The sequence below is a fragment of the Miscanthus floridulus genome, chromosome 14, assembly GCF_019320115.1.
Source record: "Miscanthus floridulus cultivar M001 chromosome 14, ASM1932011v1, whole genome shotgun sequence".
Lineage (NCBI taxonomy): Eukaryota > Viridiplantae > Streptophyta > Magnoliopsida > Poales > Poaceae > Miscanthus > Miscanthus floridulus.
The window spans coordinates 42,720,863-42,792,951 of NC_089593.1; the positions used below are offsets into that span (position 1 = coordinate 42,720,863).

General features: G+C 42.5%; 3 protein-coding genes, 1 long non-coding RNA gene and 1 pseudogene across 4 annotated transcripts; 1 reads left to right on the forward strand and 4 right to left on the reverse strand.

Moving 5' to 3' along the window:
* Positions 1–547: 547 nt before the first annotated feature.
* LOC136503395 (uncharacterized) lies at positions 548–877 on the reverse strand. Its single transcript, XM_066498487.1, has one exon. The coding sequence runs from the start codon at positions 875–877 to the stop codon at positions 548–550; it is 330 nt and encodes a 109-aa protein (XP_066354584.1).
* A 7,548-nt stretch (positions 878–8,425) lies between these two features.
* LOC136505682 (3-oxoacyl-[acyl-carrier-protein] reductase 4-like) lies at positions 8,426–10,804 on the forward strand. The gene is made up of 11 exons (XM_066500834.1): positions 8,426–8,594; positions 8,715–8,875; positions 9,045–9,098; positions 9,336–9,416; positions 9,542–9,587; positions 9,753–9,847; positions 9,977–10,009; positions 10,138–10,272; positions 10,391–10,484; positions 10,587–10,669; positions 10,772–10,804. Exons 1-11 carry the CDS (start codon positions 8,426–8,428, stop codon positions 10,802–10,804), a joined length of 984 nt encoding a protein of 327 aa, XP_066356931.1.
* A 9,468-nt stretch (positions 10,805–20,272) lies between these two features.
* LOC136505547 (uncharacterized) lies at positions 20,273–21,095 on the reverse strand. The gene is made up of 3 exons (XR_010771231.1): positions 21,023–21,095; positions 20,495–20,672; positions 20,273–20,400 (listed from the first exon to the last, which is right to left on the reverse strand). It is a non-coding gene; the product is annotated as an uncharacterized lncRNA (long non-coding RNA).
* A 6,026-nt stretch (positions 21,096–27,121) lies between these two features.
* LOC136504319 (protein argonaute 16-like) lies at positions 27,122–37,353 on the reverse strand (annotated as a pseudogene).
* A 4,857-nt stretch (positions 37,354–42,210) lies between these two features.
* On the reverse strand, positions 42,211–42,846 carry LOC136503397 (uncharacterized). The gene has a single exon (XM_066498488.1). The coding sequence runs from the start codon at positions 42,844–42,846 to the stop codon at positions 42,211–42,213; it is 636 nt and encodes a 211-aa protein (XP_066354585.1).
* Positions 42,847–72,089: the final 29,243 nt, after the last annotated feature.

The window sequence follows — 72,089 nt, forward strand, 5'->3', positions numbered from 1 at the left end:
AGTGAGTATTAGTTGCATTATGTTCAACATTTATAATAAAAAACACAATAGTTTAGGTCACATATTTTTTTTGTGTGCAGTAAATGAAAATAAAGTTTATTACTTTTTCTAAAAAAATTATGCCTAGTATTGAATTTACTGCACAAATAATAAGACTTAAACATTTAAATACAAAACATATATAAAATAAACTGATCTTCTTAAAAGTTGGCGGGAAATAAAAATGTAGCCCACCTTTAGTCCCGGCTCCTGCCACCAGCTGGGACTAAAGGTGGGCTGCATTTGGCGGCCCGCCAAAAAATCCTTTAGTCCCGACTCCTTCCAACAGCCGGGACTAAAGGTCCCCCCTTTAGTCTAGGCTGGTGGCAGGAGCGGGGACTAAAGGTGCTTTAGTCCCGGGCGGTGGATGGAGACGGGACTAAAGGTCTCTCTCCTATATACCGCCGCCTCCCTTCTCTCTTCCTCCTCATCGATCGTCTTCGTCTTCAGCGCGTCCCCAGAGCTCCGCCGCCGCCGATTCGCCTCCCCGGCCACCCCCGACGCCGCCTTACTCACCGGAGGGCACCCCGAGGCTCACCCACCTCGCTGGAGTAGCCCCGACACCGTGCCCCTCACCGAGGAGCCCCCGGCCGCCCCCGACGCCGCGTGCGCGCCACGTCGCCGCTGATTTTGCCTTCCCGACCACCCCCGACGCCGCCTTCCTCACAAGAGGGCACCACGACGCCCGCCCACCTCGCCGGAGTAGCCCCGACGCCGCGCCCCTCAAGGAGGAGCCCCTGGCTGCCCTCGACGCCGCGCGCACGCCACGCCGCCACCGATTTCGCTTTCCCGGGCCACCCTGGCCCGACGCCGCGCCTTCTTCCTCACCGGAGGGCATCCCGACGCCCACCCACACCTCACCGGAGTAGCCCCGACGACGCCGCGCCCGGCCAGGAGCCCCCGTGCCTCGATCCAGCGCCGCTGTCCACCACCGCTCATCGCCAACACTCCATTAATTCTAAACCGCCGGTATATATATATATATTATATTTATTATATTTATGAATTATATTGACGAAATGTGTATTAATGTATATATGTATGAAATTATATATGTATGAAATGTGTATATATATATATCAATTAATGTATATATGTATGAAATTATGTATGTATGAAATGTGTATATATATATCAATTAATGTATATATGTATGAAATTAATGTGTGTGTATATATATATATCAATTAATGTATACATGTATAATTTTTCCTTAGGAAAAAATCAATTGTGTTATATTCTGAGACCATGTGGCCTATACCCTAAACCCTAAACCACCCTAAACCCTAAACCACCCTAAACCCTAAACCCTAAACCACCCTAAACCCTCCCCGGCCACCGACGTTGGCCGGCCGCCCCGCGCAGGCACCACCGCCCCGAAATGTGTATGAAATGTCTATGAAACCCTAATTGCATAATTATTGTTTTATAATTGTTTAGGCTCTCTATGGCCGACCCGAGAGACGATGACCTAGAGGCGGAAATGATGGATATTATCAACGCCGGCACTGAACATTGTGCCGATGTTGATAATGACTAGCAGGAAGACGACGGGAGTCAATACTTGAATCTCGATCATATTGTTGAGGAAGTTGTTTATGAAGATAATTCCGGTGAGGTATATATTTCTCAATATCTAGCTCTCATTTATTTATTATGCATACATGTAGCCCACTGGATCGACCTTCATTTTATAATACTTTTTGTGTTTCTATGCGTACATAGCCGTCTGGATCGACGACGACGACGGGGAACACAAAGAATGTTCGAGGGGCCAAAAAGCCGTTGGAAGGCCGCTACATCATCTCAGAATCCAACGTGGCTACAGGCGAACCACTAGGACAATATGCACAGAAATTCATGTACCACTGTGGGTACCTTGTAGGGGACAAGCTCCTTATCAATGCTCGTGAATGAAAAAAATAACAATGCTCCCTATATTAGTTATGTCTCTGATAAGGACAAGGAGCTGATTTGGCAAGATGTTCTTGCACATTTCACGCTCCAAACAGATGATTATCATGAAGACATCACCCACGAAAGGTTGACGGAGCGAGTTAGGCACTAGACAATGAAGAAGATGGCCACCTAATTCCAATCTTGGAAGAAGCAGCTGTACAAATCATATGTCAAGAAGAACAAGACTCCATCTACCCCGCCGGCGAAGATGACCAAGAAGGCCCCCGTGAAACCAAGGCCAATTCCACATAAATTGCCTGGTGAAATGAGTAAAGAGGAGTTAGATGATGCGGTTAAAAAAACAGTCGAAGCATTCTTCTCAGGCACAGGGAAGAGGAAGCAGCAGGAGCAGAAGCACTTCCACCTACCTCCAGCTAAACTAAGGCGGATGGTGGAAGCTGAGCAGAAAAAGAGGTGGCAAGCTCGTAAGCCCTCGCCACCATCAGACTTTGACCGCACTCTTAGCAAGATAATCAAGAAAGCTGCTAAAGCAGGGAAAACTGTTGCATAACTCGGAGAACAAGAATTGCAATCAGTCCCTCCTCTAGTTATTGCTAATGAATATGGTTCAAACATAGATATGTTGTATATGATGGAAATACCTGCTGATAAAGAAGTGGATATGGCGGAACTTGCTAACTTTTATGCTATGAGAGGTATCGACCTTGGCGATTTCCTCTTCAAAAGTGCGCCAGTAGCGGATGAATGGCATAAATATGAGCATGGTAGAAGTCTATGGAATCCTAAGACCATCAATGAACTGGGTACACAATTGTTCAAGCTAAACACCTTGTACCTCGACGCGTGTCATCAGAAAGAGTTCTATATTTCTGTCAGAATCAAAGACGACCATTGGTTCCGTGGCGATGACGTTATGTACATTGAGTTTGCTGAATTACACCAACTAGTCCATCGGAACTCTCTCGACAAGACTCTCATCAGCTGCTATTGTCTGTAAGTGATTCTTTCTACTAATTAATAATAAGTCGCTACGTACGTACATGTCTGTGTTTATTATCCTCACTCTATATATATGATGCAGGTTTGAGATGGGAGAGTGCAAAAAGAGAGGGTGTACTGATATTGGTTTCATTGATCCACATATCGTATTCAAAAACCCTAAACCCCAACCAACATGGAAAGCAGAAACGGAGGCCAATATCAAGATGTTCTTAGAGAAGCAACATGACAAGAAATATATACTCTTCCCCTACAACTTCAGGTAAGTGTTCATAATGTCGACGATCGTGTATCCATATATATATGTTCACTATACCTGTTAGCTAATTAATGAGTGTTAATGGACATGGCAGTAAACACTAGATATTGATGGAACTCGATCTGGAGAAAGGTCTTCTAGGCATCTGGGACTCGATGAGAAAAGAGCAAAAAGAGTTCCAAGAGATGATAGATATTATTCAAAGGTAATTGCAGTCTCACTAGCAAAACTATTCCAGTCTCTCTGCATGCAAATTAATAGTCCAAATATTTTTTATGTTATTTGGTAGTTGTTGGGAAAAGGTCTGTCAGGAACACCATATGAAACGCAAAGTGCCACTGAAAGTAGTGTTATACAAAGTAAGTACTATATACCTACCTTAGTTCAATTTCCCTATGCTCGGATGATGACGAATCTTTTTCTCGTAAAGTGGGTTCTGCTGTAGCCCCAGGGGACTAATCTCTGTGGATACTACGTTTGCGAGTTCATGAGAGTGTGCTAAAAAAGAACTAGTCTAGAGCAAAAAGGGTAAGTGTACACATATATATATATTCTTCATATATATATATATATATATATATATATATATATATATATATATATATATATATATATATATATATATATATACTTTTTCTTTATCTCATGTCTCAAATTGAAGACTCGTTGGTTGAAGGAAAAAACCCTAGACACACACCATCTTAAAGCAATCCAAGAGACAATAGGTGGATTTCTGAATGATCAGGTCTTAACTCCCAGTGGCGAGTTTTACTATGACCCAAATATGTGATGATGAAAGCCAAATTTCATATTGATCCAAAGAACATGTGATGATGAAATGTACAATTAATGCAAACTTTACGTGTGACGATGAAATGTAATATTATGTTTTAGTTTACTTTTACTTGTGTTGCTTGCGTGCATTGATCGAGCGAAAACTTTATAGTACGCGCGCGTATATGTATATTACTTTGCAGCGGATAATGCGTATTCGAAAACCAAATTAAAACAAAAAAGAATCATCAATTGAAATAAGCAGGAAAAGAAAAAAAAAGACCCTTTAGTCCCGGTTGGTAATACCAACCGGAAATAAAGGGGTCAGCCCAGGCGCTGACGTGGCTACCTTTTTAGTTCTGGTTGGTATCACCAACCGGGACTAAAGGTCCACTTCTATTCCCGGCTACTAACCCTTTATTCCCGAACTCCTATTCCCGGCTGCATAACCGGGAATAAAAGGGTTGACAGCCGGAAATAGAAGCCCTTTTTTTTACTAGTGTAAAGCATACTTTTGCTTAATTATAAAGTTCCAAAATATATGTGGTTCTTACACTACTAAGAACATATCAAATTTTAATGCTAAGGCCATATTCAGCTTACCTCATATTCGGCTTGTTCGGCTTTTTTTTCAGCCGGAACAGTGTTTTTCTCTCACAACAATTCAGATGGAACAGTGTTTTTCAGCCAGTTTCAGCCAAGTTTTATACCAGCGAACGGGGCTTGAAATAATAAAAGTAGTACCTTAGGTTCTACTGAAAAGTATCATCGTTTTAGTATTCTTTGAAATAAAATCTCCAATTATAATTCCATACTTTATTTTCTCCAAGATATCATTTTCAAGTGTTATTGGCGCTAATCCATTGAGATTTCCTTGTGTCATTGTTGATCGCAAGTAGGACTTCAACAAGTTGAATTTAGAAAAGCAGCACTCCGGAGATGCTACAGTAACAGGAATGGTTAACGAAATTCTATATGCAATATATAACGATGTTTGCAAAAGAACCACTACCGGAAACTGGCGATTTGCCGAGTGCCAAGGCTTTGCCGAGTGTATTTTATCGGGCACTCGGCAAAGACCGTGTTTGCCGAGTGCCAAATAAAATACACTCGGCAAACAAAAACACACGGCAAAATACGTCTTTGCCGAGTGTTTTTTTCTGGCACTCGGCAAAGATGTATTTTGCCGAGTGCCTTTGTTTTGGCACTCGGCAAAGAAGCTTTTTGCCGTGTGCATTTTTTTTTTGCCCTCGGCAAATCATTTTTTCGAAGCAATTTTTGAGGCCCTAAATGAATTCAAATGAAAAACTTTTCAACTACAAAGTTGTATAACTTCTCAAGATCTACAAAGTTTATTTTGGTCATTTCTTCATTTGACAAAGCGACAATAACGTTGTTCATAAAATCTACATCTCGCATATTAGTTTCATGAAAGTAGAAGATACATATATAAGATTTGTGAACAATGTTACTACCACTATGTCGGATGAACAAATGACCAAAATAAACTTTGTAGATCTTGATAAGTTATGAAATTTTGTAGTTGGCAACATTTTGATTTGAAATCATCTTGTCATGCAAAAACGACGTTTGAATTTGAAAATTTTAAAATTTGAATTTTTCAAACGACCTCGGATGAAAAAACTTCCTAAATGAAAATTGTAGATCTCCAAAAGTTATGAAACTATGTAGTTGACAACTTTTTGATTTGAAATCATCTTATCATGCAAAACTATGTTTGAATCTCTCAAATTTAAAATTCAAATTTTTCAAACAACCTCGGATGGAAAAACTTACTAAATGAAAATTATAGATCTCAAAAAGTTATGAAACTTTGTAGTTGACCACTTTTTTATTTGAATTCATTTAGGGCCTCAAACAAGCAATTTACTCTCAGTTTGCCGAGTGCTTTTTTTCTAGCACTCGGCAAAGCCGTATTTTGCCGAGTGCCTATGTTTTGGCACTCGGCAAAGAGGTATTTTGCCGTGTGTATTTTTTTGGCCCTCGGCAAATCAGTTTTTCGAATCAATTTTTGAGGCCCTAAATGAATTCAAATGAAAAACTTTTCAACTACAAAGTTGTATAACTTCTCAAGATCTACAAAGTTTATTTTGGTCATTTATTTATTTGACAAAGCGACAATAACGTTGTTCATAAAATATACATCTCTCATATTAATTTCATGAAAATAGAAGAGATATATATGATTTATGAACAATGTTACTACCACTATGTCGGATGAACAAATGACCAAAATAAACTTTGTAGATCTTGAGAAGTTATGAAATTTTGTAGTTGGCAACATTTTGATTTGAAATCATTTTTCCTGCAAAAACGACGTTTGAATTTGAAAATTTTAAAATTTGAATTTTTCAAACGACCTCGGATGAAAAAACTTCCTAAATGAAAATTGTAGATCTCCAAAAGTTATGAAACTATGTAGTTGACAACTTTTTGATTTGAAATCATCTTATCATGCAAAACTACGTTTGAATCTCTCAAATTTAAAATTCAAATTTTTCAAACGACCTCGGATGGAAAAACTTACTAAATGAAAATTGTAGATCTCAAAAAGTTATGAAACTTTGTAGTTGACCACTTTTTGATTTGAATTCATTTAGGGCCTTAAATAAGCAATTTACACTCGGTTTAGTATAATATATTGGAAACTAAAACGGAATCTAGACACAAGTGACAGTGTGGTGTAGTGGTAAAGGAGGTTTGTGCGCAGCGAGAGGTCTTGGGTTCGAATCCGGTCGGCCGCGTAGCCGTGAAATTTACGCGAAAAAAGCCAGAGATGGATGGGCGCTGACCGGTGGGGGGCCTCCACCAATTAAAAAAAAATTCCATTTTTTTTGGGTAAAAATTCCCATTTTTTTCGGGTTTTTTTTCGGGTTTTTTTTCGGTTCCAACTTTGCCGAGTGTCGGCACTCGGCAAAGGCTTTGCCGAGTGCCCGATAAAAGACACTCGGCAAAGACGTCTTTGCCGACTCTTTTTTTGCCGAGTGCTCTTTGCCGAGTGCAGCACTCGGCAAAGCCTTTGCCGAGTGCAAATTGGATTTTGCCGAGTGCCCCTGGCACTCGGCAATTCACTGAGTCCCGTAGTGAACCATGCTGTTTCAAAATACTTCATAATATCAAGAGGGCCCATAGATTTGTCAATATCTGGCCCCATTCGGCTGACAGAATTTTGACTGAAACTGGCTGAAAACACTGTTATGGCTTAATTGTTGTGAGAGAAAAATACTGTTCCGGCTGAAAAAAGAAGCCGAATAAGCCGAATATAGGGTAAGCCGAACGGGCATATTGGATGAACTTTAACTCCACATATAAATATAATTATCTTCCATCAATGTTTGAATGTTTCCACCCTTAAGGGGGTGTTTGGTTTCTTCTCCTAATTTTTAGTCCCTATTACATTGGATATTTGACAAAAATTTATAGTATTAAATATAGACTAATTATAAAATTAAATGCACAGATTAAGATTAATTTACGAGACGAATCTATTAAGCCTAATTAGTCTATGATTTGACAATGTAGTGCTACAGTAAACATATGCTAATGATAGATTAATTAGGCTTAATAAATTCATCTCCTAGGTTATTGACGACTCTTGTAATTTGTTTTATTATTACTATCCGATCGCTCGACGTGACACCCCATGTGACACCTGATATGACACCTCTTAATTTTTAGTCCCTAGATCTAAACACCCCCTAAGTGCAGCATCTAGATTGACACAAGAGGAAAGCAAGCTTTTATCATCCAAAGAGCATAGCTTATCTGAAGTAAAACAGGAAACCAAAAGTATTTTGGAATTCCTGATATTGTTCAAATCTCCTAGCAAGTGAAGATATAGCTAGACCAATAAAATGTTTAAAATAATTAACCTGAAATGTCTTGTGCAGATGATTCAGGTTGGTACATGTTTTCTCTTTATGGTACATTGTCCATGTTATTGCATTCCTATTGATATGAAAAGGTGCATGATGAATCTGGTGGTAAATATATCTAGCAGTAAACTTTTTAAATGTAGTCGATTGCAGAGCTCAGATTAATAGTTCAAGTGAACTACTGTTAACTCTCATTTCATTTCTTGAGAATAAAATATACATCGTTTTTATGAGATGTGTGCCAATGGTAAGAGTAACACATGGAGAAGTACTGGACGAGACCATCCAATGGTTGAAACGCATGCATCTTTTCCATCCACGAATATGTAGCAGCCTGCCAAGTCCAGCACAAACGGTTATTAGGGCAGTCATGCAAAGCAAGCCTCCATCTAATCCGCGACGCGTCGAGGCAGCCAGCCATCTTTCCGTTTCCGATCTCTGCTCTAACGATCCTCTGACTTCAAACTTTAAAGACGTCATGAGCTGCGGTGGCTGCCAAGAAACATATCATCAGTCCGTCCCTCTACAACAGCTAGCAATGGCTGCCTCCACAACATCATGCGCTGCCAGCCTAAGTGCCGCCTCCTGTGTGTCTCCGCCACCGCAGCGCCGCCATGGCAGCAGCTTCAAGCCGCCGCAGCGCTCTGGACGGCCGACGGCGACCCTATCCGCATCAGGCAACCAACGGAACCTATCGTACCTAGACTGTACGTGCATGCATTACTGCCTCTAGTTAAATTTAGCTGACGTTTCATCAGAAGGAAAAATGACTTATTAGCATGCAGTACATGTACTAGCTTCTGTCATCTGAACGTCAGCTTTTGTAGATAGGACAAGGACTAGAAGAGGCGACCGAATCAGAGCTGTAGATGCCGTGACCATGGATGGCTGGGCAGCACGGCTTGAAGCCCCGGTAGCAGTTGTCACTGGAGCGTCTAGAGGGATTGGCAGAGCCATAGCTGTGGCACTTGGCAAAGCAGGGTGCAAGGTACGTACAACGACTTGGGTTATTTTTGTGTATGTTGCCGTGACAAACTACTGAAAACCTGCTACGTACATTTGGCAAACTTATATTAATATATACTGTACTACTCCAATGTGAATAGATGTTTCATTGTTATTACATGCATGCGTTTTACCTTGTTCGTTGATTTAAGGTGATTGTGAACTATGCCAAGTCAGGCATGGAAGCTGAAGAAGTGTGCAGAGAGGTGAGCTAGCTAGCTGATTAATTGTTTCCACATTCGCTGATTGATTGAATGATTAAACCCCAACAGCGTACAGTTCATCATGAATATATCATGCCAGATGCACGCGTGAAACTGGTGATATATACATTTTATTTTCATGTCGTCATGGTTCTTCTTTGATCTCTCCTGTCAAAATGAAAACAGCATATACATATATATAACTAAATATATGGTGAATTGGTGATCCGATCCGTGCAGATCAAGGGGTCCGGTGGGACGGCGATCAGCTTCGCTGCCGACGTCTCTGCGAGGCCCGACGTCGAATCCATGATGAGGGCGGTGAGTTAACCTTGGCTCACTCATATAGGAATAGGGGAATCAAATAAGTACATTACAGGGTTCATCGATTTGGTGCTGTTGTATGAGTGACGTGACGATTGTGTTTCATCTCTTCTCTGCCGCAGGCAATTGATGCTTGGGGAACTCTGAATGTCCTGGTGAACAATGCAGGTCTGAATATTTTTTATCCCATTCGCAACGTGCTGCCTGCCTTACTATAGTTTTTGGATAAACCATTTAGTTTAAACAACAATAGTACTGCATTTCACACTAAGATTGGGCACAAATAACCAACTTTGTTTCGATCGATCGGATGACTGACTGAGTAACCAACAGGGATTACACGTGACGCACTGCTGATGCGGATGAAGAGGACCCAGTGGCAAGAGGTGGTTGATGTCAACCTCACAGGCGTCTACCTCTGCGCGCAGGTCTCCGCAATCTTGCTTCCTTCTTGACCTCTTCCGTGTCCTGCCTGTCAACTAGGGATGCATGTGGTACGTCTTCCTCTTGCCATGCATGGAGCTTTAACTAACTTGGGCTAGCTCATTGTTCAGCAGGCTGCAGCCACCGTGATGATGAAGACGAAGAAGGTAACTGCAGCTAGCTAACTGTGACGCCTCACGATCATTTATATTAGTTAACTTCTTAGCACCATTTTTATTTCATTATTATTACTCGTTGCTTGGTTGCTTATACATACAATACATACCTCAATCAGGGAAGGATCATCAACATCGCATCAGTGTCCGGGATCATCGACAATGTCGGGCAGGCCAACTACTGCGCCGCCAAGGCTGGGGTCATCGGCCTCACCAAGGCCATGGCCAGGGAGTACGGCAGCAGAAACATCAATGCAAGTATTTCATATATATATAGTGTATCCGTGCTTCTGCCGCACCATACCTGAAGTCGAATCCTGAAGATGAATGAAACAAAACATACCCTAATTAAGCTTGTTGGCGGCTTTGTAGGTGAACGCCGTAGCACCGGGCTGGGTGGCGTCCGACATGACCGCCAAACTAGGGGACGATGTGGAAAGGAAGGCGCTCGAGACCATACCATTAGGTAGCACTGCAATCTTCTCTTCTCAGCATCTGTTGGTGTCTGAATCGTGAATTTAATTTCACACTGCCGCTGCTGAATGCTGCTGATGCAAATCATATCTAGGACGGTTTGGGAGGCCAGAAGAGGTTGCCGGCCTGGTGGGGTTCCTGGCTGTTCATCCTGCCGCTAGTTACATCACCGGACAGGCGAGTAGAAACGGCTTCCAGTTTCAGAATAATGCAACGTGAGGGCGTTCTTTCTTCGTTTTGGAGCTTCTCAACTCAAGCAGTTCGATTGTTCTTCTGCAGGTGCTCACTATTGATGGTGGCCTCTCGATTTGAAGGGTTTCGTGCCACTGGCTCATTTCTCTCCATTTTGTAACGTTCCACATGAAAATAGTAAAGTAAAACTTGTTATTGACAAAAATATACTCATGTTATGCTATTATTCCTTTTATTTCGAGGATCATGACGGTGTTTTGACTATATAAAAGTACGATACACTGGTACAGAAATAAGCTACTCCCGGTTGGAAAACCCTTCAGTCCCGGTTTTCCAACCGGGAGCACGAATCCGGGACTAAAGGGTCCCTCCTTTAGTCCCGGTTTCTCGCCCACCAACCGGGACTAAAGAGGCCTCCCGGCCTGGCCACGTGGGCTGGCCCTTTAGTCCCGGTTGGTATTACCAACCGGGACTAAAGGTTTTTTTGTTTCTATTTTCAATTGATGATTCGTTTTGGTTTTCGAATACACATTCTACGCTGCTAATAATATACGTATTCTACACGCTTATAATGCTCGAACATTTTTGTACAAACTAAAGTATGAAACTAACGTATATATTACATGCATATACATATATTGTACGTTATTTTATGTACATATAATATGTATATAAATAAAGCTTGCATTGTATATTCTATCGTATCCTTGGGATAACAAATTCACTCCATCTGGTTTGGCTTCCATGTTTCGTTCATGTCATTGTAGAACTCGTCGGCAGGGTTTAAGACCTGGTCATTAAGAAATCCTGCTATGGTCTCTTGAATTGCTTTCAGTTGGTCACATCGTATGACTTTTTCCTTCAACCATAGAGTCTTCAATAAAAGTTAAAGAAAAAATATTAATATATATATGTGTTGGTCACGTGATTACTTATATATACGAGTAATAAAAGAAATTGTGAATATATGACTATATTTATATAACATACTTTGAGGATCTCTTTAGGAGTTCCTTTTGAGTACGCCATGATGAACTCGCAAACATAGTATCCGCAGTAGTTGGTCCCCTGTTCTTGCCTCAGAACCCACTTTTACGAGAAAAAAGATCCGGTGAATTGAAAGCATGCATGGTGTTAATTGAATTATATATATATATATAAATGTAGCTAGTACTTACTTTGTGTGCGATTACATCCAGTGGCGCTTTGCAATGTTTCATGTGGTGTTCCTCAATGAAACTTTTCCAAACACTGCGCCCAATAAAATAAAAAATTAATTTAGCCTTTAATAATTGTTGCAGTTAAGAGATCGGGATATATATAGTTGCTAAAGAGACCAAATTACCCTTGGATAATATCTATTATGTCTTGGTACTCTGTTTGCTCTTTTCTTAACGAGTCTAAGATGCTCAACCGACTATTGGCCATATCGATGACCATCAATATCCAGTGATTGCTGCATATGTTTTTATACACAAATATGATCGATATTAACTAGAGTCAACATATATATATATATATATATATATATATATATATATATATATGGGAGATAGCTTAGTAAGTAAGCAAATAATTGAACAAATGTCCAGATGATCGACATTAATTATTTAACACTCACTTGAAGTTGTAGGGGAAGAGTATGTCCTTGTTTTATCGGTTCACTAAGAACCTCATGAGATTTTTCTCGAGTTCAACTTTCCATTCAGGCGGGGGATTAGGGTGTTTGAATACGACATTTGGATCAACGAAACCAACATCATTATCCTTTCTCTTTCTGAGTTCTGTCATCTCATATCTGCATATATAAAAATATAGTGTGAGGATATATAATTTATATATATACATGTAGCTTTATATATATACACTTTAATAGTAGAAAATAATCACACTTACAAACAATAGCAGCTAATGAGACTTTTGTCGAGAGAGTCCAGGTGGCATAGTTGGTGTAATTCTAAAAACTCGACATATATAACGTTATCGCCACGGAAGTAATATTGGTTTCTAACTCTGACAGAAACAAAGGTTGTCTCTCCCCGTTCACACGCCGCCATGTACCACTTGTTTAGCTGGTACATTTGCGTATCCAGTTCACCTAAGGCCTCAGGGTTGTATAGACTCTTTCCATGTTCAAATTTCTTCCAAGGATCCACTTTCGGAGCAGATGGTCCCTCAGCAAGCACTTGGGCAAGGTCCAAACCAGTATCCTCGTAAAACCGAACCAGGTCCTCAAAATCGACGTCCAGTAAGTCTAAGTTTGAACCATATTCATTACGAATGACAAGAGGGGGGACTGATTGTTGTGATTGTTGTCCGAGTTGTGCAACACCTTTCCCTGCTCTAGTCTTTTTTTGCGCCGCCTCAAATGACTTGGTGAGAGAGCGGTCGTAGTCTGATTTTGGCAGGGTCTTTTGAGATTCCTGTTTTTTCTGGTCCACCTTCTTTCTTAGAAGATCTGGAGGTAGGTAGAAGTATGGTTTCTCCGGGTTCTCCCTCGCTTCTCGTTGCTTTCTTACTTTTTTAAAAAAATTGTTCACATCTTTTTGTACTGCAGCATTTAATTCCTTTTCACTTTTCTCGTAAGACAGTTTTTGGGGAATAACTGGATTAGAAGAGGCTTTCTTCTTTGCCGGCTGGTGGGCCAACAGCTTCGTTTGCAGGGCGGACCTCTTAGGAGCTGGCTGCTTCTTGGTCATCAAGGGAGGCGGGGCAGCCGTTGGAGATCTCCTTGGAGGCGTTGGAGACCTCCTTGGAGGTGGCGGCCGTGGCGGCGTTGCATAATCATTTCCCGAAGCACTATGATGATCTGGAGATTGAATAATTGGACTTAGGTTGGCGGAGGCCCTGCTGTGTGAGTACAAAAAACAATAATTAGGTATAAGAAATTATTATTATTAATCATGCATGTCAATAGAAAAATAGTGAAAAAATTATTTCGTTCACTTTTGTCCGCACCTATTGTCTGGTAGTTGAGGAAGCGGCGGCGGACTAGAGACCCCGTGAATAATGATGTAGCGCTGGCGCCATAGTATGAATGTCTTCTCTGCTTCTCCTAGAGTCTTCTCCCCATCACCTCCTAAAATGTCAGGAGCCAGATCACTAAAACCTTTGTTAACTCTATCCACTGAGACGCTAACATATCCAAGTGGTATTATTGCCCCATGGATTCTTGGTGTCTTGGTAGGATCTAGAGGAGAAAAAACATCGAGAGCCACCATGATTGTGGCATTCTCTTTTAGAATATGTAGCTCACATGATGTAAACGGTGCAGTGATGTCATTCACGGGGAAACGCAGCATTGCGTCATCTTGATTTGGCAACTTCGTGGAAGCGCAGCTGCTTTTTAACTGATCAGGGGGCTAATATTAATGCTAATTCCTGGATCTGATGCCTGCCTTTGGGCACTCATTGCTATTTGCACTTGCTTTATGATTTCCTCCTGCATTCTAGCTTGCATGTCTTTTTCGCGCTCCTGTGCTTGAAGCAACACCTCCCGTGACTCACGAACATATTCCTCCAACCTGCTGATCTGCGCTGCTTCCTCATCCTTCCTTCTCTGCTGGCTTCTATAGGTATCTATGTCGTTAGGGAAACCATGCTCCCAAGAAATGTTCCGTCCTAAATCTCTCGTTCGGCCACTGTGTTCTGCAGTCCCGATGGCATACGTCAGTTCATCCTTCTCTCTATTGGGCCCGAACGCACCACTAGCTTTAGCTTGTAGAGCATAAGAAAATTTTTGTGTTTCTCTTTTGAGTTTTGGGCCATGAATCAGCTTCTCGGTCTCTAGGTCCAGTCTTCCCCCATGAGCGAAAAACTAATTCTTCGCGCGTTTGGGCCAATTGAGTGATTCTGGTATGATACCCTTGGCAAGAATATCCGCTTCTATTTTTCCCACTTGGGAATAGCAGTCGCGTAGCCACCTGATCCCATGACATGTTGATATACCTTCTGTTGGGTATTCTCTTGGTTCCTTCTCACCCGTTCCTCACCCTCTTCCGATGTCTTGTACTGTACAAAATCATTCTAGTAGGGCCTCAACTTCGCGAGCGGGCCCCCCTAGTATTGAAATTGGGTGTTAGGTTCTTCTTGACGTATTTCGTGTATAGGGATTTCTTCCAAGTCTAGAATTATGTGGCCATCTTCTTCATAGCCCACTTTCGAACTAGCTCCTTCAATTCATCATCGTTGATATCATCATAATCATCCGCTTGCAATGTGAAATAGTGAAGGATATCATCCCAAATTAAATTCTTATCAAGATCAGAGACAAAACTAAGATGAGGCTCGTTGATCTTTTGCTTCCATTCACGGGCACTGATCGGAAGTCTGTCCCTTACAAGGTCTCCACAATGTTGCATGAATTTTCTTACATGTGGACCAAGTGGTTCGCCTGTCTCGATATTGAATTCTGATATTATGTAGCGCCCCTCCAATGGCTTTTTCGGGCCTCGAATATTTTTGCTTTTCGCCGTTGTGGTCGTCGATCCAGAGGGCTACGTATAAAAAAAGAATAAATAAATATCATGTGTACACATAATAGATGATAGATATTAATATATATATATATATATATTATTCAAATATATATATATAAATATATATACCTCGCTAGTATTTTCTTGCACAATATTTTCTTACTTATTTTCAAGAGCCAGGTATTGACTCCCGTCATCTATATCCTGCTGGTCACCATCGACAAATTGAGTGCCGGTGTTGATAATATCCATCATTTCTTCATCCATGTTGTCTCTCGGGGCAGCCATCTACCTTTTACACCACTAGATATATCTATAAAAAATAAAAACCATATATCTATAAAATGGATCGAGTCATGTGCTTAAAATTAATTAAATAACTACACTCGAAATTCAAGTCTCCAAAGCATAACTTTGATTTCTTATTTTCTAGAAATATTTATTGGCAAGTGATATATATAACAAATTTATATATATAACAATATAAATTTAAAACTCTCTAATATGTATAACAAATATATATATATAACAATATAAATTTATAACTCTCTAATATCTATGTATAACAAATTTATATATATAACAATATAAATTTATAACTTTAATATATATGTATAACAAATTTAGCTATATAACAATATAAATTTATAACTCTCTAATATAGATGTATAACAAATTTATATATATAAAAATACAAATTTATAACTCTCTAATATATATATATATATATATATATATATAACAAATTTATATATATAACAATACAAATTTATAACTCTCTAATATATATATATATATATAACAAATTTATATATATCAATACACAGTACGTTGGGGCCGGCAGCGTTGGTGGAGCGCGGGGCGGCCGGCGTTGGGGTGGCCGGTCAGCCGTCGCGGAGGAGGCGCACGGGGTTCTGCGGTGGCGTTGGTGGCGCTCGGGGCGGTCGGCCGGCCATCGCGGAGGAGGCGCACGGGGTTCTACGGCGTCGGGAGCCGCGCGGCGTCGAAGAGGTGGCCACGAGCGACGGTGACAAGGGCGGCGGCGGCGGCAGTGGCAATGGGCGACGAAGACGAAGAGTGAGGAGGAAGAAGAAACGACCGTCTTATATAGGGGAGGGACCTTTAGTCCCGGCTCCTGTAAACACCCAGGACAAAAAGACCTTTAGTACCGGCTGGTAATACCAGCCGGGACTAAAGGTTACCTTTAGTCCCGGCTGGTATTACGAGCCGGGACTAGAGGTGTATTTTGGCGTGCCGCAAAAAATGCAGCCCACCTTTAGTCTCGGGTGGTGGATCTACCTGGGACTAAAGTTGGGCTGCAGTTTCACTTCCCGCCCGTTTCAAGCTCCATTTGTTTTTTATATATTTTTTCTATAAAATGTTAAAGTCTTGTTAATTGCACAGTAAATTAAATACAAGGCATAAAATTGTTTTAAAAGAATATGAATTTACTTTTGATTTGTTGCACACAGGAAAATTGTGTGACCTAAAGTTTTTTGTTTTTTCTTATAAATATTGAAACATAATGTCATTAATAATTACTATTTCGTTAATGCAAAAATGTAGTGTTTAATTTAAATCATTAAAACTTTTGTTTTCGATTGGAAATTTGTTTTCACATCATTTTAACGTAAATCTTTTCATTTTTTCATCACTCATTGTTCAAAAGCGACATGGAAATCCCACCATCAAACACAAATTTAATCTGAACATAGAAAAAAAGAAAACACCTAATAAACATCTATGAATTCACAATTATTACATAATACCTCTAATACACACTATTAAACATCACTATATATATCAAGCGGTCATAGTAGTGAACTTCTTCTTAACGTATATCCCTTGGTTATGATCGCGCCGTAACCATGGAGTGTCCTCATCATTTAGCTGGATGCTTGGGTCTTTGTTCACTGGGAAGGGTGGAATTCGGTCATCCTTTTCATAATCTTCTGATATGTCTGACTTGTCTTCAATTTCGACAATGTTTCTTTTCCCTGAAAGAACTATGTGGTGCTTTGGCTCATTGATTGGGTCGTTGTTGTTTTTCCCTCTCTTCGGTTTTGTAGACATGTCCTTGACATAGAACACCTGATTCACATCATTGGCAACGACGAACGGTTCGTCTTTGTACCCAATATTGTTGAGGTCCGCGGTTGTCATTCCATACTGGTTGTCGACTGCTACCCCACCTCCAGTCGCCTTTACCCATTGGCACTTGAACAAAGGTACCTTAAAAGTAGGGGCATAGTTTAGTTCCCATATCTCCTCTATGCGGCCATAATATGTTTGCTTATTTCCATTAGGGTCAGTGGCATCTATGCGGACACCACTGTTTTGGTTGGTGCTCGTTTTATCTTGGGCTACTGTGTAAAATGTATTCCCATTTATCTCGTACCCTTTATATGTGAGGATATGCCACGATGGCTGCCTAGCCAACAAATAGAGTTGCTCATCAATACTCTCATCACCCTGACATTCTTTTCGCAACCAGTCGCTGAAAGTTTCCATGTGCTGACGCGTAATCCAAGCTTTAGACTTCCCTGGAAACTCGGATCGGAGCAACTCTTTATGTGTCTCGATATACGGATCCACCAAGGAGGAGTTTTGCAGAACTGTGTAGTGTGCTTTATTAAAATAATTGTCCTACGTACTAATATATGGTTTCTTCCCTAGTGTCCCCTTTCCACTTAGTCTCCTCTCGTGTCGCGATTCAGGACATTGAACCATATCATTCTGTAGTTTAGCTAGATCCATTGGATCGATTGCCTTCTGAGAAATTGCATTGAGGAATGCACATAGCTTCATGGTGGCTAGACGTACATTTGGAGGTAGAATTCCTCTTAATGCAACTGGAAGCAATTGCATCATGAGCATGTGGCAGTCATGGGACTTTAAGTTTAGGAATTTCTTCTCTGGCACATTTATTATACCCTTTTATATTCAAGGAGAATCCAGATGGTACCTTGATGCTTGCTAGGCATTCAAACATGCTTTCCTTCTCTTCTTTGCTAAGAGTGTAGCTGGCAGGACTTAAGTAATGGCGTCCATCATCTATCTTCTCTGGATGCAGGTTGTCTCGTTCTTTCAAACACCGTAGGTCCTGTCGTGCTTCAAGTGTGTCCTTAGGCTTCCCATACACACCCATGAAGCCTAGCAAGTTCACACAAAGATTCTCCGTCAAGTGCATCACATCGATCATGCTACAGACCTCTAGGACTTGCCAAAAGGGTAGCTCCCAAAATATGGACTTCTTCTTCCACATGGGTGCATGACCGTCGGCGTCGTTCGGAACAGGTTCGCTGCCATGTGCCTTTCTAAATACTACTTTCACATCCTTGACCATATTGAGTACATCCTCACCAGTTCGGTTGTCCAGCTTGGTCTAGTGGTCTACCTTACCTTTAAAATGCTTGCCTTTCTTTCTTAGGGGGTGATTCGTAGGAAGAAATCGACGATGGCCAAGGTACACGACCTTTTGACATTTTTTCAAGAATATACCTTTAATGTCATCGAAACAGTGTGTGCATGCATTATATCCCTTGTTTGATTGTCCTAAAAGATTACTTAGAGCAGGCCAATCATTGATTGTTTCAAACAACAATGCTCGCAGGTCAAAGTGCTCTTGTTTATGCTCATCCCACACACGTACACCTGGTCTGTTCCACAAAAGTAGAAGTTCTTCAACTAGTGGCCTCAGGTACACATCGATGTCGTTGCCAGGTTGCCTTGGGCCTTGAATGAGCACTAGCATCATAATAAACTTACGCTTCATGCATAACCAGGGAGGAAGGTTGTAGATACATAGAGTAACAGGCCAAGTGCTATGACTACTGCTCTGCTCCCCGAAAGGATTCATACCATCCGTACTTAAAGCAAACCTTAAGTTTCTTGCGTCATTTGCAAACTCCAGAAATTCTCTATTGATTGCTCTCCACTGGGACCCATCAGCAGGGTGTCTCAACATATTGTCTACCTTACGGTCTTCTTTGTGCCATCGCAACAACTTTGCATGGTCTTTGTTTCTAAATAGATGTTTCAAGCATGGTATTATAGGAGCATACCACATAATCTTGGCAGGGATTTTCTTCATGGGACGTTCGCCCTCAACATCACCAGGGTCATCTCGCCTGATCTTATACCATGATGCATGACATACCGGGCATGCATCTAACTTCTCGTACTCCTCGCCATGGTAGAGGATGCAGTCATTAGGACATGCATGTATCTTCTGGATTTCTAATCTCAAAGGGCAAACTACCTATTTTGCTTCGTACATAGTGGCGGCCAATTCGTTATCCTTCGGAAGCATCTTTTTTGGATTTTTAGTAACTCCCCAAATCCCTTGTCAGATACACCATTCTTTGCCTTCCATCACAGCAATTCCAGTGTGGTATCCAACTTTTTCTGCCCCACGTCACAAGTTGGATATAGCAATTTCTTGTGATCCTCTAGCATGCGCTCGAACTTGATCTTCTCCTTTTCACTTTCGCATTCTCTTTGTGCGTCACGAATGGCCTGACCAAGATCATCAGCGGGCTCATCTTCTGCCCCTACCTCTTCTTCAGCTTCCCCCATTGCAGTATCATTGAAGGCACCATATTCAACAATAATGTCATCATCGTCCCATTGTTCTTCTTCACCTTCTTCCATTACAACCCCAGTTTCTCCGTGCTTTGTCCAACAAATATAGTTTGGCATGAAACTCAACTTCAACAAGTGTGAATGAAGACTCCTTGAGCTAGCATATTCCTTCAAATTCTTACACATGGCACATGGGCAGCACATGAAACCATCGCATTTGTTTACCTTGGCCACACGTAAGAAAGAATGCACGCCCTCAATGAACTCTTGGGAGCGGCGATCAGCATTGTACATCCAATGCCGGCTCATCTGCATTACATGACATACATACCATATTAAAACCTAAAACATAATTAGTTAATTATATGACATGCATGCCACCACACAAGGTATTAATTTATGAAAGTCTCGCTACAATATAGACAATCCCAACTACCACTAAAAAACTAAAGCTAAAATGCACTTCAGCAGCATAAGGATTTCGCAACCAATCCTAACTGAAATAGATAGATCATGTGTTTGTTCAACATCTATGGGCTTCTTCCGTAGGATCACTGCCTCATCAACCGCCGTAGCCGCCTGTGCAAGAGAGTTTTGCATGTGTTCAACATACTCTTCCTCCCAGTACCAGCCTGAACATCCAGTGCCATCCCACTGAAATTAAAATAAAAATTAGAACTTTAATCACAATCATCATGAAAATAAGTATAAATTAACCATAATCATCAAATGCGACAAAATAACTCACATTGCGATTCGGACACTTGTAGAAGATACGGCCCTTGTTGGGACACTCCTTCCTCACTCGGTACTCCATCACAATCTTCTCCTCACACTTGCCGCATGCAATGAGAGGGAGGTCCGGCCTCAGTCGCTTTGGAACCCAATGAGAGGTCGAGGACCCGGAAGAAGTTGCCATCTACTCTCTATACTCATTTTTAATATAATATAAATTTCTCATTTTATAAACAAATAAAATTAAAAAAAAAACTCTAAAATTCTCTATATCTCTAAACCATGAAGTGTGCTATGCATGCTAGAAATGAAAGCTGAATACTAGTTTTGAATAACTACTTTAACCTTCCTTCATCCAAATATGCAAACTTTAAAGTGATTTTGAGCTTAAATGGCTTATGTAGCACCCAGTTTTAAGAACAAAACTAGATACACACCATATGTGAGCCTAGGAAGTCAAATCTCACATATAGCTACAAATAAGGGTAATATCAAAAAGACAATGCTTAAATACATAGCGTATTAGTATAAAGAATATAACCTCAGAGTATAGACAGCGGAAAGACAACTCCGATCTTCAGGCGAAGACTCTAATCCACAGGGACAACTGACTGGTTGATCATAAGCCTAATTCCTCCAAACTCTAACAATCTGGTATCCATCCGGGATTTTTATCCAAATAATTGAAAAAATAAAGCAAGCGTAAGTACATGTCGTACTCAACAAATATAACATGGGGTTCATGAGACTCAAAAGGCTGACACTGGTTCACTACGATTAGCTTTTAATGAATCATCTTTTAGCCATTGGGTGGCAACAAGTTTTTTTTCACAAGCCCATAAACACATGATCAGGTAAACATGAATAATGAATAGCATAAACAGTAATCATTAATGAGCATATTCATCATCAGTATCATCCGTGTTCATCATCATTAACCATTAGTGATCATCTATTCCGTAAATGTTCCAAGACCGCTCGTGACCGTGAGCACGGTTGATATACCTGTTTTACACTCTGCAGAGATTGTACACTTTCACTATGAGTCGTGATTTACCCTTTCACCCGAGGCGGCCAACCTCTTGACCCACTACCAAGGAAGGTCGGCAGGGTTCACTATGAAGCCTTTCAAAGGTTCGTCTAACAAGTTAGGGCCGCTAGGTTTCTATGGCCTACGAATGTAGGGCTCCCCTTCCGACAGGCACAATGACGCGCAGGCTATACATTGACGGACAGAGGCCGCACTATATCCAACCCGGAACACACCCCTCTTGTGCCATAAAGGTAACCACTAACAAGCTAGAAAAGGCCCTCATACTAGGCTAAAGCCAGAGCCATATAGCCCTCACAGCTGTACTGTAAGTCCCGGATGATCACTTATAGATAAGTCCTTAGGGAGAGGAATCTAGAGCACCATGAATAGCCCAATGCTCTAGCCCCTTGTTCCATGTTGCTAAAAAGCATCTTTTAGTGTTTATTGCATATACCATTAGTCAAGTTACAAGATCATGGTTGTAGTTGAGCAGTAGCATCAAACTACCCAATGCAATACCCCATAGGTGACAAGGTACAAGTACAAAAGACTAGGATATCCTTAGTGGTAGTCAAGGTAGACACATGCAGTATGAATTGAATGATTAAAGGTGAATAGGACAACAAGGAAGATCCCATGCTATACTTGCCTTAAAACACCGATCCTTCAGTAAGCTTTAATCTTCAACGTTCTTCTTCTTGATCACCACGTATACCTCACTGACTGGACATGATCATATAGCACCACACAAGCATCCATACAATCATACACGAAGCAAACAATAGATCTAAATTAGAACAGTACACCAAACATAAAATCAAGATGGAAAGTTTATGAAACGAATCTACGTCTCGTTACAAACACACAGACGTGAAAAGCACACTAATCAGAGCTACGGTTAAAAAGATACATCTACCGAAAGATTTACTCATAAAAGAAAATATAAAACTATTAGCTTCATGTGTTTTAAATATATAAAAACATATATAAGATATTTCATAGATATTATAATTTAAGTCAAATTTAAGTTTGAATTATAAAACTAAAGTGAAAGAAATCATATTTTATTTACAAAACACAGTTGCATAATCATTCATCAAGATATGATTCAAACCACGAAATTCCAGTATTAGTGACATGATAATCACTATTACTAACGCGTAGATCTCGTTGCTATGAATCTAACGCAACTTGAATGGACTAAAACGGAATTAAAACGCAGAAGATATGAAATAAACAAGATTTCCTTTAATAAAATAATAGATTAATTCTAGCCACAAATTTTAAAAGTTGAAAACCTACTTAACAGTAGTATTAACATGTAGATTATGAAATTACGAACCTAACGCAATTTGAATGGGTCAAATCGGAGTTAAAACGGAAAAGTTATGGCTAAAACAAAATCAGTGGCAATTCTATAAATAGTTGAAAACATATTTAAGACCTTATCGAAACAAAATATGCTTTCAAATGGGGAAAACAAAATCTATAAACATGTTTTGGACTACGGGTTCGATAATATAAAAACTCAGGGGCTCTTATGAAAACATAGCGGCCGAAGGGGTATCAACAACTGGAGGTCGTTGGATCTCTACTGACCGGCTCAGATTATATCTGAGGGGAAGGAAGTGAGAAGAGCCAGCCGGAACAGTACCTGGACGGTGGCGCCATGGCCAGACCTCATCGACGACGTCGGCTTCGATGCTCCCGGTCACCACAGGGCACGGGAAGACATCGGGGAGAAAGAGAAGCTCGAGGCGAGCTCGATGGAGGGCTCGAGGGAAGCTGGGACGGCGCGGTGGTGGCCTCGGGTGCGGTTGGGCGGAGTGGAACTCGCAGCGGCGCGACTTCGGGCATAGGCGGTGGCTCGGGCGATGCAGCGGCTCGCTAACGGGTTAGGCGAGGGCGGCGGGGTGCGGGAGGCTTATATAGGGCGGAGAAGACTTGTTGTGCACGGCATCGAGGAGACAGGGCGGACACGGATTCCCGGTGACGGCGTGGAGTCTAGCTCGGTGACGACGGGAGGAAAGCGATGACCTCGACATGCGGGCCCAACGCGTCAGTCGCAGAGGAGGCACATGACCGCAACGGTGGCTTCGGCTGGGCCGCGATGAAACAAAGGAGCGGGGCGCAGGCCCAAGCGGGAGGAGAAAGGCGGGCCGTGGGAACTGGGCCGGGCGCCAAGGGAGAAGGGGAGGGCGCACTGGGGTGGCTTGGCCCATGCGGGGAAATGAAGAGGGCCAGGCCAGCTGCTGAGCTGAGCAAGAGGAAGCAGGCCTTTAGGCCGAGAAAGGAAGAGAGAATTTGTCTTTCCTATTTTATTTTTCAAAACCAATTCAAATGTAACCCAAATCAAATTTGAATAGGATTTCAAATATACCTTTTTCAATTCAAACATAAATGAGAAATTTTGATAAGTTTTCAAAAATAAATTTTACACCTTCCTAAATGCATTTATTTCTTAATTTTCTTCTTTCTTTTCTTTTATTTCAAAGCCATTTTTAATTTCTTTCCAAAACAATTCAAACCATTTTGAATTTTAAATCAAAACCACTCAATCAAATACATCGAATGCAATGGCATGTATGCACAAATATGTTTCTAAACCTTATATTAAATTTTAATTTCATGAAAATTTTTATTTCCTATGTTTTAATGAACACAAAATTCCAAATTTAATCATTTTAGCTCTATTTCCAAAAATTCAAAAATTAGGGTGTTATAGCTTACAAATAAAAAAATCCACCATAAAAAACCACATATATCTAGTCCACAAAATGAGATATGCTACTGATGAAACATGAGAGTATAAAGTTGGTAACATTTAGAACCGAAGAATCGATGGAGGAATCGAAGAAATCTTGTGATTACCGGCGATGAGGAAGAAGAGAGGCCGGCGATGAAGCAAAAACACTGAGCTCGAAGTGGCTCGGGCTCGGGCAGGAAGAAGGGGTATATAGATCTTTAGTCCCGGTTGGAGACAGCAACCGGGGCTAAAGGTCCTTTTCTAGTACCGGACGGAGCCTCCAGCGGGAGTAGACTTTTACTCCCGGACGGGAGTAAAAGTTAACCTTTAGTTCCGGTTGGTAGCTTCAACTGGGACTAAAGGTCCCCTACAGCAAAAGCCTGCCGCAGTAGCCGTTGGGCAGGGACCTTTAGTCCCGGTTGGAGCTACCAACCGGGACTAAAGGTTTCTCTAGTCCCGGGCGCGAAAAATACCGGGACTAAAGCCAAATTTCGAAGTGGATCAAAAGTCGTTTCTCTACTAGTGATTTTCACCGTAACCAGATCCCCAAAGTTTAACCTTTGCTTGTCCCGAGTAAACAATTTAACTTAGCCTCGGTGGATTAGTGGTTGCTACAATGCTTCACATTAGCATATTTCTCCTTGAGTTGAAAAATTAGCAACGTTGAAAACTCACCCATATTCTTTTAGTCCTTCGTGGGGGCATATGGCCTTATCCTTTGTCTCATGCGGTCGAGACAGAACAACTTTAACTTGAGAACCATTTTTCTTATCCCGCGCAAGTTTCATATTGGAGATTTTGCAATATTTTTCAAAAGAAAACAATGTTCCTCGTATGGTACTCTCATGTCGCTCAAATGGTGTATGTCTCCTGACTAAGGCATATTTTAAGTTGTCTTCTTATCCTACTTTTAATGGCATATGTGGAGCTTTGGGTAAGATAAAATGTGTAGCATACATACCTTACATATTTTGTAAAGCTAAAGCTTGTATCCAATGAGAAAAATGGCATACTCTTAAATCAAGATATGCATGTGTGTGGAACATAATATATGAAAATACTCCATTTGATATGATCTCTCTCTATTTTTATTATTTTGAGACATGGCTATTACCTTTTCTTCCTATTCATGAGCCTTCATGTGCTCACATATTTTTTTAATACTTTGGACCTTCATGTGTCCATATTTTTTATTTTTCTTTTTTACTTTTGCATAGCCTTATGTCTCATCTAAAAAAAATTAGAGAGAGAGAGAGATCACACTTTTAGAATATGGAGCATTTATTTTTGTGGAAATTGAATGGTATGTTTTTTCTTACTTCTAGTGTAGAAGCAACATATATATGTGGCATGTACGTGATCTTGATTTTGGGAGCAAGTCTCTCAACAAGGATTAACAAAACTTGACAAAACTCAACACAAAGCCAATAGCTTATGTAGAAAGCTTATATCATGTAAGATCATATATGTCTTTGGTAGGATTTTTTTACCATTGAGGAACAATAAGGTTATTCATCATTTTTTAGAACAAAATCGATAATCATATTCATTGGGAACAATATTATAGTAGCTCTTATCTTTGCTATCTCTTCACAACAGCTTAGACTTAGTTATTGCACTTGCATCCCACAAAGTTTTAGGTTCATGATGGTTTCATGTGAGCTAAATAATCAAAACTTAGAGAAAATGCCAAGCTATAAACTAGGCACTAGAGAAACATTAACAGAGTAACTATTCATCATTTCTAGAATAGAAAGCGATAAACACAGATGAAGCATATACAAAACAAAGGAAAACATTTTTGATATTTTTATTATGTTTGGATTTTTTTAAATGCAATAAAAGAAATAAATCAAACTAGCTAAATGCAAAAAAAAAAACTTACCTTGGTGGCGAGGGAACCTCCCCCAACACTGCCAGAAAATAGAGATTTCGTGAGGGGACAGTTCGTGAAAGTTGAAAACACACTGTCACGAGAATAATCATTTTTCATGAGGGTGATGTAAATCTCGCCATGAAAACTTATTTTCATGGGAGTGCTCCACGCACCATAAAAACAACTATTTTCATGAGTATTTAACACACCTCATGAAAATGGCTATCCCGCCACGAAATTATCTATTTTCATGGAAGTCAATATGGGCCCGGCATCTAGGCCATCGATTTATGCACCTTCGGCGCCCTTAGGGTTGATCTAGTTAGATACGTTGAAGACAAACAAGTGAGGACCGAGGAGGCCAGCCAAGGAGAATAGTTAAATTGAGTGTATTCTTGATCTTTCGCATGAACATCTTTTCTTTTCCTATTTTTTGTCATTAAATTAATCCACCTATAGACATAACAATGTTAGAAATATGGGCTTACAGACGTAAGGGCAAAATTACAAAGTTAAAAAAATAAAGATAAAAATCATAATTACACTCATCAAGTTCCTAAGAACTTTTGACCATTTTTTATTGATGCTTGTATTTCTCAATTCCCTATCTGTTCAGCCAAAAGTCTCACAAGATGACAAGAATATAAAAAGGCCAAGAATTTTCCTATGGTCTCTCGCGAGTCGCGAGGGCGGTGGTCATTTTCGCATTTCAGACGAGGCGTACAATTGGATGCCACGCGAGACACAGAAATTTTAACTCATTTTCATACCCCCAACGCACACGTATTTTGGGGGATTAACAGAAAGATCATTTAACCACGTACAAAATCTGGCTCTACTCTCTCAACATCCCTAAAATCTTCCAGATTCCAATAAAAAAACTTGCAGATGCAAACGTACAGGCTACCTCAAATCTGGAAGCTGTACCTCCATTGGGGGGGCGGGGGGTTCTGCTCCAAAATATGCCGGCGTACATCGATGTACGACAACTAACGACCTACTTGGTTTCTTCACAAAACAGTTAACCTGCTGTGTACCAACAACATATAAGCTTCCTTCACAAAGAAGTAGCCCTACCCCACAACGATCAAACTAAAATCACCTCAACAGAAGAACATGGAACTGCAGACATCAGCATGCAGCCGTGGCAGTTCTGGTATTGATACTGACGATGATGAATTGGCACTCCCTGACGATGTATCTGCAAACTCTTCGAATTTCATGAACTGGCCCATCTGAGCTGCTGCGAGGTGGGCATAACAGATAGGTGCCACTGAAAAAGCAAAAACTGCATTCAGCAAAAAAGCAACTAATGTCTTCTAAAATAGGAAGAAGTGAAGAATCATCAAACAGTGCGTGATGTTTTTTTAGTACAAAAGGAAATATCAACGTACCCACAGAAATCGCAGTGGTGCTCCTCTGGTACCTATACAAGCACAAACATGTTATCCTCACATAAGAGTAAGAAATAAGGAAATAGACATGAACATATGTGCTTACACATATGAAAGTGAAAGAACTAGCTTCTGGAGATTATCCGCGGAGAAGCCAATCTCATCAAGCAACACATGGTAATGGGTTGGCCTTGAAGTACCCTGTGTAAGTGAACATGGTAATGCTCAATATGAAACATGTCTGAAACATCTCCAGTCAAGCAATTACTAACAAGCATGGTCAAGCAAAATCCAAAACTACTCTAGGAGAACTTACAATTGGTCCAGCATGAGCGCACATGTAGAAATCATACTGTCTTGGATGAACAATGCCGGAGTCTACAACAGTCCCTGATGCAAAGACAAAGTGTAAGTTGCTCAAGATGTTTAAAGGGGAAGAATCTTTAGCAGTATTAAGCAGGACAACCGGACAAGGGTGCTTACCAGGTGGAACGTTCTCTGGTGAATCAGCTTGGAAGAGTTTTGTGTGGTGATTCTTTTGAGCAATGATCACTGTGAACTTCGGAAGGTCCCCCTGTCCCATACTCTGATATGCCTGTATCGTCTAACTCTTATTAGGAAATGCCAGAAAACCAAGGAATTCTCAAGCAAAACAGTGCATAGCAGAACCTTTATGATTTGATTAAGCTCAACGTTCAGTACTTGGCAAAACTGAGACTCGCTAACACCATCCCTGCATAAGTAGGATAAGAATTCATCAACACTGAATACCAAGAACTCGTGACAGAGACTAAACGAAGTCACAGCACCAGTGAATGCCCAGTTCATCGTGCAGGAACAAATAAAGCAAATCAATACAGAAAAAAGAAACCACAAAGATACCCTTACATCCAAAAAATAAATAGAAAGGAACATACATGATTTAATTAACCATCACTGTACAAAATTACTCAAATATAATATTCATTTAATGAAGTGTATCAACTTCAATTCTCAAAAGGAAAATCAAAGGACACCAACTGAATAATCAGAAATAGTTCTTACTAGAGAGAACAATATGGATGTTTATGATGCATTTCACGCAAAGTAAAGTCAATTCTGAACTATAAACTGATTTTCATCCTTGTAACACAAAAGAGCTCACACTTCAATAAGAACTGCAGTGATAATTTTAAGAAAAGCTGGTAGGAAATGATAGTTTTTATTACAAAAGAAACTAATAACTATATAGATACAAAATCAGATACAGATATCTGACTTTTCCTGGCTTAAGATTGGTAAAATTCTATTGGAGTCAAACACATCTTACCAGATCAACATTCATTATTCTAAATTAACACAATCAAATTAACATGGAAAGACCAAATGTTCCTTTGAGTCACCAAAATAATGATCATTCAAGAAAACAAATCATTCCTAATTGCACCAAAATAATGATCCTTTGAGTTGGAGAAAAAAATAGTGAAGTGCACATTCAGTGCAGCTTAACAATGTATGACACAATTTTTTTCCCAGATACGCAGGAGAGTTGCGTGTCATTGCATTAAGAAGATAGCAAATAAATTACAGCACACCCACCACGCTCACACCAACACACACTCTTACAAACTCGTACCAGAAACAAATGTGCCTTTTACATCAATGTATGACACAATCATAGGCATATATAACTGAAAATAAAAATTAACTCAGTACACACCTGAAGATGATTATCTGCTTAGGCTTTCTTTGTTGACTGGTTTGGTAGAAGTCTAGTAGAAGTTCCCTGCAATGCAATAAAAAAGTGAAAAGGGTACTAGGCCGTTCCTGTTCTCTTTTAGATAACAGACTAAGGCCCCACTTCCTGAGCAAAATTACTTCATACAACATGAAGATACCGTGAGGTCAACTAGAAGAACATAACACAGAAAACTGAGAAGATGTTAATTTAAATCACCTAATGATGCCATCATCCTTCCCATCATCCAGTGGCTTAAATAGAGAATCAATCATCTCTACCTTTGGAGACTGGGTCCGCACTGATGCTCTATACCGTGATATCAATGGCCAGCATCTAGATCCCACAACCTACAGAGGAAAACTTTAGCATAGACAACAACAACAACAACAACAACAAAGCCTTTCAGTCCCATGCAAGTTGGGGTAGGCTAGAGTTGAAACCCAACAAGTCAATAGCTGCTTTCCAAGCACTCCTATAACATCACAAGTCTTTAGGTATATCCAAAACTTTCAAGTCTCTTTTTATTGCCTCCCCCCATATCAATTTTGAGTCTTCCCCTACCTAAATTGACATGGGGGGAGGCAATAAAAAAAGACTTGAAACCAGCAATCATAAATTAGGAAAACAAGCTGTAACAGTGCTCTAAATTTTCAGAATAGTGTCAAAAACTCATTGTTGTAGTAGATTGATTGGGGAACAGGATACAAGAATAGCAGATAGATCGACTAAATCGCCCTCCCTCTGGAGGCTCTGAGCTGCTTCTTAGATCTATTTCTGCTTGCCCATGGCTGCCTTCATAGACTAGGCACCTAACAAATCTTATCCAAGTAACAAATCAATTCTATCTGCTAACAGATCTGAACAAACTAACAAACTGTGAACTAATCCTAGGTTGTGATGCAGCATGTCCAGGGCCAGAACCGGCCCACTCGCCATAACACTTCACCACCCTTTGAAGACAGCTCGTCCTTGAGCTGTGATATGCAGAGGTGACGAATGGAATGTTTCCAGTGCAGAAGGTTGTTGCACTAATTAACCCTACCTGCTAACAAACTAATCCCTAAACAGCTACTGATACAGCACGTCAGGCCACAAAGGAGCACACGTAACAATGGATGCACTATAACAGGGGCCAGACGAAACAGGGCATGAGTGTTGCAACAGGCCAAGGTCAGGCCTTCTCTGGAAGCTGAAATGATAAGCAGCCCAGCAAAACATGTTCCCATGGAAAGAAGCCCACAGCGCCGGTTGGCTTTGACTCCCCTAGATGAACCAGATATTTATGCTTTGGATAAGGCCAAGGCTGCTCGCTGAACAACTATGGTGGAAATGGCCGGAGCCTTGTACCAGGTGGGGTCCTCACTAGAGATGGCGTGCATGTGGGTTGTAGGCTGAGACGGCTGCAACCACGGGTGTGCCTGGGAGCCCCTGGAGGCATCGACGTTAGGGAGAACACATACATCCACGGTGGTGTGTTCATATGTCCAGAGGCCTGCGGATTCTGCCAACCCTGTCCGGTGGCTTCAGTCCTGGCAGCGAAGAAGGCATCACTGCTGGTAGCATTGCGAGGGTTGCAGGTGTGGGAGTGTTAGACAGAAGGTGTCACAGCCCTAATGGGCCTGCACATTCTATCGGGCCTAGTCCCTATATGGTTACGATAGATAGATTGATTATCTATAAGGCAAGGATCCCCGCTGGTTCTGTTTCTATAAACCTGGGTCATCCTTGCCTATATATGCGTAACCTCATAGCCCTGATAATCAATCTACTATCCCGTGCCTAATCTCACATGGTATCAATCATCCGGCTTTCTCCTGGCCACTCTTCTGCTCCCTAGGCCCGCCATCATGCTGCGCCCTCTTTCTCTGCACCGACTGCTCATCTGCCGCTGCCTGATGTCAGGCACTACGCCAGCACTGTCCACCCCTGTCACCGGCGCCTCCGCTGCGGCCACGGCCGCTTCTGAGCGCGAGCGCGCCGCCGAGTACGAGCGCGGCCCTCTCCCAGGCACGCTCCGCTGCCCTCGAACGTGCTGCTCTCGCCGAACAAGAAACCACGGCCGCTGCTCAGGAGCACCAGCCAGCCACTGATCGCGAGCGGGCCGCCAGGGAGCGCGCGGATGCTGCGCGCGCTGAGGCCGCGTGCACCGATTCTGCGCCCACTCCCCACTCCCCACTCCCTTCACGGTGCCCTACTCCTCCTTGAAGCCGCAATCATCGCCAACCTTCACTCTCATGCCATTGACGTCTAGAACATCCGCACCCTTGTGCCGATCGTCCTCGACTTCGACTCCAGCCAATACTCCCAATGGTGTGAGCTCTTCCTCCTCCCCTTGGGAAAGTTCTCCCTCGAGGACCATGTTCTCCAGGATGACCCCAACCCGACCTTCCCAGACTAGGCTCGCATGGACTGCATGGTCAAGTCCTGGATTTACGGTGCCATCCCCCGAGCTGGCCGAAACCATCCAGGTACCTCGTTCCCGCTCTATGGCCCGCTCGGCATGTCTTGCTGTGGAGTCCCAGTTTCTGGGGAACCAGGAGGCGCGTGCTATCCACCTGGACGTTCAGGAACTTCGCTCGGGGAGATCAATCTGTCACAAACTACTGCAGGCGCCTCAAGGGCATGGCTGATGCCCTCAACGATCTCGGCGAACACGTCCCTGACCGCACCCTCGTCCTCAATTTGATCCATGGCCTCAACGACAAGTTCACCTCCAGTCCAGCGTGGATGTCCCTTCCCGTCCTTCCTGGAGGCCCGGAACGATCTGCTGTTGGAGGAGCTCACCCAGGCGCAATGGGCATCCGCGCCCCCCACTGCCCTGGTGGCTGCTGGCATACAGCGCCCCCCTGCTGCAGGTGACCAGTGCCCCCTTCCTGCCCCTCAGGCTCGCCAGCACCCGCCACAACCACCCTCCGGCCCTGCTGCTTCCGGGGGTGGTTCCTCCAACTACAGGCGGGGCGGCAGAAGGAACTCCCCTGGTGGCCGAGGGGGGGGGGGGGTGTGGAAGGAGGCTCTAGTGGACGGCAGCCAATCCACCTCCTACCTCCACCCTTGGGCTGGTTCCATACAGATGTATGGACCCCGTCCTCCCCTCGCGCCCCGAACCCGCCGGTCTGCATCAGCAACCTCCAGCCCAGTCACACCTGCAGCAGTCAGGGCCTCCACATGCTCTCCTGGCTGGCGCACAGAACGCATGGGTGCCCTCTCCGCCTCCTGGGTTCAACCCCAGTCGGCCCTCGCCCACTCCGTCAGCACCATGACCCTGCAACAATCACCTCAGCAAGAATGGTACTTCAACTCCGGGGCTACTTCAGACGTGACTTATACCTCCAATGCTGGTACTCTTTCTCACAATTCCTCTTCCCGGTACCCTGTTCCCTCCTCAATTGTCGCCGGTAACGCATCCCTTCTCCCTGTTACCTCCACTGGCACTACCACCCTTGCTGGGTCTTTTCATCTTAATAATGTTCTTGTTTCCTGAGGATCAAGGTCTCCGACACCAAACATGTTGTGGTAGACTGATTGGGGAACGGGATAGAAGAATAGCAGATAGATCAGCTAACTCATCCTCCCTCTGGAGACTCCGAGCTGCTTCTTAGATCTATTTCTGCTTGCCTACCATATGACTCACAGCTGCCTTTATAGACTAGGCACCTAACAGACCTCCTAACAAATCTTATCCAAGTAACAAATCAATTCTATCTGCTAACAGATCTGAACAAACTAACAAACCGTGAACTAATCCTAGGCAGTGATGCAGCACGTCCAGGGCAAGAACTGACACACTCGCCATAACACTTCAGCCCATTCGCCATAACATTCATATTGGTGTTCCCTAAACACGGTGCAAATTATTGTGCTTGCCGTTCATTTAAACTATGAGACTGCACATAGGTATATGAAAAGTAATGTGAAAACCAATCTTCGCTCGATGCAAGTAACACAAGAGAGAACAAGACACACCGCAGCAATTGATGGTATATCTGCTCGACCTGGAGAACCATGTGAAACATCCATGCCAAGAATTAATGTTGGTATTTGAGTCACAACTGGTATCATTTGATGATGTTCCAATGCCAGTTTAGAGTTCATTCCACCAAGCTAGTCGACAGGAAAAATCATATTAGTCAAGAAAGAAAACTAATAACAGGATATATGTTCAAACAAGGTGCGGCCACAAATCAGATGCTGACAAATGTATACCTTAGCATTAATTTTCAGAAGAACATTGGTGAAATATTGATCATTCATCTTATTACTGGGAGCAATGCATTGAGTGACAATACCCATTTCATGAAGATTTTTCTTCTTCCATGGCCCTTCAAAGGCATTTAAGTTTAGCTGCATAAAGGATACATGGTAGCATAGAAACAGTAACTGTATATCATATTACCGTAAATATCACAATTCTTCCTCTCTGGTAAAACACAAAGGAGAAACTCTGGAGGACCGGGAAGGCTTGTTTTGACTTTTTCAAACATCTTTTCAACCCTTTCCACAGGTGAACATCTCCTAGACTGGCTGTCCTCATCCACCAAGGTGTGAGGACATTCAATGAACTGCACAAAACAAGGGATAACTTGTATGGTCAAAGCACAGAATAACAAGAATGCTAAATATGTTCAAGCTTTCGTGGGGTATTTAGTTTTAAGGATCAACCCCAACAAGGATAGTGTGGCCCATCATGGGGTAATCCCATCAATTTTCTTTGGATCACACCATTCCTCATGTTATGCTAATCTTTTGTTTGTGAGGGTTCCTCAAACGAAGTAAGTTGGTTAGGTTGAGAACTTGAGATGATCCATCACCATCCCATCCCTCAAACCATGCAAGAAAATAAAATACCACAAAAGACTTACAATGCCTTTGCTGCGTCCACAGTTTATCAACTCTCTTGAGATTCGGCTCATGTCACAACGAGCAGAGAAATTAACAATGGCCCAGCGCTCAATCTTGACGGGATCCAATAGCCTCTGCAATAGTGAAAAAAAGGTGAAGTTCAGCACAATGTTCTGAGATAAATGTGTTCTCTCACAAGTAGCTTAGTAACAACCTTATTATTGTAGTTCCACCTACCCCTGTTCGGGATGCAGTCATCACTGTTCCCCACAACTAGCTGAATAGTATATCCAATCCAAACAATTAAAAAACATGACTCATATATGAAAGTGCGATAATGAAAGAAAAGGCAAAATAGGCTAACCGTTGGTGCAGAGAGAACACGAGCGTCAACACGAGTAAGTTGTTTCTCAATTTCAATACCACAGGAAGATAAGATTGGATCATCATCATACATATTACTTTTTACAGCCTGCACATTTTAGCTGTAAGTACCAAGTTAAGGGGAGAAAGCAGGGAGGAGTAATAACATTGACAGAATTTAGTAACCCACATCTGTAACAACTCGCATTCTTTCTTGAGGTTTCTGTCGTGACTTTTCAACCAACATTGCCCTTTGTTGAGAAGACAGTGCCTTTGTATAACGTTGAAGTGATACCATGTGGGATAACTGCAAAATAGAAATTTTAATAGCACCAACTCAAACATCAAGTGCACTCAGAAACTATAACAACCCCTTTATCTAAAAAAGGGACCTATGATAACCAGACTACATTGTCGAATGTAGACTGAAACAAAAGCAGGGTTGCAACCTCAATTGGGAGATAATTAGGGCGTTTTGGTTTTCCCACATCCAGACATGGCAGATAAGGCATCGTTAGTTCAACTTGCTTGGACTTAAAATAATCCTGAACAGTGATATCCACAGTTTGAATTTCAATGCTTCCATTTCGAACTTTCATTGAAAACCTGTGCATAATATATTACAGGATCAGCAAAGGAATGGAATAGTGCAGAAAGCACATCGCAAGAACAGATCCATACATCTGTCTAGAGCATGGTTGATCACTAAGGCCAATAATCTTGAACTCCATGTTGTTGTGCTTAGCTTTAACTCTGAGGTTTTTAAGCATTTTCTTGGCCTGCATCATTTAAAGGTAGATGTTAATAAAATATTTGAAGCTCTGCTCTCCAGAAAACAAATAATATAGGATTTTAGGGAGAGTTATTTTATTCCATGGACCCTGGGCCAGTCAATATCTCTGATGTCTCTGACATTTTGATTTGTGAGGAGAAAATCAATAACTGGACCAGGAGTTACAACCATAGTGGTTGAAACATCTGTATAACCGAAAAACAATTATATCAATATTGGCAATTTGAATCAAAATCCAGTTACATGTATTAAAATGCATACCCATGTTTAGTGAAAGACCACCAATTGTAGTACGGAAACTAGAATGGAGTCCACGACAGCCACTAACTCCACCAGTTAAATCAACAAGGTTTCGACTATCATCACTGAAAAATGACTGCCTAACAAGTAGACAACCTCTGTACAGCACAAACAACAGACACATGGTAACCAAACAGAGAAAATACGTTATTGAAATGACAAAATAAATAAGCATACCGCTTAGCCTGCTGTTGCCTTAAAACAATGTCAAGGACTCTCAGAGCATCTTGAGCATGTTCTGACTCGCTTCCTCGAAGAGCCAAAGGAACCGACTTTAGAGGAATCTTTGCGGCATAACTTATGCCTACACTGAACTTTTTTGCCAGATGTGATCGCTTGACCCGCTTTTTGTCAGCTTGAGTAGGGCTTCCATGCGCCGGACTTCCACCAACAGCCCTGAATAACAGATGAACTTTGAGTACATATTCATATAAGCTGCTTATTGGAGTTTCCTCATCACAGTACAAACAGACTATGTCCAAAGAATATCAAACAGTATTATCTCTGTTGAGGTTCAATTTCTTTTGTAAATTAATGATAGACCACCACATCATGGTTATCAAGGAGAGGCATGGTGACTCACTACCGCCTGACTGTTTTTGAGGCAACATATATATCTAAGAAAAAAATGCAAACAGCAGCGTGGAGACATACAGAAACAACTAAAAAGAAATGTAAGGTGTAAGAAATGGGCTGGCCAAAACCACTTGAACGAAAACAAATTAGGAAATGGCTAGAATTCATAAATAAACTAAGCAGGATAATCAGTCACCAGTCATATTTTCACTTTCAGCAGATCAGTCTGAAAAGTTGTTTAAACTAAAAGTGCATGTACCTTGAAGATGTTTCCTCCAAGATAACAGTGAACTCAAAGTTATTCTGTGGAAGAGGTCCCACAGTAAATAGACATTTCTCTCCATCATATGCAAAATCCTTCCCATCAAGCTCAGAACAGTATGTTTGCAATAGTTTATCTATGACCTTTCGGCCAATACCCTTGCCATCAACCACCTTATCATCCTCAGATTTGATGCAGACCTACAATGTAACCAAAAGTAATTTCAGAATAAATTTTGAGGAAAATAATTTCAGAATAAATCGATGAGGTAAGGACCAGATGCAGAATTTCAAAGTTGTTCATTACACTGTATTGGTAGAAAACAGCATCAACTCCTCTAAGCTTCACAGCAAAGTGGTTGGACAGCAACCTAATGGGCTTTCCTTCACGACCGTTGCTAGGTCGTGCCATGGGTGTGCGTTTAACAGTGTCATCCTTGAGCACTTGGGCAGCTACAGCCGTTTTGGCAGCCATACTATCTGGAATTCAAATGAAATTGTTGGATAAGAGAAATAAAAAAAAATAGAAACAGCAAATATACGCACAGATTAGTTTCCTTAGGAATAATTCTAAACCATATAACACCAAAAGCCATGCAAACAAAGCAGGCAAAATGATTCCATCAGAATTCTATATTGTGAGGAGAACTGTAGAATAGGGAAAACGCAGCAAGGGGCGCGCACGCGAAGGCAGGGGAGGCGCGCGCGTGCGGGAGAGGGTCCGCGCTGTGGGGCGGAGGCGCGCGGCGCGGGGGAGGGAGGCCGCCAGCGGGAGATGCGGCGCGGGTCGCGAGAAGCGGCGGCGGCGCAGAAGAGCGTGCGCGCGGCGCGCGGAAGGGAGGCCGCGCGCGGAGAGCGCGCGGGCAGCGGGGCCGCGTTGCGCGGGGCGGAGGCGCGCGGCGCGGGGGAGGGAGGCCGCGAGCGGGAGATGCGGCGCGGGTCGCGAGAAGGGGCGGCGACGCAGAAGAGCTTGTTACCGTACTGGAATGGATTGAAACTCTCAGGTATGGGGAACTCGCGGTAATCGAGACTCCAGCGATGGCCGAAGCTCGCCGCCGACGCCCAACGGCTCGGTTCGGTTCTGTTTCGAGTTCAGGTTCATCTTCTGTCGCACGCAACGCAAGCATTGCATAGGAGCCAGCAGTCTGGACGTCCCTTCCCCGTAACATGGGCTGGAGAATTACGACGCCTACATGGACCTACATCCCAAGTTATTAGGACCGGACCGGAGATCGAACCGGCGAAGCCGTCGGTTCACTGGTTCACTGGTCCAACCGTTTAGAACCGGTTGAACCGCCGGTTCAATTGTTTTGGACCGGACGAATTGAACCGGCCACAAAAACTCTGAACCGGTATATATATGCTATAATTAATAATTAACATATAATAAACAACACAAATTTAATTGCTCAGCTATAAGGTTCATACATATGTATATATAGAATGACATGTTCTTAATTCAAATTAGCAACATATGATTGATCATATATACAAATAAACTAATAAAAACACAATTACATAACCACCTTTGAAATAATCTAGCCACAAGTCCACAACAAGTACTCCAAAATCAACATTTGTCTGTTGACGGTTCTTAACTCAAATGATCAAATTGTTAAAAGATAATAAACAACATCTCATAATGCATCGTAGCAAGATAGACCTTAACTTGACAGGTTCTAAAAAAGGATTTAAATAGTAATTCAAATATTCAGTGTTGGAAAATAATCTCAATGTTGAGATAAAGTGTACCATTGTGAAGAGCTCGTCGAGATAATCAAAATAGATATATTATTTATATATTTTAGAGCTAGAATGAAAAAGATATTAGAAAAACTCAAAAACTCACCGGTTCATACGGAACCGGCCGGTTCACCGGTTCCGTAAAAAACCGGCTGGTTCAACCGGTTTTTACCGGTTCAATTGCGTGGACGGTCTGTAAAGCGAACCGAACCGTTATAGTCTCTGGTTCGGTCTTTTACCGGTCGGACCGCCGGTCCGGTCCGGTCTAAATAACTAGGCCTACATCCAGTCCGGCCCGATGACGCGGGTATTGGCGCGCCTGATCCTTCTTCCCACCAGGCCTTGTTTAGCCCATTTACACCTACAATGTTTAATTCGTTGTTTTGACCGTTTAAATGATTGTTTTGTCTGTTTAAACTCCTATTTCGTCGTATGATACTTCCCGCGCTCCCCCAAACGAAACGATGTTTCCCGTGCTCGATGCCACGCACTCCTAATACAGACCATCGTACCAAGCGACGGCCCATGGAAAATATTAAGGCAAAAGAGAACCGAACCGAGCCGTGTGCTCGATGTTTCCCTTGTTCGCTCCACTTTATGTCGACTGGTCCGAACGATCTGACGGGAGCCGTGTGTCGACGACAGGGGCGAAGGTACGTGAAGGCATCGGGGTCGGCCGACGTCGATGACTTTGCCGTAGTCTATTAAAGCCAACGATTTTTCACCACGTTGGACCCCAGTAGAAAATATGTTGGACCCCAGCGAGTTGGCAGCCTAGCGGTTTGGCCCATCTTCTGTTTCCTAGACCTGGAACGTGATTACATTACGTGAATGTAAATTGCAACCAGATACTGTACAGGCAACAGCCTAGAAGGCCAAATGTTTGCCTTCAGCCTCCGCTAGACTGAGTAGTCATCGTTTCATCTTTCGACCTCCATTGTTCTAGCATTTGGCAAGCGGCGCCGGTGCCCATCTCTAAGCCTGCAAAATGCTCCAGGGCCAGGCCCATCTCGCCCCCCCCCCCCCCCCCCCCCTCCAGGGCCGGGCCTGGACGCGATCCAAACCCACCGGTGCCCCGCGGACACGTCGGGGCCGTCCATGGCGCCACGCACGCTATGCCATTCCTAGCTTACTTCGCATTATATTGTTAGCTCTAGCTGTAGCTAGTAGGTTTAGCCCCACCGTATGCTGTTTTAGCTCAAGGTACCTTTGCTTTCGTGGTATGTACCTGATGCTTTTGTGCGCGATACAGCTTGTGCGGCTTGTGCTTAGTTGATCACAGCTGTGTAAATTTAGATGATATTGAAGCTTCAACGAAGCAGCAGCAGGGTCGTGCTATAACGAGATAATGGTAGTGTAACTTTGGTTATAATTAATGTTGCCTTTTCTGATTTACTCGATGCATGATAATAGTGTATCTGAATGGTACCACTCTGGTTATAGTTCATGTCGTACATCTTTACGCCTTCTATTCAGACGGTGTTTGGATGTCAGCCATAAAGTGCCACAGCAACTGTGGCGAGAATGCTGCAAGCTTTGCCGTCTAAAAATTGTGGCTGCTTGCCAAAAGCTAGACAATGGAGATCGGAAGATGAAACGACGACTACTCAGTCTAGGGCTCCAGGCTGTAGTGGAGGCTGAAGGCAAACATTTGGTCTTCTCAGCTGCTGCCTGTACAGTATCTAGTTGCAATTTACATTCACGTAATGTAATCACGTTCTAGGTCTAGGAAGCAGAAGATGGGCCAAACCGCTAGGTTGCCAACTCGTTGGGGTCCAACATATTTTCTACTGGGGTCCAACGTGGTGAAAAATCGCTGGCTTTAATAGACTACGGCAAAGTCATCGATGTCGGTCGACCCCGATGCCTTCACGTACCTTCGCCCCTGTAGTCGACACATGGCTCCCGTCAGATCATTCGGACCGGTCGACATAAAGTGGAGCGAACAAGGGAAACATCGAGCACACGGCTCTTGTGTAATAGCTTTCATAATGGCTACGAAAAGATGCGACAAATTGTTAAAGCCCGGACAATCGATTAGTGTATTATATTGTTGCAACCTATAAACTACTTGTATGAGTAGTTGAGTACCAACTCTGAATTCTGGCTTCCCCCTGGTCGACGATTTCCCGCGCAGTACTTCCCGCATGGTGACGATTTCTTGCGCAGTACTTCCGGCACAAGTATCACTCCAGCGACGCATGTGACGGCCCACGGAACACATGTACAACTCCACCAAGCGCCTAACTTTTATATTTCTTTATTCTTTATTGCTTAATTAACTCACTCGACAGGCCGGTGGTAGTTTGTTTTTTTTTCTTTTTCTTAACTTCTGGAGGTTGTTACGTTAGTTTCTCTTTTTTATTTCTTATATATATTTTTTCTTTTCTTTTTTCTCTCATTTATTCACATAGTAGTGTGTGATGTTTCTTTTTACTTTTGGCTACTTGCGTAGGGTGTCTATTTTATTATTTTTGTTTTCCCTTGTCTTTTGTCTCTCTTTCATTAATTTTGTTTTTAGTTATTTATTTATTTTATTTCTTTCTTTCTTATCTAATTATGTTTTTTCTTTGATTCATGTTTTGTTTATCTTTCGTTATTTTTTCTTTTTTTTCTTTTCTTTTTTTCTTTATCTTTTTTTCTTTTCGTGCATCGTTCATTTTTTATTTTCTTTTTTATGTTTTCTATGTTTATTATTTTTTCTATTTTTCTATTTTTTTATCTTTTTTATCTTTTTTCTTTTCTTTTCTTATTATTTTTATGATGTTCTATGTTATTTTTTATATCCATGCAGTGCACATGTGATGTTCTATTATTTTTATTTTTATTTTTTTATTTGTTTCATTTCTTTTCTTTTCTTATTATTTTTATGATGTTCTATGTTGTTTTTATGTTCACGTGTATACATGCGATCTTTTATGTTTTTTATGTTCACGTGTTATATATGTGATATTCTGTGATGTTTTTTATGTTCACGTGGTATGCATGTAATGTTCTATGCTGTATTTAGCGATGTTCGCGTAATATATATGTGATGTTTTATTTTTGTGTTCACGTGATGTGCATTGTAATGTTCTGTGCTGTATTTTGCGATGTTCACGTAATATACATGTGGTGTTCTCGTAGTATACATGTGATGTTCTATGATATTTTTATGTTCACACAGTATATATCAGTATACATGTGATGTTCTATGATGTATTTAATGATCTTCACGCAGTATACATGTGATGTTCTATGGTGTATTTAGTGACATTCACATAATATATATGTGATGTTCTATAATGTATTTAGTGATGTTCAATTATGTATTTAGTGATGTTCACTTAGTATGCATATGATGTTCTATAGTATATTTTAGGGTGTTTGAAAAGTATCATGTGATATTCTTTTAATATTTCTATTATATGTTTTTATTTTTTACTTAAGCTTTGCTCTAGATTTTATTTTTTATTTATGTTATTTATTTTTATGTATATTAGAATACCAATATCATGAACCTAAAATTAGAATACTGTTTTTTTAACCGAGAATATTTTTATTACAATGACGAAACATTGTTTTCTGAAACGAGAACATCGTATCTGCTCAATAAAAGAAAATGTTCTATCTTCATAAAATAAATGTTCGTTAATAAAATTTTATCTAAATATATCGAAGGATTTAGTGAAAGAAATCTAATGGTATAGTTAAAATTTTAATTTGAATGTTTGGTTTAGCAGTTATGACTTTTTTTAATCCGTCGAAAGTCACCGCATGCAACGTGACGAGGTAGGCCCTGCGCGATTGTCCAGCATGCGTCCGCGCGCACTGCTGCCCGCGATTCCCACGCTGCCGCTTTCCCGCGTCCACGCGCGCTGCTGCCCGCGATTCCCGCGCTGTCGGCCGGTGCGTGGAGTCGTCCGAACGGCCGGACTCTACGAGCCCCCACCAGCTGCTGCTGCCTCCGTTGCATCAGGTGCCTCCTGTTCACTACCTTCACGTTCTTCAGGCTTTGGCATGCCCAAGTTGGTGACATCCCCGCTCCTCGAGGAACAGCTTGTTCCTAAGCCGGTGCATGAGGAAAATCTTGATGGGGTGAAGTCTCATCTTCCTAGGTAGAGATTCTCGGCGTCGTAGCTGCACTTAGCGCGAGCATTGATGGTGTTGATGTAGTTGTCTGACCTGAGTCGGCAGTACTGCCTACCTCCTGAGCCTTTAGGCCTGTCGTCCCGTCGATGGTCACGATCGTCGTAGCGGCGATCATGCTCCTCGTGACAGCAGTTGCGATTATCGTGGCGCCTCTCATTGCGACGGTCGTCGTTGCGGTGCTGGCGTCGGTTGGGGCGAGAGGCCCGATCAGCTTCCTCAACGTCGGCGTAGGCGTTTGCCTTCTGGAGGAGCTCGTCGATGGTCGCCGGCCTCTTGTGGTACAGCTTTCCGCGGAGTTGCTCGTGGCAGAGGAGCCCTTTAGTGCACGCAGAGATGGCCTCACTGTCGCTGATGTTGGGGATGGAGTTCCTTGTCTCCGAAAAGCGCCTGATGAAGCTGCGTAGGGACTCCCCAGAGGTTTGATGAAGCTTCTCTAGGTCATACTTGGTGCCTGGTTGCTGACCTGTGGCCATGTAGTTGGCGACGAAAACCTTCTTGAGATCCTCCCAAGTTTCGATGGAGTCCGCCCTTAGGCTGAGGAGCCAGTTGTTAGCAGATTGGTTGGGCATAACAGGCAAATAGTTTGCCATGATGTTTTCGCTTCCGCTGGCGACGCGCACGGTGATCTCGTACAATGTCAGCCACTGCTCGGGATTGGCCTTACCATCGTATGTGTCCACCCCAAAGATCTTGAAGCTCGTGGGCCACCGGACAGCTCATAATCTTGCCATGAAGGGGAGAACTCCGGTGGTGTTAGTGACAGGCGATGCTTGGGCGGCGCCAAGAGCTCCGTGCTCGGCATCATACTGCTGTCGGCGCTGAATTTCTGCCTCGTGGCTCGTGGATCGGCTATTCTCGATGCGATCACGGACGTCGATGTTGGCGTTGATGTGCTCGCCAACATCACGCGGCAGGGGTTGATTGACCTCCTAGTTGGCATTACGGTGGCCGCCACGGCCACCGGGTGGGCGTCTATCTTGGTCCGAGTGCCCTTCGCATTTGCCTCAGGCTCCTCTATAAAGATAGGGGCCACCTGCTTGATGCAAGAGCATTCAGGGCCATGGTGCTGACTTCCCCTGTCGTGGCGAGAGCTACGGGAGCGACTATTATGAGCTGACGCAGTCGAGTAGGACGGAGCGAGGTTCTGGATCTCATTGACTTGGACTTGGGCCACTTTAACATGCACGGCGATCTTCTCGATTTCCAGAGTTTGTTGGAGTATGTCCAGCTCGTTGAATACAACGGCGAGGTTGGCGCTCGGCGTCTGCTACACCGGCTGGTTGCCCACCATGTCGAATTCATCGTCGAGGTTGCGGTGGACGTGGTGTGGGGCGTTTGGGTCTCCATCAGCACCGTAGGAGGCTTCTTCATCTCAATGACATTGGCGATCGACGTTCTTCGCCAGGCGAGCGTTGCGTTTGTCGGAAGTTTCATCATCCTTGGTGACGCTGTCGTGGTTGATGTGGAAAATCTCACCCCCAAATCCTGGTGGAAAGGGGGCAGCTAGAAGCGGTCTTGGTCGAACCCTCAGAGTACTCATTGGGGCTCTCCTCCAAGATGGTATGGAGGGAGTCATCCGTAATGTGGTGGATATTCACCATGTTCACCACGAGCGCGGGCTGATCGACCTTAGGCAGATCAATCATGTAGAGGTCATCAATGTGGTCATGCTTGACATGGTCGATGAAGAGGTGATGGACAACGTCTTGATACGCAGATCCCACACCCACTAGCCCATATGGATAGGGCCTCGGCACGTTCTCCATTAGGGCTTTGTAGTCGGCCAAGCGTAGGCCAGTAGCTGGAAGCGGTCGGTGTCGCATCGTGCGCCCTTCTAGAGTGGCCGTGATAACCAGATTAGAATCTTGCCGCCTCAGACGATGCGGCCGAGCGGGTTGCTTGGTTGTAGCAGCTTGGTGACCTCAAAGTGCAGGAGCTTCGTTGCTCGTGGTAGACCGATCTAAGACTGAGTCCACGAGGAGCTGACATTCGGCTAAGCGATCTGTGACCCGATCGATAGATGCGATCAGATCATCTTGGTCGATGGATCTCTTAACCTAGCAGCAGGGCACTAGGATCGGAGATGTTGTTGTAGATGTTGGCACGATTGGCGTAGGACTATTCTGCACTGCCACCATGATCTCCCCGACGCTGTTGGCGCCAATGACCCAAGTCATAGATCTCCCCGACGCCATTAGTGCCAACGACCGACCTGGCTCAGGAAGGACCATGGAGCTCGGAAAGCGGACCATCTGGCTCACCATGGAATCAACATGCACACCCCCTACCTGGTGCGCCACTGTCGATGAAATATGGTCGGTAGTCTACCGAGGGATATGCCCACAGTAGTAGATGAATCGGTGGAGGTGCGTGAGATATGAACTAGATGGTGACAGGCACAGAGACAACAATTTAGGCAGGTTCAGGCCGTCAAGTCGATGTAATACCCTACGTCCTGTGTCTTTGGTGGATTGTATATTATGATCTGATGAAATCAAGGGGGTCCCTACCCTCCTTATATAGCATAGGGGGTAGGGTTATCGATCGGTTGAATCTACCCTAATTGGTTTACATGATAAGGATTACAAAGATTGCAGCATCTTAGCATATTCGAATAGATTTTCCTTCGTCATCAAGGATCCTTCATGTAGTCTTGCGATGCACGCTGACCTATGTCGTGCACCACGCGACATGACCTGGTGGGCTGGGCCTCCCCTGGCAACTTGGGCATGTGGAGCCCTATGGATATCCGAGGTTATACCCTCACAGTTTTATTGCAGTCCTGCCGAAGGCGCCTGCCCATAATCGTCGGGGTACCTAAAACTGAATAGAGGGATCTGGTAACTCTTGACTTATAGATTGAGTTGGGATGACCGCCTGTTTTAGCTGGAAACATGGGAAACAAGATGGATGCTACTAGTGGGAGGAAGTTGAAGCTTGTAAGCTACATCACCGATCTTGTTAGTGATCTCAAAAGGACCAAAGAATCTGAATGATAATTTGTTGGAAGACCTATTAGCCAGAGAGGTCTGAACATAAGGTTGAATCTTCACATAAATTGAATCACCAACTTGAAAGCTGCGGAATGAACATTTCTGATTAGCTTGGAACTTCATCTTGCGTTGAGCCCAAAGAAGGTGTTGGTGAATCAGCTGTTGTATCAGATCTCTGTCTTGAAGCCAGGTGTTAAGATCAGAATTGTCACTAGAATTTGGAGCTTCAAGCCCAAATGGTGAGGCTTATGACCATAGAGAACATAGAAGGGTGTATTGCCCAAGGCAGAATGGTATGAAGTATTATACCAAAACTCAGCTAGTGACAACCAATAGGACCACTTAGTAGGACAAGCATGAACAAAGCACCTTAGATAGGGCTCGAAGCATTGATTTACAGATTGAGGTTGATATGCACTACTCATATGCAACTCAGTACCTAGCAACTTAAATAATTCTCTCCATAAATTGCTAGTGAATATTTTATCTCTATCCGAAACAATTGCTTGAGTAAGCCCATGGAGTCTAGATATATGATTCATGAATAAAACAACTTGCAAATCTATAAATGGGTGTGACAAACAGAGAAAGCGGGCATACTTGGAGAACTTATCAACCACCACTAGAATGAAGTTGAAAGATTGAGAGCAACGGAGGCCTTCAGCAAAATCCATGGTAATGATCTTCTAGGAGCCTTTAGGGATAGGAAGTGGAGAGAGAAGCCTAGGGTATGCCATGAGATAGGGTGTAATGACTAGAAGAGGAGATGATAGACAACTCCTGGTGTAGCTTAGAGGAATCAGCATCTTGTAAATAAGTTGTTTGAAGGTGTTGCAACTAGGGAGAGGTAACCACTAAGATTGCTGTCAACTCATGAGTGGTAGCATGACTAGTTCTAGAAAGGGCATCAGCCACTCTATTCTCTTTACCCTGCTTGTATACAATTCTAAACTTTAAACCCAATAGCTTGGTGAGTGCCTTGTGTTGCCAAGGGGTGGTCAATCTCTGATCACCCAAGTGTATCAAGCTCTTTTGGTCTATCTTGATGGTTAACTCAGAGTGTTGAAGGTAAGACCTCCAATGATCCACTGCCAACATAATTACGAAGAATTCCTTATCATATGTTGAGAGGCCTTGAGCCTTGGGTCCAAAAGCATGACTTACATATGCTATAGGATGACCCTCCTATTGCATCACTGCTCTAATTCCCTTATTAGAAGCGTCAATCTCCAGTTCAAAGGTCTTGGAAAAATCTGGCAGAGCCAAGACTAGAGAAGTCATATGAGCCTGTTTTAAAGTTTGTAAGGAAGCTTCTATTTTTGAGGCCCAACATACAATTCCCTTTTTCAATAGATCAGTTAGTGGTTTGGATAGGAGACCAAAGCCCTTGACAAACTTGCGGTAACACCCTGCCATGACAAGAAGACTATGTAATTCTTTGACATTTTGAGGTTTAGGCCATTCTGCAATGATTTGGATCTTCTTTGGGTCTGTTGAAACTCTAGCAGGACTGATTATGTGACCTAGATGCTTAATTCATGTTTGGCGAAAGAACATTTTGAAAGTTTAACATAAAACTGATTCTGCTGAAGTACATCAAAGACTATTGCAACATGCTAGAGATGGTCTTGCCAACAATTATTATAGATCAAAACATCGTCAACAAAGACCACCACAAATTTAAGAAGGAGAGGCGCCAACACTATGTTCATGATCCCTTGGAAAGTTGTCGGACCCCTAGTGATATTGTATGGCATAACTCGGTATTCGTAGTGACCCTTATGGGTCTAGAATGCAGTCTTTGCTTCATGACTAGCCACCATCTAAATCTTGTGAAAACCCAAGCACAAATCCAGCGAAGAGAATAGAGGTAACTAGAAGTGTAGTGTAGCTGAGTGTAAGAAGTAGAGTATGTAATCTTAAAGCAACACAAGTAAATTAATGATAGTGATAATGTCCTTAGTACGAGGTGCGTACTTGCCCTGAATTCAATCAGGCATAGAGTACTACGAGCCCTACATTTTAATAATTAGACCCAACATGGTGGAATACAGAGGAAGGACAGGGCTGTCACCACCTGCCAACTACCACAATCTATCCGGGGATCTAGTTGTACCTACAGGCAAGATATAGCCTAAATACTATGCTTAATCTATAAACTTGTTGTTTTGATCCGAGCTTTGGTGAAATAAGATTGAAACACCCTGACCAGACGGTAGAACAAGTACTAATGATGAACGAAATAAACACTAAGATAATAATGATGCTAATGCTAAGGAACAAGCACCTAAGCTCACTAATGATATACAAGAGCAAGACAGGACTTGAACTAAGCAAAGCTATATTACTGAATAAAGTACTTGATAAAGTAAAGTACTAAATAAAGTAAATGCTCAAAGAAAGATTACAAAGGAGCTATACCAGTTTCTTCAAAAAAAGGAGCTATATCAGACCAGAAGACTCTTCTGGACTCCGAGGCGAGCTCCGCTCTACTTTATCACTACTAGCTAGCTACTACTTCTAAGCTACTACTCTTAGGAGATCTTATGAGAGCTTGGAACACTTGAAATGCTTGAGAGCTGCTTGAGTGATGATCTCCACCGAGCACCACAGCCCCTTTTATAGAGTTATCACACCCCAAAATTTCTATTTTGGGTTATAAATAGAAAATACTAAATAAAATGAAGGATTTTAATATTTGGATAAAATTTGTCAACATTAGTCTAGGTTCCCGTATATTTTCATTAAAGAAAATGATGTTTTTCCAAATATTTCTTAATTAAATTTGGCGAGCTTTTGTTGATGTGATGCTTGCTTGTAGCTTGGGTTTTATGCTTTTGAGCGTGTTAAGTTTTAAAAACGCGTTTAGACGTTGTCCAATCTTTCTCGAGAAATTTTTAGACTTTTTCGGAACATTTTCTCATTTTTCCTAGAGCAAAATCCAATTTTTGGATGCTCTAAAATCCCTTTTCATGGGCTCTGAATGCTTTATTTGGATTCATCGTCTTCCAATCTGTCTCTACAAGTTTTCCTTCAATTTTTGGATTTTTAGAAATATTTTTCAGTTATTTAAAATGATTTCAACTTTTCTAAAATTGTTTTTAAACTGAAAATGATTTTCTAAAAAATCCCAAAATTATAAAACTACCTCATTATTCCCGACTTCAAACCCTAGGCATATATATATGCCGGTGTTCGTCTCGTCGCGTTGGTCGCAGATCTAAAAACCCCATCGCAAGCCGCCACCCCAAACTCATTCGTCTCGTCATCCTCTACGTTGTCACGCCCTTCGTTTTGCGAATCCATCGCGGTTTGACCGTTTCCCCACCTCTTCCTTCTCATCTCCGACGAGCTCACCATGGAGCTCCTTCCCTATTTTGCAGCAGCTGTGGCCAGTGTCTTCTCGGGCCTAGACCGCTGCGGCAGTCTCCTTGGCTCATGCCGCCACGGGGACCCTCGCCCAGCGCCTGTCCTGTGCCCTGTCGCGCGCCTGCGTGGCTCCGTTCGGAGCAGCCACCACCGCCGCATGCGCCATGGCCGTTGGCCTTGCTGGCCTCGCCGTGGGCTAGGCTGGCCATCCCCGACCCCCTTCCACACGAGCAGTGGCAGCCCCCAACCATGGCCAAGTCCAGAACAAGAAGACAGAGGTAGAAGATGACATATTTACAAGATTGCCACTGATCATATAATCTCTGTCGTTTACTTGTTTTAAGTCTGTTTCGAGTAGTTCTCGTTGCGTTAGTTTCGTAGCGTCGTGCTCTACTTTGTAGGAGCAATGTTCATCATGTAACTTGATTATGAATTTATTAATTTAAATGTAATTTGATTAATATTTATTTAACAACTTTTAATTAAAAGAAACATGGGTTCATAATTCCGTTCTTGTTGCTTTGCGATCGTGCTGACATAAGCTACGTGTTAGCAATGGTATTTACCATGTTATGTGTTTATGAAATTAATACCATTAATTTGATTAATGATTATTCAATGCTCTTTTGAATTAAAAGGCACTTAGGTTTATAATTCTTGTCTTTTATAATTAAATGTTAACCTGGTTAGCACCAACCTTAAGGTGTCTTTACAATTATAACTTATTTAGTTTAAACACAATATATATAATGCTCTGATTAGTTGCTCTCACATGTTCTATATTTCTAAATTATAAATGTCTAAATAGCTTAATGATATGTAATCTTTTATAAATAAAATATGACTAAGGTTTAATTCCGTCTTTTCTAGTTAAACTATAATTTGATTTAATTGAACTTTAGGATGTTTCTCTGTAATGTCCACCACCTTGTTTGATTAAAATAAAATAAATGCACTCCAAAGTCTTTTGTCTCTTTTTATAATGCAAGTCTCGATAGTCGCGTCATCTTTAACGATAGCTCTGTTTTAGTCTTTTCTTGCGCCCTCGTGATCGTAGCACCGAGCTGTGCCAAATAGACCGTTCTTTTCAAAGCTTCTCTTTTGTTTGGTGTCTGTTCTTAGTTGTGTCTATTTGTTTGTCTATTTGTTTGCTTTGTTGCTGTGAGTAGAAAAAGAACGGTTCGTTAGTGCTAAAGACCAGGAGCTAAGGACTGACAGGTGCAACAGAAGCTGAAGACCAGAAGATAGAAGCCGAAGACTTCTGAGTAGCTAAACACTGAAAAAAAGGCAAGTGCAGACACTGTTTGATCATATTGTACCTATTCATTATAATACATTTTTACTTTCATTGCATGTGTCTAAATTATGTAAACCCTAAGGACATGACTAGCCCTTTTACCACCTTCCTTGTTTACCTGGGTTTCATGTCATGGGCAGCCTAGTTATGCTTAGTTGCTCCACCCACAACTATTATATGTTGATGAAAGTAATGATGATTAATGGCTTACTATAATTGTGGATAAAAGATGTTTTTATAGCAATGGCTCCGTTCGGCTGGTTGAAGTTTGGCTTGTTCGGCTTCTTTTTTCAGCCGGAATAGTGTTTTTCTCTCACAATATTTCAGCCAGAACAGTGTTTTCAGTCAATTTCAGTCAAGTTTCAGACCAGTGAACGGGGCCAATATGGTTTAAGGTGATGAAGGGGGAATGGGTATTGGAGATTGGCCTGATTTTTGGGGGTACCCGTGTCTGCCCTCCCTAAGGACCGGTTCATGGAGCGGCCACCTGGGACTTACCGTACAGCTTCAAGCTATATGGCTCTGGCTTGATGTAGTATCAGGACCTCTAATAGTAGGGTGTGACTTATCAGGTAGGCGTAAGAAAGTAACCTAGGTAATGAATATTAAGTTGCGGTTGTCCGGGTTCAATGGCTATGGGGACGGCTGCCGGCGCCTAGGCCAAACCTTACGGGTTGCACTCTATTAGCTAGAACCTATGAATAATCTCGTAGTGAAACCCTGCCTACTCATCTTGGTAGTGTTTTGGGGAGTCATGACACTAGACAAATGGGAATCATGACTTGATGTGAAAGTGTACACCTCTGTAGAGTTAAAACTGATATATCAGTCGTGCTCACAGACGTGAGCGGCCCAAACTCTCACATGATTAGAATATGACTCACTTGGACAATGGAGATGGTTATGCGTTGGAGGTTGCTAGCTTTGGTGGGATTGCTATCCCGTGCTCATAATTGGGGTTGCTACCCTGGGTTACTGTTTGGGGTTGCTACCCCATGGTTAATGTTGAGGTTGCTACCTCGGTTATGTGATGATAATAAAAATGTTATACTCACTCTATTAATTAATGGTTAGGATCTTTCACTCATCTTTAGTGATTTGGTTGCAATAATAAAAGTTTGCCAACTAAAATGCTAATCTGCAGTAAACCTGAGTCAACCTACTTTGTTAAAGCCTTGCATGTCATTTACTTTCCGCCTGTACTTGTTGAGTTCGACATGGACTCACCCTTGCTATTCCCCCCACACCCCCAGTGTGTAGCAAAGTGCTGCTTAGAAGAAGGACAAAGATGCAGTGGAGTTTTCCAAGGTCTGTCAGAAGTGCTTAGCGTATGGAGCCCCCAGTCAGTCATCCCTGAGAAGTATGGAGCCTGAAGAGAAGATTAGCATCCGTTCCGTGATACTCTGATAGTTGTAAGTGTAATACACATATGTTTTCCGCTAAATAACATTGTTTTCTGATATTTCTATTCTATTGTTGTATGTGTGGGCTTCCTGTGCACACATATGACAAGTGCTTGGTCTTCTTTGGAAAATCAGACATGACAGAGTGGTAGTTTAACGCCGTCCCTTGGACTAAACTGACATGGATCGACGTTGGAGAAGCAGTGTGGAGGGCTTCACGTGGATCAGTGACGTGGCAAGGGGAGTGGGGCCATCGGGCGACGCCACATGGCGTGGCCCGACGTGGCATGTGGGCCCATGGCCCCCTGCCACATCCCATTGCCTTCTATGCACGCCTTTTGTCCATTTTTGTGATTTGTCCTACCGAAAAATAAATTTTCCAAGTACACGTGGAACTAGGTGAATTTTAAACATAATATGGCACATGCGATGTTGTTTTACCTTGATTTGGGTGGAATGTTGATGGTCAAATTGGGTGTTTAGTGACCATCAATAGCTACCGTACATGCATATTATTGTGATCATGTCCTACTAGATTCTTTGAGCAACTATGCCTTCCTCGGTAATGGCGCCAGAAATGCTTGTTGACACTTTTTAGCATAGCTACTAGGTTTGTATCCCCAGCAATGGCGACAGAAGTGTTTGTTGGTATTTTTTAGCGTCATCACTAATGATTAGCAATGCCACTAAGTAATAGCCTTGATAGTTTTTGAACAATTTTATATATTTATCAGCAAGCGCACGAACCTATCATTGTAGCATTTCTCCTGGAAGTATTCAGGGTATCGTTATTTATATTTTTCCTAAAGAAGGCATTTATTGATTAAGAGTCTAGTATGGATATGAACTTGGATTATAATGCTTGCAAGTACACCAATGTTTATAACAGGGGTAAGAGCGGTGATTTCAATATAGTGGACACACACTTGGCATTCCTCGAAGAATAAAATAAAGAGAAAGAACAAAAGAATAATTCTAAGTAGAGTAGGTATTGGTCTACTATAGTCATACAAAGATTAGTTAATAATCATATAAGTTACATAATTAGTTTTAGGGCTAAGTGTGAAGCAGGTCGGGAGACTACCGAGTACTGGTCTACCAGCAACCTCATGTAGCATTTTAGACTCCTACAACCCAAACGAACGTGGGGGATTAATGACCAGCAACTTGTCATGGGGTTACCTAGGACGATGGTTGGTGGGCTTCGGCATATGCAGAACTCGACAGTAAATGCAGAGACAGCGATTTATACTGGTTCGGTCCGCCGGAATAGCATCCCTACGTCTAGTCTAGGTGGAAAGTATATTGCGCCCTGTGCTAGGGTTTAGACCGTGCGGTCTGTTTCTCCCAACTATCTCCGATCGAGGGAGCCCTACCCTCCTTTATATAGCCCAGGAGGTAGGTCTCCTAGTTGATTACAATGTAAGAGTCCTAGTTGAATTACAGGATAGCAATGTTACTAGAATTACATGTAGAGAATTTCTAGTCGGACTAGATCTTCTCCTTCCTTACGAGGTACCCCTAGGGCCCTGCACCGACAAGCCCCCGAGCACTGTATGGTTGAACTTAGAAGCCTCCTTGTTCCTCTAGGTCTTGCCGAGTAGAAATAAGCGTCGTCTAAGTGCTTTCTTGAGAGAAACCATGTAGTGCTTCTTAAGATCTTCTAGTGGTGTGCACTTTCTAGAAAAGTGCAGTCACTGAGTGTAGCCTCCGAACCTCTTGCTATTTGGAACAAAGAGGGGGTATTTTTCGTAATTTCTTATCGATGAAATTTGAATGCATCATTCGACGATATGTTTCTCGCAGCCCCCGAGCCTGTGTCCGAGTACTTATAGTCAGCGCTAGGATCTGTAAAGAATATACTTAAGGATGCAGCAGTAATTGTCCGACTACTTGCCAGATTGTAGGTTGAACAATTAATGTTGCCGAAGGTGGTTGCGTGCTTGTAAATTTAGTCTTCCGTCCTTGAATCCAAGCTCCCGAGCCTAGTCAGAGTGAAGCCGAGTAAGCCGTGATAAATAGCCGAGCCCCTGAGCATAGTGCCGACTAAATCGTGAATAAGTCAGGAGCAGAGCTGTGCTGCTGAACGTCGGGAGCCGTCACGGCTCACCGCAATGCTAGGTGTCGTCGCAAGATGCCGAGGGATGCCACCGTCGTGATAACTCCGTAGCTCTGTGATAATCTGAGTTGCTATGACCACCGAGTACATGCCATATGTACGTGATGCATGCTGGATGGATGTGCACGTGCATCTGTATATGCAAGTATCTTGACGACATTGGCTTGTCTTGCCTTTGTATGATATTGTAGATCAGCCGTAGCCTCTGTTTGCTTGCACGTGATGCTTTGGTCAGGCTCGGTAGGATCAGTCATCGTTGTTTCCAGAGTACTCGTCGCCGCCAGCTTGCATGTTGATCTAGCTTGATGAAAGCCGTGTGCCAATAGCAGCAACGGACATATTCGAAGGGCACGCCGCACGGTTTTGCCTCCAGCCTGAGCTGTTGGTCTTCGCCCGCTCGTCAGGATGAAGCGGGATCCGTCGCAAGCTGGCATGTATCATTGCTGCAGGACGCCGAGTTGCCGTAGAAATTTGTTGACAACAGATGACGTTGGCAAGCTACGAGGGCCGCCGTAGGTAACCAAGCCTCCGAGCTTAGAGCCGACTAAGCTGAGGCATGATCCAGCCCCCGAGCTTAGTGCCGACTAAGCCGTGGCTTTGTTTTTGAGTCACTCACAACTTTTTTGAGAAATAGACTAGTGGTCAAGCTAGACTTAGTCTGTATATATCGGATGTGCATTTTATCGTCTTGTTAGTCTTTAAAGGCGCGTAAGACGGTGTTAATAGTAGCCGACGCAGTCACAATGGTTGTTAGGAACCATGGCGGACCCTTAGTCGGCGTATAGTGCGGAAAATGGCACTTGTACCAAGGGACTTTGACGATTGTTCCTTGTAAGGCTTACTCGTCAAAAGAAACGAATCAGTCGCCTTCCGGGATTCATCAACCCGGGTCGACATGTGTTAGCAAAAGCTAGATGTCGGTTAGCGACATGCATTAGTCGTTGAGATGTAAGCCGGCGGAATAGTCGGCATATCTCGGTGACATCATAACCGGAGAGATGTGGGGCAGCATGGATAGCCGACCTATCTCATAGTTACAAAGTAGTAGCATGGCTACTTGTCGAAGGTGTGAACAACGCTAGGTTGTGTACCTTGTAGTAGAGATGTGTGGCAGCGTGATAGCTGGCCTATCTCTTGATGGACGTAAGGTAGCAGCGTGGCCACCCATCCGTGTAGTGGGAAGGAACAACCGGGGCCATTGCATGCGGACGGTGATGACCGTCGTGTATGCTGACAACGATGGTTGGAGCCATTGATGATGAGGGCTGAGACAGCGGCAGCAACGAGTTATCGACGAGAGCCGATGAGCCGAGGCGATCAACAGCGGCGAGTTGTCAATGAGGGCCGACGAGAGCCAAGGCAGTCAGCAATAGCGAGTTGTCGACGAGGGCTGATGAGAGCCAAGGCGGGCTGCAACGAGTTGTCGACGCGAGCCGCGGTGGCGAATCGTTGACGAGGGCCAACGAGAGCTGTGGCGGCAAGTTGTTGACGAGGAGCAGTCCGCGGAGGCACGCACCTCACCTAATGAAGTATATCTCACCCAGATCTGGTTCCCTATAAGATAAATATACAAATTTTGTAGTTATTGATATTCGGGATATCAAGTCAGGAGCTGGTTCCAGTATTATAACATGTATGCATGTAAAATAACAAGTCGGGAGCGGACCCCATCATTATGAAATACATGTAAGATCTTCTCCTTCCTTACGAGTACCCCTAGGACCCTGCACCGACAGTCCACGACCCTACGAATCGACAGGTCTTGGGCGCACCTGAAAGCATGATGAACCGCCACCTCAACTTAGCTCTAATTTCGATTATATAAGTTATATGAGTGGTTACGCATAAAGTTAAGTATGCTACTCTCATGACACAAACTATAGGCTTGTTCATATATCAAGATCATAACATAATAACTATACTCTAGTTTATAAGTATGACTATAATTATAATATGAGAGCATAGCTTTGAAAGAACTCATATTTCTATTCATACCCAAAGGTCTCTTCTTCCAAGGAGCCAAGCCCTCCAAGGTGGTTTTACCTTGCTCTAAAGCTACTAAAAAGGTAAAGCTACAAATACTAGAGAGGAAAGTGAGGTGATGCTCAAGGTTGGTGTGTGTTGTAGAGAGGGGGTGCCCCTCTATTTATACAGGGCACTAAGGCGGTGTAGTGGCTATTTCTGGCGTGAAGTCCCGGTCTCCACCGCTTCTGCATGCTCCCATGCCACCGCCTGTCGAAGGGGCGGCAGAGAGGCGTCGACAGGGGGTCGCCCGCCCCCAGACCTGGCCCCCTTGCTAACGTCTTCGCGTGGTGGGGTATAGGTTGGTCCTAGGTCACTCCTTGGGTGGTACTTCGCCCAGATGACGAGAGTTGCTAGGCGTTTCTATTGTTCCTTTGGGCAAATCAACGTCGAAAAGCGCCTTTTTGTGAAATTTTCCATGCATTTGTGTTTATGTCCTGCAAAATAATAAACTCCAAATACATGTGGAACTAGGTCAATAGTAAATGCATATGTGTTTAAGATTGCCAATTTCTTCTCTTTTTGTGTCTTTATTGGTGGTCGGATTTGATCATTATGGACCGCCAACAAGATCCCTGTTGATACTTCTTAACAACTATTGGAGAAATTCCGCAAGCGCACAGAAGTATCGCGTAGCACTTCGCTCGGTGAGTACCGAGTGTCGAATTTATATTTTTTCCCACAGAAAGACGAAAGGCCAAAATTCATATTTACTATGTGGATTCCTAAGGGAAGCCTAAGTGCATCCTAGGTAGGTGAACAATAGTGGAAGTTGAATGTGAACTACCTAAACTAAACTACTAAACAAGCTACACTAGAGATAGCTAGGTGGGAGAGCGAGCGATTTATCTTTTAAGTAACTAAGGGTAAACTAATGACTTGCAGAAATGCGCTAGTACTTCGGGGCACAGCCCGCCTAGCAACTAGGAGAGTTAAATAGACAAGGTCTGCCATAAGCCCTATGATTTAATAACTAGACCTATCATGGTGGAATACAGGGGATGGACAAGGCTATCACCACTTGCCACTTACAACAATATATTCGGAGGCCTAGCCGTATCCACAGGTAATCTATAGCCTAAGCACCACGCTTAATCTATACCCTTACTACTTCGATGCGAACTCCAATAAAATGAGATCAAAGCACCCTAACTAGATGGTGGAACCGATACTAACGAATAGCTACTAATTAAGAGATAACCTATGCTACTAATGCAAAACAATAAGCACCTAAGCTCACTAATGATGAACACTAATGACTAAGTACTTAAGTAAAGCGAAGCAATAATACTAGAATAAAGTACTGAAATAAATACTGAATAAAGTAAATGTTGAATGAAAGAATTACAAAAGAGCTATACCAGACCTAGAAGACTCTTCTGGACTCTGAGAGAAGCTCCTACTCTTGCTATACTCCACTACTAGACTACTACTCTATAGCTAATGCTAAGCTAGAAAGCTAAGAGAAGCTTGGAGAGCGTGGAAATGAATGGGGCACTTCTCCACCGAGCTCCACACCCTCTATTTATAGTGTAGAGAGGCATGGGGGTACTTGTAGGTAGCCAGGAGGTCGGTGGAGGACCTAGGGCACTAAGCGACACTAGAGGGGTGTTGACCGGCCCTCCATTCCACCGCCTCTTAATCCAATGGCAATGGTTGGCTCCCAAAGGCGGTTGTAGAGGCAGCACATGTCAAAATTGGAACAATAAGGTGGTTGGTAAGTCGGTTGGAGCCTCCCAAGCCTATGACAATGGGCCCATGGATCCACCGGCATCAAATCTTGTCCGTTGATCAAACTGACTTGAATGGACACTTGTCATTGGCTCTGGAGCAGCTCTCACGTATTGGTGACGTGGCAGGGCCACTTGGGGGCCGGGCGGTGGCCCAAGTGGGCCCAAGAGCCCCTGTCACGTCCACTTGCTTCCATGCGTCCATATTTGTCACCTTTTGCATATTTTTGCTTAAATTTCCTATATACAAATAATTCTACAAGCACAAGTGGAACTAGGTAAATTATAAACAAAATTCTTCACATATGATGTTGATTTACCTAAATTTGTCATGCTTTTGGGTGGAATGTTGATGGTCAAAATGGGTGTTAGTGACCGTCAACAATCTCCCAAGCTTAATCTTTGCTTGTCCTGAGCAAATAACTAAGGTATTGGTCGTTGATCAGGAGTTGCTACTATGCCAAATATAATTCACAAATGCCATGCCTATAACAAAGTATTCTTCTTCAATTTAAATAAGTTTAGTGTTCTATCCACCCTTTTAACTTAATCCCTGTGGGGCTTATTGCTTTTCCAATTCTTGGGTGGTTGCAAGATAGAACAGTTAACAGAGTTACCGATCATTCATTCTTTGATCAACCTTCTATCCAGAGGTTTTACGAGTTTTGCAAAATAAAACATAAGTTCCTTAGATGATTCACTTGATCTTTTAATGTGTATGATCCTCACCAAGGCATTGTTTTGCCTTCTTTTCATCCTAAAGGCTTTGAGTGGAGTTTTGGGTAGGTATGAAACGAGAGGCATACTTGCACCACATATATTGTTAAGTAAAAAACCAGATCCAAGGAGATGCAAGTCATACACTTTGATCAAGAAGTGCAAGTGTGTGAAATTTAAACAATGGTTCCTAATTCTAAATATTTTTGTACTCCTTTGATCATGACTTTCTCGCTTTTGATGATTGCCTTGGAAGTATGGGCTATCTCTATTTTTAACACTTTAGAACCTTCATGTGTTCCATTCTCTTTCTTCTTTTCTTTTGCTATTTTGAGAGCTTCATGCGTCTCTCTCTCTTTTTAGCGTATCCCCATACTTCTTTTTGGCATATGAAAACTTTAAAGAGAAAGACTCATGATAAATGAATGGAGTATTTATTTGGTGGACGAAAAGAGCATGTTTTGCGTAACTCTCAGTGTAAGAGTTAGCATTTTATTTGTGGGTGTACGTGAATCTTCATTATGAGTGCATGACTAGAATCTCTATAAGGGTCACAACAATTTGATAAAACTCTATGTAAATACAAGTAGCATATGACTAAGGTTTTGAATTTGAATGTTGTCATATGGCCATAGTAGGAATTCATAATCATTGAGAAACTTTTGATTTTAGTATTTTAAAAATGAAAACTCCGGATGTCAAGTTTCTCTTAGAATAAAGTCATAGCAAATTCTATTTACCATATCATAACTTGCAACAACTTTAGAGAAGAATCATGCTTTTGCAACCCACAAGTTTCAAGTTTTAGGATGAGACATTTTTAGCCAATAAACTTAAATATTGGGGAATACCAAGTTACAGCCTAGGCACAGATGAATTATAGACAGATCAACTATTCATTATTTCAACATAGGAGAAACTAAACATTCTTAAATCACATATGAGAGTGGAATAAATATTTTTGTTGTTTTATCACATAGATTTTTTATGAGATATATAAGAAAATTGTAAGAATGTAAAACATAACTTACCTTGGATAGGGGGTCCTTGGTGAGGATATGACACCATCGAATATGACCATTAATTATAAGGTACGCTCATTCCTACATTTGTATAGTGTTGGTACAATTCACTTGGTTCCACATCTACATGTCATTATTTTCTTGTAGGTACAAATGTGTCTCAAAGTGCAAGTCCATCAAAGTTAAACTTTCAATTCTCCGGCGACCCAACAATGCTTCATTGGGAAGGTCATAACTCATCCATCCGAAGTGCGATTATGGTCAATGAGCACTTGATCGAAATCTTGTTTGATAAGCTTTCAAATAGATCTGGTCCCATCTCAAAATCACATCGGGAAGGCCACCAAATCATCAAGACATGCTGTTGTTGTTTCTGTCGGGAGCTATGTTGTCATTATGGGCTTGTTATTCACCCTTGGGACCCTGGCTCGAGTTGGAGCACGCCCCAAGGAGATGGCGAACAGATAAAGGAAGCCTTTGGACATCCTCCTCCCCCTTGGCCACCACCTTAGGAGGCAAGCAAGGGCATCCAAGCCAAGTTGGAGCCCAATCCAAGTCAAGTTCAAGTCCATCTGGGGCTCCACGAGCATCATATAGTAAAATGGACGCCTAGGTTGCATACAGACTCTGTTTTCGACGATCCACATATGGATGGAAAGATATTTTGATAAGGTAACTAATGGAAGTGGTCCCACATCAAAATTTCATCTATGTCCATAGAAATCATCAAAACAAGTTGACGCCCAGAATTAGTCAAGGCGCTGCGTCGTCGTCTTTTGGGCCGTTGGGCCTTGTAACGTGTTGGGACACCTTTAGGACATGAAGAGGAGTCCTTAGACACCCCTTAGGCTATATAATCAGTAGTCACTGCCTATGTTAGGGTTTGGGGGGTTTGCTTTAGATCAATCTATCTTTGAACAATCACTATTATCGGTTTGTGAAACCCCACATTCGAGTGCTCAATCATACATCTGCAATTGTCACTATACTTGAGTTGCGTTTTATCTTGTTCTTGCTTGTGTGTGGTAGAACTGCCCGAAATAACATGCTTTCGGAGGTGCTCGTCTTCCTCTAGACACTAAGCACCTCGAAAGTTAGCTACATCAGATAGTTCCGTTGAGCACACCTTAAGGGAGAACTCAAAACAATCCATGTTTTATATCCAGAATCAAATAATGAGTACGAGTTTACAATATTTAGTCCATTTCATAAATAAGAGTTCTTAGAAATTATTTATTACAAAACCAGAGTTCAGAGTGCGAAAATTAAATAGCGGAATGAAAATAAACATCTAGCGAAAACGATACAAGGATCCGTCTGTGCCCACCAGAAGAATCCTCCACACAAGAGCTACTCCTCAAGCTGCACTTACAATAGGGGTAAAATAAACCCTGAGTACACAATGTACTCGCAAGACTTACCCAACTAGTGGGAATAGTTTCCCGACTCCAAGGAATATGATAGGCAATATGGGTTTGTTGTTTTCTTTTTGTTTACAAAAGCATTACTAATAGTTCATCCTTATAGTCAAGTTTTATTAGCAGTCATGATTACTTCATTAGCTAACCATTCTAGGTAAGCACTTATTCTACTTTCAAGCAAGGGTTGAGCCATCAGAAACATTTTACCATCTTGCATCTTCTAGTTCTTACTACGGTGCTAGGCCATAGCCAAGTCGTACTATCTCATGGAAACGGTGATTCGCCAACCAATGTATCCTAGCTGGGTACCCCGAAACACACGTCCTATTTGTACCCCAGACACAAACAAGACCAACCCATTCCACTTCTGCCATGGGGTCCAGATCCTCATTCAAACTTGGACTCCAAGCCACCACACTTGAGACCCGGTCTCAGTATGGTGCGGCCCACGCGAACTGGCCTGTGCCAGGAATCCCGCACGCGTCGATGACTTTGCAAAAGAGACCTCACACTTCTCCCAAATTACAACTAAGTCTTGACACTATTTTCCCCTCTCTCAAAACTTCTCACTTAACCCCCTAGCCTTTCCCGAATTCGCCCGCGCGCACCCCCGGCGACCCAGCACATAGCGGCGCGGCGAGCGGCAGCACTGAGCGCCTACGCCGGCCACCTAGGACCTACGCGGGCCCACCTAATGGGTCGATCACCATCTCTAACCCGAGTGGCTACGCTAAGCGGCGACGAGCGGTGGCGGGACGCGTTGGAGCGAGCTGGAGCGATGCGCGACCATCCACGGTGGCGGCGCAGCTGCCTCGGCAATCTAGAACACCTAAGAACCTAACTGGCTAGTGAGGGAGCATCAGTAGACTACCGTGGACCTAGCCGAGGTGACAGTTGGGGTGGAGGATAATGGAGGAAGGCTGGCCATGTGCGGCCGAGCCATACGGCGGCACACCATGGCGGCATGGTCGCGTTAGCGACGAAGGGAAGGCGGTAGCGGTTCGGCTAAGGCGCGCAAGGTGAAGAGGGAGGTGAGGCGAAGCTGATGGTGCAAGTGAATTGGCTCAAGAGGGATGGTGGGAGAGCTACCCACATCCGCGGCCGAACGCGACCTTATCGGCATGGCAGTGGAAGAAACTCCAAATTAGAGCTTGGTCATGCTCGCTTCAAAGCAAGGTGGCGTCGGGCAGTGAGAGGACGTGATGGTGAAGATGTGAATGCGCTTAATTGAATAGAGGTGATCACTCGTAGGGTAATTGATGGCGCGGCTCATGGCGGCAGCAGAGTAAGGAAAAGAGAAAGAAAGAGACAGGGCGCGGCAGGTGGGCTCGGCTCATCCTCACCTTGGCGGGATGCAGTCGGCGAGATCGTGAAGGCCCACGTGCAGGCGCTAGCTGATAGGCGTGCATTCTTTCGCCCGACATGGCCCGTGCTTCCACAGTGTCTTAAATGACAAGGCATCGACGAGCTCATCCACGTGCGCGCGGCTGAGGCGGCAACGCACTAGGCCAGCAGCAGCGCAGAGATGTAGTGGAGAGGCGCGGACGTAAGGACGATCCGACGGTAGCGACAGCATCATGATGTGAGGTGGATCGGTAGTGCAGTGAGGCAACAGTGGGCGGGTGCAACGGTGAGCTGATAGTGCCGATAGGGGCTTCGTCGTGGCACGGCGGGCGACAGCAGCTCTGCGCAGCGGGGCCAACGGCAGCCGAGCCACAACTAGGCTAGAGGTAGCCAAGGCTGGCTGCTCGTGGCAGCACGCACACGCGCGACCAACATGGCGTGCCCGAGCGTGGTGGTGCCCACGCGGCCAACCAGCCTGAAACCATGTTGTGCACAAATTTTAAAGCGCCCATAAAAACTAAACAGTTGCTTCTAGACCCAAACCATCTTTACCATGCTCAAGATGGCACATGAGACTACCAAATCGAGTTATAACACTACATCACCCCTTAACCCAAACTCTCAAAATAAATTGCTAAACAAAGCAATGTCTAGCTGTTGACAAACTTGGAAATTTTCTACGTTTTGAGCTGAATTTGATTTCAATTTATGATTTCTAAGCTAGTTGAAATATTATCTTGTAATAACATTTTTTGACATCAAGTATTTCACTGTCATCTACAAAGTTTGTACTTCAAACTTTATTTAAGTATCACACACATGTTCTATAGTATTTTTGTTTAATAAAAATTGGTTTTAAGCCCTACTTGATATACATGAACTATTGAATCAACTTTCATTTAATATTTTTATTGATCATTTTAAGTTACAAGAAATTTATCTACACACTCTATCACATGCATTAACACATAAACATGATGCTCATGACATGTTTTAGTAAATGATTTAGGGTGTAACACCGAGGGTGTTACATTGTGTTCTTCGATTCGCAGCAGGGATTTGCCTTCTTGGCGAGGTCAACCGGATTGTGACATGGTTGATAACCAGAGGAGACGTGGTGCTAAGGTTGTAGGGTTTGGGTCTTTGTGATCGGAAGTCGAATCGGTGTGTCGCTCTCCACTAAATCGAAAGTTATCTTAAACCTGACGGAAGATTGAGAACCCTGTCCCCATCAAATGGTATCAGAGCTTCAAGTATACCATCAAGTTCGCATCTTACCCTTAGTTCAAGTGTTTTCAGCTTCGTCCCATAGTCCACCACTATATTTGTTTCCTGTTCTAAAACCATCTGTGCCATAGCCTTTACATGATTTAGTTTCAGAGTTCGCCGTGTTGAGTTTGTGTCCTAGGTCATGGTCTTGTTGCTGGTTTAGATTGTGTTCTTTTCTAGTTTGTGTTGATCCCTCCACCCGCCGCCATCCGGCATCACCATCTGTTTGCATCGTGTCCACTAAAACCCTGATTTGGACTGTGTTTTAGAAAACAGTCATAACTTTCTCATCCAAACTCGAAACAGGGTGAATTTTATATTTATGGAGGGTTCCCATCAAGTGGTAATAAGAGCTTCATGTATACTATCAAGTTCGCATCTTACCCTTAGTTCAAGTGTTTTCACCTTTGTCCCATAGTCCACCACTATATTTGTTTCCTGTCCTAAAACCATCCATGCCATAGCCTTTGTATGATTTAGTTTCAGAGTCCGTCGTGTTGAGTTTGTGTCCTAGGTCATGGTCTTGTTGCTGGTTTGGATTGTGTTTTTTTCTAGTTTGTGTTGATCCCTCCACCTGCTGCCATCCCGTATCACCATCAGTTTGCATCTTGTGTCCACTAAAACCCTTATTCGGACTGTCTTTCAGAAAACAGTCATAACTTTCTCATCCGAACTCAAAACAGGGAGAATTTTATATCTACGGAGAATGCTAGAAAATTTTAGATCAGTTTCATCCTAGTAGTGCTGGGTTTGCAAAAATTAGATTTGTGAAATTCGATCAGGAAAATCGAGTTTCTAGGCCCACAAGTTTTGGCATGCTTTTCAGAGCACAATCCTGATTTTCTATAGGCCACAACTTTTATCCAATTGAGCTCAAATTTTTTGTGGTTTATTCTTGTGTGTTCCTTGCTGATTAAAAAATATCAAAAGTGCAAAAGAAAAAAAGTTTGGACCAAAAAAGAAAAGAAAAAAATAGTAAAAGAAAAGAGAAGAGAGAAGAGAGGAGAAAAGGAGCACATAAGGAACATCCAATAGCTCTATTGTTTGCGGTGCCTTTTGCCTTGTCCATATTTCTATTGCTACCTTTCATACTTATTTCACTCCCTTGTTTGTCACAACTACTTCTAGGAACACGTATATGCCAGCAACTAGGACAAGTGCTCTGGACATTTATTCAATATTGCTATCTGTTACTGACTTGTGTGCCATATATAAATTATTTCTCTTTTTGTGCGTCCTAAGCTCCACATAAATACTTCAGATCGGTACAGAAATAGACCCTTGCAATCTTGGTGACACGCCCTCATAGGTATCACAAACCAGCCACCGGTTTTACTGTCCAGTCTTGCTTTGGGAAGAACACTTGTAAGAGCTTGGTAAGACATGTGAGTGTGTTTCCACTGACCGATATAATAGTCGATAGGCATTTATTTTGATTTCTAACAATATCAGGTTTCTGTTTAAGAGTGAATTGTAGGAAATTATGGACCAGAAGTTTATAAGGATGGACCAAATGAAGAACAATCAGCCATCACATATAGACTATAATCATCGAGGTATGAGAGATAAATTTACCATTCCATCTTTTGTTGGATTTCATGATGGAGAAAAATATTTTGATTGGGAGATGGCTGTAGAACAAGAGTTTAATTTCCACCTAGTTCCTGAGATATATAGAGTTAAACACGCCACTAGTGAATTTAAATATTTTGCTCAATTCTGGTGGCGAGAACTAGGCAATTTGCATCAACAACCTAAATCATGGGATAGACTAAAAGAAGCAATGCGTGAATGTTTTATTCCTTCTTATAAACGTGAATGGCGTAAGAAATTACAGCGTTTAGAGTAGGGTAATATGTCTGTCTAGGAATATTATGTATAGTTTCAAAAATGTGCAATACGTTGTGGGATAGTAGAGGACATGGAAGATAGAATTGTTCGCTTTTATGGTAGTTTGAGGCATGAAATACAGGACATTGTTTATTATAAAGAATTTTATACTATCAACCATTTGTTCTAGCCTACTATGCTTGCAGAAAAATAATTGCAGGGATGTCAGCAAAAGAACCAAACCAACATTGGTGACAACCTCAACTAGGTTTTAGCAAGGGTAGAGAAAGCATTTGCGAAGGTCGAGACTATGATAAGAAGGCGAGTGGTTGCTTCCGCCCGTGCAACAACATCTTCACCACCACCACCACCTCCCACACACACTTTGGAGTCTGGTAAAACTTTAAACCATGATGAAATTGTACAAACTAGTGGAGATAGATCTGCCAATGGAAAGAAATAATTTGATGTTAAATATGAAAATAAGCAAGCATCCGAATTGAAAGGTTCTTTTATGCTTGCTACAAAATCTGATATTGTTGAAATTAGTGATGATGTGCTAAATTTGTCCACCACTCATGCTATAATAAAGCAACATTTAGTGGACACTAAATCTAAATTGCCTTTGTCACAAAATAATTGTTCTAACAATGCTAGTGATAAAGAAGAGTTGTGTGACATTGTTTTTATTATACCTATGTCACAAATACTGAATGAGCATGATGCTTTTATTCTGGAACCAAATACTTGTGTTGAAAATAAACATTTGCTTTCAATTGCTACTGAAAGAGATGAACTAAAATTGTTGTCTTCTTTAAATACTTTGGGTTATATTGAGTTTGATACTCTGTGTGCTCTAAGTAGTTTGAGGGAGAACTTTTTATACGCTGAATTGCCATGGATGTCTAAATGTATATATCACTTTATTAGCAAATATAATTGTAATGGGGAGTATATGGTGCATCGTGTCTATATTTGTTCAAATATGAAATCTCCTTATATTGTGCAAAAATATGATCAACCAAAGGACTGCAATTGCTATAATCTTGTCATGTCGAGTTCCCCTAGTTTTGTTATAAAGAAGCAGGTTAAATTTCAAGAAGGGGAGCAATGTTGACTACTACCTACAACTTGTCCATTAGCTAAGCTCAAATTGAGGACAGTTTGCTATCAAGAAGGGGAGGACGATGAGGACATGACACCATCAGATATGACCACTGATTATAAGGTGAGCTCGTTTCTACATTTGCATAGTGATTTTTGGTACAATTCACTTGGTTTTACATGTACATGTCATTATTTGTTTATAGGTACAAATGTGTCTCAAAGTGCAAGTCCATCAAAGTTGAACTTTCAGTTCACCGGCGACCCGACAATGCTTTATTAGGAAGGTCATAACTCATCCATCCAGAGTGCGATGTGGTCAATGAGCACTTGATCGAAAGCTTGTTTGATAAGCTTTCAAATAGATCTGGTCCCATCTCAATATCAAGTTGGCAAGGCCACCAAATCATCAAGACATGCTGTCGCTATTTCTACCAGGAGCTATATCGTCATCATGGGCTTGTTATTCACCCTTAGGACCCTGGCCCAAGTTGGAGCATGCCCCAAGGAGATGGAGAACACATAAAGGAAGCCCTTGGACGTCCTCCTCTTAGTCACCACCTTAGCAAGCAAGCAAGGGCATCCAAGCCAAGTTGGAGGCCCAATCCAAGTCAAGTTCGAGTCCATCTCGGGCTCCAAGAATAGCGTGTAGTAAAATGGACACCTAGATTGCGTACGGACTCTATTTTCGATGATCCACATATGGATGGAAAGATATGTTGATAAGGTAGCTAATCGAAGTCGTACCATATCAAAACTACATCTAAGTCGACAGGAATCATCGAAACAAGTTGACATTCAGAATCTGTCAAGACGCTGCATTGTCATCTTTTGGGCCGTTGGACCTTGTAACGTGTTGAGACACCTTTAGGATGTGAAGAGGGGTCCTTGGACGCCCCTTAGGCTATATAATCAGTAGCCGCTACCTATGTTAGGGTTTGGGGTTTTTGCTTTAGATCAATCTGTCCTTGAATAGTCACCGTTATCGGTTTGTGAAACCCCACATTCGAGTGCTCAATCATACATCCGCAATTGTCACTATACTTGAGTTGCGTTTTATCTTGTTCTTGCTTGTGTTCTTCGATTTGCAGCAGGGATTAGCCTTCTTGATGAGATCAACCAGATTATGACATGGTTGATAACCAAAGGAGATGTGGTCCTAAGGTTGCAAGGTTCGGGTCTTTGTGATCTGAAACCAGATCGGTGTGTCGCTCTCCACTAAATCCATAGTTATCTTGAATCTGACGGAAGATCGGGAACCCCGTCTGATGAGGACATCACTTCTTTATCATATACAAGCCAAGGAGAGGAGGAGGACCAGCATGGGAGTCCAATTCATCTTTCTCATGGTGGAGGCCCAGTCCAATTGAAGTTGGATCCCATCTCTGGTTCCAGGACCAGTCTGCCTTAAACTGGTCACCCAGGACGCATCTGGACTCCATTTTTGATGATCCATATATGGTTGGAAAGCTAATTTGATAAGAAAGTCAGTCCAAGTGGTCTCACATCAAAATACCTTCAGAATCAATGGAAATTATCGAAACAAGTCAGCATCCAGAATCTGTCAGGGTGCTACGACACCATCTTTTGGTCCGTTGGACCGTGTATCGTGTTTGGGCCCATTAGGGGGCGCATCCAGGGGAGTGACGCCCAAGACTCTATAAATAGCAGTCATCGCTCTCCTTAGGGTTTGGGTTTTGTTTAGTTCTTGATTTCCTCATGAAACAGACATCGTTTTGCTACAACTATGCCGCCAAGGCTGCTTGCTGTGAACCAGGGCCCCAGTTCTTGATCTTGTTCGCCTGTGGTGATTAGTCCTTTCGAATAAAGACTTGAACTCCTTCTTGTTATCATAAGCCTCATATTTATTTGTAATTTCAGATTGCGTTCATCCCGTTCTTGCTTGTGTTCTCGATTCGCTTGCAGGAAAGCCTTCTCAGCGAGGTCAATCGCATTCGCGTGATTGATAACCAACAGAGCAGTGGTGTAACGGTTGCGGGGTCCAAATCAGTCTTGGTTCGAAGCCTAGATCGTGAACATCAAGTCTCCACCAATCGATGCTATCATACCTTTCAGAAGATCGGGCCTAGTCTACATCAAGTGGTATCAGAGCCCATGTTGCCCGTTAGGTATAACTTTGTTTTTTCCTTTAGATTGTTACTGTTTTTGCATTACCTATAGTCCATAAAAAGCCAAAAAAATATACACCACCACATATTCCCTGTCCTATAGCCTCACTGTGCCATGCAATTTCGTCTCTATATCGCGTGGTTGAGTTTGTGCCCTAGGTCAAGTTCTAGTTGCTGGTTTTAGATCGTTTTTTTAGTCCAGTTTATGTATTTCCCTTTGTTTTTCATCATAATCCATGAACACCTTCAAGTCTTGTTGTGTTTCCTTTATATCCATCAAACCCTAGTTCACGCCATCTAATTTGTTATACTTGTCTTCATTGTTTCCATCAAATCCTTGCTGCCGTGACCAATTTTGCGCGCATTGTTCCCGTTTTGTCCTCTAATTCGGAGTCAGTTCGGAAAACTGGTCTAGTTTCCGCATACGAACTAGGATTTCGACGTTCCATATATCAAAATCGATCAGAAATTTTTTTGGATCCGTCCATCCCTGGCTTTGCCAGGGTCGGAGATTTTTATTTTGGTCAAAAACTGGTCACAAGATCCTCTTTTTGTGGCCACAAGCTTTTTGTCGATTTTGAGCATGTCTTCTGAAATTTCCACAGGCCACGCCTTTCACTTCCTTAAGCTCATATTTCTATGGTTACTTCTTTTGTGCTCCTAAGTGAAGAAAAAATATCAAAAAAATAAAAGAAAAAGTCAAAGAATCCCAAAAAACAACGACAGCCCAAAAATAGAGAAAAAAGAGAGGGGCAAAAGTGAAACAATATCTAGAGGAGCACATAGAGAGCGCCATTTGAGCTGTGTTTGCGTGTACTGATTTCTACCTTGTTCCTAATCATATTCCTGCTGTTTACGTCACTTGATACATCTGGTACTTAGAACGTGAGTAGGCCAGCAACTAAGACAAGTACTTGGGATACTTATTCAGCTATGTTATTCAGTTATGAATTTTGCTATTCCTTGCTACTATATTGTGCCTGTCCAAGCTCCACTTTCTTCTAACCAAGTACAGGTTCGCCTTGCAACTGTTACACTCAAGCTACAACGGTATCACAGTCATCGACCGATTGCACCGCCTGTTGCTTTGGTAAGAACACTTGTAAGACCGTAGTAAGACGCTTGAGAGTTAAGTGTCTTGTTTTTCCTTGTCCACAACCTAAGTAGTTGGTAGGGATAATACTATTTGTGTTGTCTTCTTCTTTCTACTAACTATGTCAGGAAAAGCGGAAGGCAGCGGCAAAGGAAACGGGGACACACCTACAGATTTCAATGACTGTGTTTCTAAGAATGAGCTTCGTGTCGTTCTTGATGACAAGTTCAATGAGATCCTTCAATAAATCACCAACTTAGCCAAGAGGATTGAAGATGTTGAACAACGACATCCTGGACCATGTCCTGAAGATGATGATGATGATGATGATGATGATGATGATGATCTCTCTGAGGAGGAGGATGGCGACGCGGAGGCTGAAGCCGAAGCTCAATGACGTGCTGAGGATGCACGTAACCGTAATCTATTGAACTTTAACCGATGCGGTATGGGAGGTAATAACCAAGGTAATAATAATCCTTTCTCTAAAACCAAGTTTAAGATACCTCCTTTTTCTGGTTCTACTGATCCTGAAGCATATTTAGATTAGGAGATGGTTGTAGATCAAAAATTTAGCTCCCATCAAGTCCCTGAAGAATATAGAGTTAGACTTGCTACTAGTGAGTTTACTAGTTTTGCTCTTTTCTGGTGGAATAATATTTGCAATAATGTTAATGCTAATGCTAATGCTAATGCTCAAATACCTCAAACCTGGACTGTACTTAAATGACGAATGAAATCGAGATTTGTTCCTCCATACTATCAGCGTGATCTGCGATTAAAACTACAATGTTTAAGTCAAGGTAGTATGACTGTGAGGAATATTATCTGGAGCTTTTAATTGGTCTAGCACGTAGTAACATACAAGAGGATGAAATGGATAAGTGTTCTAGATTTTTTGGAGGTTTGCGTCGTGAAATACAGGATGTTCTTGACTATAACGAATGGACTAGATTTTTCCCAATTATATCATTATGCTCTTAAAGCTAAAAGGGAAGTACAGGGACGACAACCTAGGCGTTCCATGACTCCATCCACTCTTTCATGTCCAACCAAGGTGAGTAAATTTTCTGATGTGCAGACACCACCAACGCCTGTAAAGAAGAGTTCTTCTATCACACCTTCTTCCAGTGGATCTGCTACACCTTCCTCTAGCAGCTCTTCTAAAATTGTTTACCATCGCTGCAAGGGCATAGGACATATTGCTAAAGAATGCCCTAGCAAACGCGCATATATTGCTACTAATGATGGTGGGTATGCTAGTGCTAGTGATGAAGAGAATGAATTTGCACTTGTAACTGATCTTTATGTAGATAAATTTGCGATAGTGCTGAAGATCCTGATGAGGTAATTGATAGTGTGACATACACTGCAAACTACAAATCAATCCTTATTCAGCGTATTTTGAGTACACAAGTTAAGCCAGTAGACAAGCTACAACGCCACAATTTATTTCAAATGTTCCTCATTGTCAATAATTTCTATGTTCGTGCTATAATTGATGGAGGAGAGCAGCAATAACTTGGTAAGTTCTGAGCTTGTCAATGACCCTTGGTTTATCTACACGTGCTCTTTCCACATTCATACCATGTTCAATGGTTCAACAATAGTGGTAAGGCAAAGGTAACACAATATGCTCGTGTGCATTTTTCTATCGGACCATACCATGATTATGCTGATTTTGATGTCGTGCCTATGCAAGCTTATTCACTTTTGTTAGGCTGCCCTTGGCAATATGATAATAATGCTCTACATCATGGTAGGCAAAATAGATATACTTTTATATTTAAGGGAAAGACCATTGCTTTACTTCCTTTAACTCTTGCTGAAATTGTGCAATATGAAAAGGAACTTGCTGAAAAGAAAAAGAACGGCCATGATAAAGACTTTAGCAAACCATTAAGTAACATGAAAGAAGTTTTATTTGCTCTTAAATCTGTTTTTGTTGATCATGATGAACCTTATTATGTTTTAACTTGTGCATCGCCTATATGTCTACTTGGCCCTGCTTCTAGTGCTATGCCTCTTGTTGGTACTAACCTTTTGTAGGAGGAGGATGAATTCCCAGCAGGGAAGCCACCATGGCAGCCACCTTTGCGAAGGATTGGGCGCCAATATGAACGTCTTCTTCCGGAGCCATTGTTGCTGTCATCCAATGGAGGAGACGATCTACTTCAGTCGATGACTACTTCAATTCAAGAAAGGGAGGATGATGAGGACATCACTTCTTCATCACATACAAGCCAAGGAGAGGAGGAGGACCAGCATGAGCGTCCAATTCATCTTTCTCATGGTGGAGGCCCAGTCCAACTGAAGTTGGAGCCCATCTCGGGTTCCAGGACCAGTCTGCCTTAAACTGGTCACCTAGGACACATCCGAACTCCGTTTTTGATGATCCACATATGGTTGGAAAGCTAATTTGATAAAAAAGCTAGTCCAAGTGGTCTCACATCAAAATACCTTCGGAATCAATGGGAATCGTCAAAATAAGTCAGCGTCCAGAATCGGCCAGGGTGCTACGACACCGTCTTTTGGTCCGTTGGACCGTGTATCGTGTTTGGGCCCATTAGGGGGCGCGTCCAGGGGGTGACGCCCAAGACTATAAATAGCAGCCGTCGCTCTCATTAGGGTTTGGGTTTTGTTTAGTTCTTGATTTCCTCGTGAAACAGACATCGTTTTGCTACAACTGTGCCGCCAAGGCTGCTTGCTGTGAACTAGGGTCCTAGTTCTTGATCTTGTTCGCCTATGGCGATTAGTCCTTTCGAATAAAGACTTAAACTCCTTCTTGTTATCATAAGCCTCATATTTATTTGTAATTTTATATTGCGTTCATCCCATTCTTGCTTGTGTTCTCGATTCGCTCGTAGGAAAGTCTTCTCGGCGAGGTCAATCGCGTTCGCGTGGTTGATAACCAACAGAGCAGTGGTGTAACGGTTGCGGGGGTCCGAATCAGTCTTGGTTCGAAGCCTAG

What these genes read in the sequence shown, in the direction of transcription:
- LOC136503395 (XM_066498487.1), bottom strand. Translation starts at nt 877, where the DNA reads ATGCCCTCCGGTGAGGAAGAAGGCGCGGCGTCGGGCCAGGGTGGCCCG.
- LOC136503397 (XM_066498488.1), bottom strand. Translation starts at nt 42,846, where the DNA reads ATGGCAAACTATTTGCCTGTTATGCCCAACCAATCTGCTAACAACTGG.
- LOC136505682 (XM_066500834.1), top strand. Translation starts at nt 8,426, where the DNA reads ATGGCTGCCTCCACAACATCATGCGCTGCCAGCCTAAGTGCCGCCTCC. An exon ending in CTGAAGAAGTGTGCAGAGAG is followed by an intron (nt 9,099 to 9,335) that starts GTGAGCTAGCTA and finishes CGATCCGTGCAG; the next exon opens with ATCAAGGGGTCCGGTGGGAC. An exon ending in TGTCCTGGTGAACAATGCAG is followed by an intron (nt 9,588 to 9,752) that starts GTCTGAATATTT and finishes AGTAACCAACAG; the next exon opens with GGATTACACGTGACGCACTG.